Source organism: Toxorhynchites rutilus, chromosome 3 (assembly GCF_029784135.1).
Source record: "Toxorhynchites rutilus septentrionalis strain SRP chromosome 3, ASM2978413v1, whole genome shotgun sequence".
Taxonomy (NCBI): domain Eukaryota; kingdom Metazoa; phylum Arthropoda; class Insecta; order Diptera; family Culicidae; genus Toxorhynchites; species Toxorhynchites rutilus.
The window spans coordinates 105,080,789-105,152,877 of NC_073746.1; the positions used below are offsets into that span (position 1 = coordinate 105,080,789).

General features: G+C 39.1%; 2 protein-coding genes across 2 annotated transcripts; one reads left to right on the top strand and one right to left on the bottom strand.

Annotated features, from left to right (window-relative positions):
• Positions 1-13,633: 13,633 nt before the first annotated feature.
• On the bottom strand, positions 13,634-50,004 carry LOC129773376 (uncharacterized). The gene is made up of 3 exons (XM_055776974.1): positions 46,164-50,004; positions 39,247-39,412; positions 13,634-13,739 (listed from the first exon to the last, which is right to left on the bottom strand). Exons 1-3 carry the CDS (start codon positions 50,002-50,004, stop codon positions 13,634-13,636), a joined length of 4,113 nt encoding a protein of 1,370 aa, XP_055632949.1.
• Positions 50,005-53,244: 3,240 nt separating this feature from the next.
• Positions 53,245-56,836, top strand: LOC129773377 (uncharacterized). The gene is made up of 4 exons (XM_055776975.1): positions 53,245-53,739; positions 53,819-55,039; positions 55,099-55,692; positions 55,769-56,836. The coding sequence occupies exons 1-4, from the start codon at positions 53,245-53,247 to the stop codon at positions 56,834-56,836; spliced, it is 3,378 nt and encodes a 1,125-aa protein (XP_055632950.1).
• The last annotated feature ends 15,253 nt before the right edge of the window (positions 56,837-72,089 follow it).

Here is a 72,089-nt window from a genome sequence, read left to right on the forward strand (position 1 = left end):
AATTTTTGTTGTTAGGATAAATCTTTCCCTGAAGCAGTGCCCTTGTTCCGATGTATGAGTAACTTGTTGGTAATTTTATGGGCTACTCATATAAATTTTGGTCCAGGATTAAAAAAAAATATTTTTGAAAAAAAAAACAATTTTAATTTTCAAAATAATTTTGTTTCAATGGAATTATTTTTTTATATTTTTTTCAATATATTTTGATGAAAACTAATAATTTCCTACACTTCAATCTTCAACCAAAATTTTGTAGGCTTTATAGTTTTGGGGTAAGATGTTTTTTTTAAATTTTGAGTTTTTCTTCATTTTTTTTCGAAAAATATTAACTTAAAATGTTGGTTAAATAATGAAATGTAGGAAATTGTTCAAATATTCTTAAAAACAAATTAATTTTCAGATTTAGATTAACATAAAAAACAGAAAAAAGGAAAAAGGTGTTGTTAGAAAAAAAAAATCACTGTAAAAGTTCCCATCTTCAGATGGATGGATGACTTGTTGGACATTGTAATTGACCATTTTCAAAAAGTAGTCTGATTCTTTTTTGAAGATTTCAAGTATGTAAAGTTGCTTAAATGACCAATGTCTTTACAACGTTTAACTGCTATCTGACGAGATTCATGCCAACTCGTCTTAGGAGATGGCAGCACCATCTCAGATAGTAGTAAACGTTGTGAGTGTACAGACATGGGTCATTTAAGCAACTTTGCATACTTCAAATATTCGAAAAATATTTAGACTACTTTTTGGAAAAAGCCAAGTTTTTTTTCTTAATTTTTAAAAAGGTTTATAACTTAAAAACTATGATACATTCAAAATTCTTGTCAAAGTATAAAATGTAGGAAATTGTTTAAATTTTCACAAAAAATTACCAAAAAAATTTCGCTGGCAAAAAAAGTTATTTTAACAATTAAAATTAATTTTTCTCAAAAATGTATTCTTTCTTAAATTCCCAAAAATATATATCTGAACAATTCTGTAAGGGCTTGAAATGTAGGAAATTATTTATGGAAAACTTGTTCGAAATTCTAATTCTAGAGCTATTTATACCTAGTTTTTTTCAGAATTTTGAATGCATATGTTTTCGAGAAAATTAATTTTAGTTTTCAAAATATTTTTTTTTTCAAATGAAATTTTATTCTATAAAAATCTTTGATAATTTTTAATGAAAACCTAAGTGATTTCCTACATTTCATTCTCTGACTATCTATTTGTAGATGTTATAGTTTTTAAATTAAGATTTTTCGAAAAAAAATTGAAAAAACTCAAAATTAAAAAAAAAACTACAAAATAATATCAGGACTACAAAATTTTAGTCAAATAATAGAATGTAAGAAATTATTTTGGTTTTCATTAAAAATTACCAAAAATTTTTTGGAAAAAAATTTCATTGAAAAAAATATATTTTGAAAATTAAAATTCATTTTTCTCGAAAACATATGCTTTCAAAATTCTGAAAGAAATACATATAAATAGCCCTTAAAACTTCCAACAAGTCATCCATACATCGGAAGATGGGCACTTTTACAGGGAAAAAGTTTTTCGAACAAATATTTTGAATATTAAAATACATTTTTCTTGAAAACATATGCTTTTAAAATTCTGAAAAAAAAGATATAAAATGCCCTTAGAATTTCCAACAAGTTTTCCATACATCGGACAATGGGCAGATTTACGTGGAAAAAGTTTTTCGAACAACTTTTTCATTTTTTCATATTAACTATTACTATTAACGTTTAATTAGTAACATTTTTATGTATAAATTATCGCAATTTACATGCTCTGCTAACTTTTCTCTATTTGGAAACATGTCAAGAACATGTCAAACGGGGGAATTTACACACAAAAATGTTACGAGCAAAACATTATTTTTTCAGGTGTCATACAAAAATGACTCATATTCCAAAAACTATAACAGATAGAAAGTTGACGTCTTGGACAAAAGTTCTCATTTTAATAAGATATAAAACTTTGCCGAATACACTATGTCGCTATCTTGACTTTAAACAAAATTAGTAATTTTTTCAAAGAAAATATAAAAAAGTTGTTGTTAGAAAAAACTTTTCCCTGTAAAAGGGCCCACCTTCCGATATGGACGACTTGTTGGAAATTTTAATTTTTGGGAATTTTAAAAAAATAAGTTTTTGAGAAAAATGAATTTTAATTTTTAGCCAGCGAAATTTTTTTCCAAAAAATTTTCGGTACTTTTTCGCAAAATTTTTAAAAAATTCCTGCATTTCATCCTTTAACATGAATTTTTTAGGTATCATAGTTTTTAAGTTAATTTTTTTTGTAAAAATTTAAGGAAAAAAAAATTGGCTTTTTCCAAAAAGTTGTCTAATTATTTTTCGAGTATTTCAAGTATGCAAAGTTGCTTAAATGACACATGTCTTTACACCCACAATGTTTCACTGCTTTCTGAGATGGTGCTGCCAAAGGCCAGTCGAGTTGGCATGAAATTCGTCATCTGAGATGGTACTGATGGAACTTATAACGAGTTGGTGTGAAATTCGTCATGCATGAAGTATTCCGTATTCCGTAGTTCAGATACTAGAGTGAAAAAAAACATGAATAATTTATATTTCAATGTAACATTCAATTTTCACTCCAGTGCAATTAGCAATGGTCGTTCTAGTCACACATGTGACCCAATTTGTAATTCCAATATCTGAGCTCATGTAAATTAACTAAAACTGACCACTGATATATGATCTTCCTGCTGGTCCCACCGCAACCAAGTTGGCGGCAAATATGATGGGCACAGTGACACATGCGCTCCAAGTACACTTGGTGACATCGGCTAACCAGCAATGATTGATATTATATTATCCAATGTGGTTAAATTGTTTAATATCGGTGCCACAGCTGTGAACCCACCTGGGCACTGTAGAGTATGGAAATCGTTAGAACGTCAACTATTGGATCACACGATGTTAGAATTTCAATTTCAGCCACTGTTTAAAATTGCAAATTGTTGGCCCCGTTGTTCGGAAATCACTTTTTGTGGGCCTCGTTGTAGAATAAACTAATTCAGACAAACTTTTCGAGAACATGTGCTGCTATTTTTGGAAGATTTAAATCTTAATTTGATATTTCGCGTTCGGAGGCACACGATAAGATCCCAACAGTAATTTATTGCTCATTCAGCACACCGATGGAGACGCATGACACATTACCGCTACTATTAATTACGCGTTTCGTCAACTACGAGATGTTACAAAGCATTGTTACGCATCTTCACCAACCGACAGCTGCTAGAAATTACCCATCCAACTCCGTAACGATAAATATCATTCCTTCATAAAACCGAATCGTCGCAAACGCAAACAACATCAAAATAATGAATATCGAATTAATCGGATTACAGCCAGGATTATACGTAGGTACGAATATTTCCACCCTCTTCGCATTTCATCGACACCTGCCGGTATGCTGGTTGTTGGCAACAGTGTTTTATGTGTTGACACATGTTGGGACATAATTCACCTCTTGCTTTCTTGTCGCTGAAGAGCTTCAGTGCTCGTAAACGAGATAAGTTGAAGTTGAATTGATTGATGATTGGGGCGGAGAAGTGTGAGGTGTGCATCGTCTCCTCCAATAAATATGATTAATATTGTTGGGAGAATCTGACTGTTACGGAAATTGAATCCATTCTGAGGCTCTGAAGTATCGGGTATATCGAATTACAAACGAATAGTGTCCAGCAACTCGGAAATCACTGGAAATCTGTGCCGGAAACAGTTAGGACATGTTGATGATTGCTACTGAAATAGTATCATCAATTTTTAGTAATAAAAAGGAATATATCTTAAAAACTTCTGATATTTCTGTCTTATTTTCATAAGAATTCTTCATATCGGACCATTTGATTCGTGATTCGAGTAGTATGGATTCGTATTTTGACTGCTCTTAGATCTAATATTTTTAATACGTCAAATTAAGTTTGCCATTCTACAATATGGGCCGTTAAACAACTAAACAACGTGTAGGATTTGTTAAAAAAAAAATTCTACAAACGTGGTGAAACTCCTGGACACGTTTCGAGTTATTTGTTTAATTTAAGGATAGCTCACCAGATAAACTTCGTCCCACCCAAAATTTGTTTTCGTGTTATCAATACCATCAAACATTCACGTTTTCTTACTAAGCGCAAGTTCATGAGTCCAATCGCAGAACTGTTCATTGATTGATGTTCTAATCGATCCCGTTTAATTTAGCTTTTACCTCGATCTTCTGCTCTTCTTATTTGAACGCTTCTACCAAAACTCATCATTATAATATCAGATTATTTTCAGACACAATTCTCATTCAAGATTTTTCAACCACTTGCAAATAACATGTTTCTCCGTTACATGGATTAGATGTTTGATACATATGATAGAATAAAGACAGACCCCTCCCCTCTTCTTCGCTTAGAGAGGGGAAGGAGTGTCTATTCACCATAGAAACGTTTCGTGTCCCCTAAAATATTCACATGCCAAATTTGATTCCATTTGCTTGATTAGTTTTCAAGTTATGCAGAAATTAGTTTTTCATTTGTATGACAGCCCACCCTAAGAGAGGGGGAGGAGTGTCGAACCACCATAGAAACATTTATTGCATCCTAAAACTTCCACATGCCAAATTTGTTTTCGTTTGCTTGATTAATTTTCGAGTAATGCAGAAATTTATGTTTTATTTGTATGGCAGGAAAGATTTTTTGCACCCTAAAACCACCATATGCCAGATTTCGTTTCATTTGCTTGATTCATTCTCGAGTAATGCAGAGATTCGTGTTTAATTTGTATGGCAGCCCCCCTTAAAGACGGGGGAGGGGTTTCAAACTATCATGAAAACCTTCCCCGGCCCCAAAAACCCCTACATACCAATTTTCATGTTGATCGGTTCAGTAGTTTCCGAGTCCATAAGAATCAAACAGACAGACAAACAGAAATCCATTTTTATGTATATAGATTTGGCCAGCATTTTTACGACGCCGCCCGCTGTGCAGTCGTTTCCCCAGACTTCAATTGGAAGCATGCACGCAAAAAAATCTCATAGAAAGCGTCATTCTATTTAGAGAATGTGTTCTTTGCACGAAATCAAGGATTATTTAATCAGACATACAAAATGTTCATGAACTCGTAGCCTCTCTGCTCATGCAATTTTTGTAATGCGAACTAAATTTCAAGTTCGTTTCTGAGAAAAAGTATTCTACGAAGAAATATTTTATGATGAATAATTTCTTTCCGTGCATGAAAAGAAACGAAACGAAAGCAATGAATACTGCGACATCGGGTGATATGTTTGAACACGATGTTCTTGAATTATAAACATCGTGTTTGTTTACACATGTTTATGTTTGTGTGTCATTGTTCGTTTTTGGGGTAGTCATTTAACACTAGCGAAAATCATGTTCGAGTTCAAACAATAACATGGAATTTTCACATCGCGTGGACATGAGTAAGTGTTTTTCGGAAGACTGTTCAAATTTATGTGGAAGAAGAGATTACTTCCACTTTAAACAAAGCACAAGGTTCCTCTTCTATTCTGGCCGGATTTCGCATCGGCACATTATGCTAAATCCACTCTACAATTTTTTTTCGGAAAAAAACAACATCATGTTCGTCGAGAAAGACCTCAACCCACCTAACTGTCCCCAGCTGCGACCAAATGAGTGTTACTGGCCAATCGTCGAGGTCAAGTTGAAGATGGAAGGTACAGTGTCTAAAAATATGTCAGAGTTCAAGAAGAATTGGTCTGCAGCGTCCGGAAAGTGCACAAAGAACACTGTGCGGAATTTGATGAGTAGAGTTAAATCTAAGATTCGATCATTTTTCAGAAATCAACAATAAGTTTTATTTTGACGTAGGACTACGTCTTTCATTTCTATACCGGGGTGTAAAATCAAAGTTTCGAAAACGAAAGCGTTACGCCGGAGACCGAGATTTTGAGCGTTAATAGCTTTTAAACAACTGAACGAAATGGTATGATAAACATTTCATTCGAAAGATAAAATGTCTACGCGTTCTATACTTGTTACTTTTTGATCCAAAAACTTGTTTCAATAGTCTTAAAATTGCTTTCAAAACAAGCTATTGAAATCACCAATCGGTATATAAGCGAGTGCCGCTCGGAAATCCACTCAGTTCTAATTGAACAGCGATGGGAGCATGTTGTCGCTGTTGTGGTGAAGCTCTTCGTTTATCATGAAAGCGCGGATGAACGGTGTCACCTGTTTGTGCACCCTAGGCCAGAAGGGAATCCATCAGGAGGAGAGTGATGCCACAAACGGTTCCCCGGGAAGACATCGCTACACACACATACACGGAATTCTTTCAGTTTGGCTTTCCATTCAGCATCGAGAGAGTTCCGGAAAGATCTAACCATTTCTGGAAAATAATCTGCCAGTTCCTCTGGGAATTTAAAAATACATTCATGTGAAAGAGTTTATTTGAATGTTTTCTAACCATATAACACAGCGATCAAATACGTTTGATTTTGTAATTTTTCAACCAAGTGTAATTAGCAGGAAAGCTTCTGAAGATTATTCTTCTTCATCAGTAGGATATTTCCGTATCCAATATTGTATGCATAAGCAATCGATTATTGCTCAGTCGCCGAAAGTTTCGAGCTCAGAGAGTTCATTCCCCTCTAGTATGCCTTCCAAATTGCCATCGTAAACCACACCTTCTCTCGATTCAATCACACACAAAAAGCATACTTAAGCGATATTCTGGTGGTGAGACACATTTATTTTTCGTGATGATATCGACAAGACAACATCGTTGCCTACGTGCTGAAAGAGGTGGACGGCGAAGGATCGACACATACACGCGCAGAATTCTTTCCGTTTGGATGCCATTCAGCATCGAGAAAGTTCCGGAAAGATCTAATCATTGCTGGAAAATAATCTGCCAGTTCCTCTGGGAATTTAAAAATACATTCATGTGAAAGAGTTTATTTGAATGTTTTCCATCCAAATACATTTGGTTTTGTGATTTTTCAATCAATCGCAATTAACAGGATAGCTTCTGAAGATTATTCTTCCTCATCAGTAGGATATTTCCGTATTCAATATTGTATGCGCCCGCAATCGATTATTGCTCAGTCGCCGAAAGTTCCGAGCTCAGAGAGTTCATTCCCCTCTAGTTTGCCTTCCAAATTGTCATCGTAAACCACGCCTTCTCTCGATTCAATCACGCACAAAAAGCATACTTAAGCGATATTCGACAAGACAACATCGTTGCTGAGGATGCTGGACGGCGAAGGATCGAGATCTGTCCTGAAACGCGAGCAGTTTGTTTGAAACTGTGAGGGAGCACAGAGAAGCCGATCCTTCAGGAGAAGAGAAGGTGACCATCGAAGCAGCCGCTACACATACACATACACGCACGGAATTTTTTCCGTTTGGATGCCATTCAGCATCGAGAAAGATCCGGAAAATAATCTGCCAGTTCCTCTAGGAATTTAAAAATACATTCATGTGAAAGAGTTTATTTGAATGTTTTCTATCCATGTAACACTGTGACCAAATATGTTTCAATCAAGTGCTATTAACAGGTGGTTATCGAATTAGTATTAACCACTAGTGGGCTTCCAGTATCGAGGAAAATGTGGAAATATCTAATCATTACTGAAAATAATCTGCCAGTTCCTCTGGGAATTTAAAAATACATTCATGTGAAAGAGTTTATTTTAATGTTTTCTATCCATGTAACACTGTGACCAAATATGTTTCAATCAAGTGCTATTAACAGGTGGTTATCGAATTAGTATTAACCACTAGTGGGCTTCCAGTATCGAGGAAAATATGGAAATATCTAATCATTACTGAAAATAATCTGCCAGTTCCTCTGGGAATTTAAAAATACATTCATGTGAAAGAGTTTATTTGAATGTTTGCTATCCATGTAACACTGTGACCAAATATGTTTCAATCAAGTGCTATTAACAGATGGTTATCGAATTAGCATTAACCACTGGCGAGCTTCCAGTATCGAGGAAAATGTGGAAATATCTAATCATTACTGAAAATCATCTGCCAGTTCCTCTGGGAATTTAAAATTACATTCATGTGAAAGAGTTTATTTTAATGTTTTCTATCCATGTAACACTGTGACCAAATATGTTTCAATCAAGTGCTATTAACAGGTGGTTATCGAATTAGTATTAACCACTAGTGGGCTTCCAGTATCGAGGAAAATATGGAAATATCTAATCATTACTGAAAATAATCTGCCAGTTCCTCTGGGAATTTAAAAATACATTCATGTGAAAGAGTTTATTTGAATGTTTGCTATCCATGTAACACTGTGACCAAATATGTTTCAATCAAGTGCTATTAACAGGTGGTTATCGAGTTAGCATAAACCACTGGTGGGCTTCCAGTATCGAGGAAAATGTGGAAATATCTAATCATTACTGAAAATAATCTGCCAGTTCCTCTAGGAATTTAAAAATACATTCATGTGAAAGAGTTTATTTGAATGTTTTCTATCCATGTAACACTGTGACCAAATATGTTTCAATCAAGTGCTATTAACAGGTGGTTATCGAATTAGTATTAACCACTAGTGGGCTTCCAGTATCGAGGAAAATATGGAAATATCTAACCATCACTGAAAATAATCTGCCAGTTCCTCTGGGAATTTAAAAATACATTCATGTGAAAGAGTTTATTTGAATGTTTTCTATCCATGTAACACTGTGACCAAATATGTTTCAATCAAGTGCTATTAACAGGTGGTTATCGAGTTAGCATAAACCACTGGTGGGCTTCCAGTATCGAGGAAAATGTGGAAATATCTAATCATTACTGAAAATAATCTGCCAGTTCCTCTAGGAATTTAAAAATACATTCATGTGAAAGAGTTTATTTGAATGTTTTCTATCCATGTAACACTGTGACCAAATATGTTTCAATCAAGTGCTATTAACAGGTGGTTATCGAATTAGTATTAACCACTAGTGGGCTTCCAGTATCGAGGAAAATATGGAAATATCTAACCATCACTGAAAATAATCTGCCAGTTCCTCTGGGAATTTAAAAATACATTCATGTGAAAGAGTTTATTTGAATGTTTGCTATCCATGTAACACTGTGACCAAATATGTTTCAATCAAGTGCTATTAACAGATGGTTATCGAATTAGCATTAACCACTGGCGAGCTTCCAGTATCGAGGAAAATGTGGAAATATCTAATCGTTACTGAAAATAATCTGCCAGTTCCCCTTGGAATTGAAAATTACATTCAAGCGAAATAGTTTATTTTAATGTTTTCTATCCATAAAATATCCATATAATACATTTGGGTTTGTGATTTGTCAATCAAGTACAGTTAGCAGGAAAGCTTCTGAAGATTATTCTTCAGAACAAAGTTTTTCGTATCCTATATTGAATGCATAAAACCTTGTGCCTCCAACGTAACGCTCTTGTTTACGAAGTCCCCCAAATATTCATTTATTCATTCATTCAGAAAGGATTTAGATTCAACTTCAAACAAATGATCTCTAAATCAACGATAGTCCTACGTCACCCTTGCGGTTATACCATAGATATAACCCACTTCCTGTTTTTTCATTTCATTGCTATGTAAACTTAATATTCTTTAATAAATTTTGTTTTGTAAATACTTTCTGAACGTTTTCAGTTTTATTTTGATGTTTGAAAGTTTAAAACTACTTTTCGAAACACTCCTTATATTTGTGGTCAAACAACTCGATGATTTTACATCATGATGAACAACCTCGTTACAATCCATCTTCATATTCAAGAATGCAAATCTCAAAGCAACACGGAACAGAACAGAAAGTCGATTGACTAGAAACCATGCCGAGAATGGCGGACTCTGATTCCACAGAACGCCGCGAATTCCTTTTAGCCACGAAGTACTCATCACGTTCCATCCTTTCGGTAGCTAGGTAGGTGATCAGGCCCACTTAATATGCGCCTGAGCGCTATCAAGCGTAATGTTTCACACATATTAGCTTCGTGCTGCCATTACAAACTGCTAAAGTCGAAGGGGTGAATTGTCCCCGGTCGGGAGCGCTAAAACAAACTTGTAATTGCTTTTTAAAGTTCAATGCCGTTGTGGTTTGCCGTTAGTGTTTGGCTCGTTTACTTCCGGACTAAATTGTAGATGTGGTTTCAGTTGCAATCTGGTGGGAGTCTCCCGAGGAAAAGGTAACGTACACGTACACACTTATAACCACCCACCCACACCTACCCAAATGAGCGTGGGCGAACGGGTTAAATGATTCGCGCTGAGAGCGGTTCCGTTGTTAACAATTTTACACATTTCAAGCTGATGCATCACGAGCATGTGGGGCATGTGGGGTGGTTATAAGTGAAATTAAAGATAAAGACGTGACTTATTCGAAGTAACGGGATGAGCGTGACGTACGCAATCACGGGTTTCAACATTCGCATGAACACATGTAATAATTCATGTTTATGATTTTGCACGGAGCTCGCACCACACAATGAGTGGGCGTAAATTGATTCCTTTGTATGTATAGGCAGAGCAACAGATCCTACCTTTGCGGCTCGTAAATATCCCACGGGGGTAGCGGGCGAACATAATAAACATCAATCCTTGGCTTCGACGCTGGCGGATCCAACATAGTTGCGTTCTATTTCGCTGCACGCTCCATCTGGTGTCTGGTGTTCGCAAATTGTAAACTGCAAAAGTAGGGTTCTCTGTGCGATTATATGTTAATGCCATGTTTCAGGAGGGAGTATTGCTGGTCCGCTGCCGCAGAGAGTAACAACCTTGTGTCGAACAAGCGTTTCCATCAAATATTTACGACGTGGCGGAAAAATTTTTCTCTGGCGGAAGTTATAAAATTCCGATAGGAGCGTTACTTTCCCTTCGTGCAGTACCGTGAATGCGAGTTTTATTTTGACGTAGGACTACGTCTTTCATTTCTATACCGGGGTGTAAAATCAAAGTTTCGAAAACGAAAGCGTTACGCCGGAGACCGAGATTTTGAGCGTTAATAGCTTTTAAACAACTGAACGAAATGGTATGATAAACATTTCATTCGAAAGATAAAATGTCTACGCGTTCTATACTTGTTACTTTTTGATCCAAAAACTTGTTTCAATAACCTTAAAATTGCTTTCAAAACAAGCTATTGAAATCACCAATCGGTATATAAGCGAGTGCCGCTCGGAAATCCACTCAGTTCTAATTGAACAGCGATGGGAGCATGTTGTCGCTGTTGTGGTGAAGCTCTTCGTTTATCATGAAAGCGCGGATGAACGGTGTCACCTGTTTGTGCACCCTAGGCCAGAAGGGAATCCATCAGGAGGAGAGTGATGCCACAAACGGTTCCCCGGGAAGACATCGCTACACACACATACACGGAATTCTTTCAGTTTGGCTTTCCATTCAGCATCGAGAGAGTTCCGGAAAGATCTAACCATTTCTGGAAAATAATCTGCCAGTTCCTCTGGGAATTTAAAAATACATTCATGTGAAAGAGTTTATTTGAATGTTTTCTAACCATATAACACAGCGATCAAATACGTTTGATTTTGTAATTTTTCAACCAAGTGTAATTAGCAGGAAAGCTTCTGAAGATTATTCTTCTTCATCAGTAGGATATTTCCGTATCCAATATTGTATGCATAAGCAATCGATTATTGCTCAGTCGCCGAAAGTTTCGAGCTCAGAGAGTTCATTCCCCTCTAGTATGCCTTCCAAATTGCCATCGTAAACCACACCTTCTCTCGATTCAATCACACACAAAAAGCATACTTAAGCGATATTCTGGTGGTGAGACACATTTATTTTTCGTGATGACATCGACAAGACAACATCGTTGCCTACGTGCTGAAAGAGGTGAACGGCGAAGGATCGACACATACACGCGCAGAATTCTTTCCGTTTGGATGCCATTCAGCATCGAGAAAGTTCCGGAAAGATCTAATCATTGCTGGAAAATAATCTGCCAGTTCCTCTGGGAATTTAAAAATACATTCATGTGAAAGAGTTTATTTGAATGTTTTCTATCCATGTAACATTGTGACCAAATATGTTTCAAGCAAGTGCTATTAACAGATGGTTATCAAATTAGCATTAACCACTGGTGAACTTCCAGTATTCGAGGAAAATGTGGAAATATCTAATCATTACTGAAAATAATCTGCCAGTTCCTCTGGGAATTTAAAAATACATTCATGTGAAAGAGTTTATTTGAATGTTTTCCATCCAAATACATTTGGTTTTGTGATTTTTCAATCAATCGCAATTAACAGGATAGCTTCTGAAGATTATTCTTCCTCATCAGTAGGATATTTCCGTATTCAATATTGTATGCGCCCGCAATCGATTATTGCTCAGTCGCCGAAAGTTCCGAGCTCAGAGAGTTCATTCCCCTCTAGTTTGCCTTCCAAATTGTCATCGTAAACCACGCCTTCTCTCGATTCAATCACGCACAAAAAGCATACTTAAGCGATATTCGACAAGACAACATCGTTGCTGAGGATGCTGGACGGCGAAGGATCGAGATCTGCCCTGAAACGCGAGCAGTTTGTTTGAAACTGTGAGGTAGCACAGAGAAGCCGATCCTTCAGGAGAAGAGAAGGTGACCATCGAAGCAGCCGCTACACATACACATACACGCACGGAATTTTTTTCCGTTTGGATGCCATTCAGCATCGAGAAAGATCCGGAAAATAATCTGCCAGTTCCTCTAGGAATTTAAAAATACATTCATGTGAAAGAGTTTATTTGAATGTTTTCTATCCATGTAACACTGTGACCAAATATGTTTCAATCAAGTGCTATTAACAGGTGGTTATCGAGTTAGCATAAACCACTGGTGGGCTTCCAGTATCGAGGAAAATGTGGAAATATCTAATCATTACTGAAAATAATCTGCCAGTTCCTCTGGGAATTTAAAAATACATTCATGTGAAAGAGTTTATTTTAATGTTTTCTATCCATGTAACACTGTGACCAAATATGTTTCAATCAAGTGCTATTAACAGGTGGTTATCGAATTAGTATTAACCACAAGTGGGCTTCCAGTATCGAGGAAAATATGGAAATATCTAATCATTACTGAAAATAATCTGCCAGTTCCTCTGGGAATTTAAAAATACATTCATGTGAAAGAGTTTATTTTAATGTTTTCTATCCATGTAACACTGTGACCAAATATGTTTCAATCAAGTGCTATTAACAGATGGTTATCGAATTAGCATTAACCACTGGCGAGCTTCCAGTATCGAGGAAAATGTGGAAATATCTAATCGTTACTGAAAATAATCTGCCAGTTCCCCTTGGAATTGAAAATTACATTCAAGCGAAATAGTTTATTTTAATGTTTTCTATCCATAAAATATCCATATAATACATTTGGGTTTGTGATTTGTCAATCAAGTACAGTTAGCAGGAAAGCTTCTGAAGATTATTCTTCAGAACAAAGTTTTTCGTATCCTATATTGAATGCATAAAACCTTGTGCCTCCAACGTAACGCTCTTGTTTACGAAGTCCCCCAAATATTCATTTATTCATTCATTCAGAATGGATTTAGATTCAACTTCAAACAAATGATCTCTAAATCAACGATAGTCCTACGTCACCCTTGCGGTTATACCATAGATATAACCCACTTCCTGTTTTTTACTTTACACATGTCTACCGCTTAAGTGGGAAGTTGAGTGTATCCCATTCAGGAGCACCGTAATCAATATCCAGTTTGTTGTTTTCGAAAAAATCTTTGCCTTTATCATCCAGAACCACGCTGCAGTTGGAGTTCAACAAAAATGAAAAATCATTCAATGATTTTAGGAGAAAGTGTTTCGGATGCATGTGATAGAATCATATCGTTTTAGATATGACAGCAGTGCTTTGCATTAGAGAAAAAATCTGCAATTCCCACTATTACACTGCCATACCTCACCTCAAGTGGCACCCAACCGAACAAAATGGACGCCATGCTGGAAATTAATGGGCGTCGGTTTTAACACAGCTTTTAATTAATTTAAACTCATTTGCATACCCATTTGAACAAGCATCATTTGGTGTCATTCTTCTGGCGTTTCACGTTTCAATAGACCATCGCCTCATCGTCTCCAGCACCATCTCCAGGGATGTAAATAATGGCAAAGTGGACAATGCTTGTTTCCAAGGCTCGACATCACTCCGCGTTCGTTCAACGTTCAGAAAGACTGTGGCGTGAGGGGCGGTAACTCGGGAGGGGGATTTTACATTCTAACAAGTTGTCCTGAACTCTTCTTTGAGTGGCCAAGAAGGCAAAAGCTTGGGTAGAGGTTTTGTGATGATATGGAAAATTAAATATCTCCTCGATTGTTTTGAGAGCTTATGCAGATCATTAAGTAAAGGAATTAATTCTTCTACGGAGCCCGATCGTGGGAAAATTTATCGACTTGGTGTCAGTTCGTTGGCGTATCTCAAATGTTTGAAAAAATTCGAATCTGAGCTCGAGAATGGAGAACGGTAGTTTGTCGAACAAATCGTATTCGTCCACCGTTTTGGCGATTTGATTCCACCAGTTCTTCATTTGAGTCATGTTCCTAACAAGTTTTCCCTTTGCCTTAAGCCTCCGCTTCGTGATTGCCCAGTATTTCTCTATCGGCCGGAACTGGGGGCAGTTTGGGGGGTTGAGGTCCTTCGGTATTACGCTGACCCCGTTCGTTGCGTACCATTCCATAACCGTTTTGCTGTAATGGCAGCTTGCGAGGTCCGGCCAAAACATTACTGTGAGCGGCCTGGAACTTATTGGCCAAATCGCGGTCTGAAAGATTGGGATTCCTCTTGACGGCCTTGATGACTTTCCCACGCAGTTTCCGGTCGACAGTTCCACTCCGACGCTTCGAATGCGGCTTCCGAGCCGTCGTCAATGTTTCCTTGTACTGCTTGATTACACGCCATACGGTATTTCTGGGCATTTTAAGCTGTTTAGCTAGCTTAGATGCCGACAACAATGGATTTTCAAGAAAACTGTGCACAATTTTATCTCTCCGTTCGGCTTCCATGGCGGTTGTTTACAAAATGCTATCGTTTGGTGTTATGACATAAATACATGGTGAAAGGTAATGAATTTCCCGACACGTGGGTGAAAAAAGTTTCCAATCCGTCCACTAGGAGCGCCACAATGAGCAAAAGAATTTGTTCCAATATTAAATGAAGCAGACATTAGTTGTCCCATGTTTTTTTTTAATTTTCCCTTTTCTTCATTACACGATGTTTTTGTGCCTAATCTACAGAAAAAACACACAAAAAAGTTATTGTTTGTTTTCAGCTTTCAAAAAACAACACCAAGCTCAATCGTCCCATGTTGATATTCTACACCCAAAGTTAATTTTTAGCACATTTTCTAGCATCCCGATTTATTACATTAAATGAGCTGAAAGATAACATTAAATGTTCTACTCCCCAATACATGAATATCATTTGTATAATATATGTGCTAGAGCCAATATGAAGGAGCGAAACAGGAGACACATTTAAATGAAAGCATTTCTTATGGTTTGTCAAATACACGGCCCAGAAAGAGAAGGATATATTCTCGTTCATGTTCTTCTTTATCGGCATAGAAAACTTCATTTTATGATGAGGTGTAATGTTATCACGCGTCATTATAATAGCGCTGGCAGCTGTATGGATAGCGTGGTCGTGTAAAGTAACTTCGCATTCCAGCCGGCCTTGGTTCGATCCCCATTGACGTCGCATGGACTTTTTTTTTGTACAATCCCAAATGAAAAGAGAAAAGAAAACAGAAAGAGATGTCTGCTCGCATACATACAAACCATTTTTAAGCTTCAAAATAGCTCATTATTTGCGCATTTGACTCTCATGACCAGGAAATGGCATCTCTTCTGCCAAAGATGGCATGTTTTCTGCCAACGCTAGTTTGGTAATACAATAAAACTTATTGTTTGTTCACAGTATTTCAAAAAACAACATCAAGTTCAATTGTCCCATGTTGATATTCTAGACAGAACTGTCCCACCATAAATTTTTAAACTTATAATATAGCTTCATTGATTCAACTGAAGGGAACTCTTCACATTTAATTAGACAAAAGTTTACTGCTCATAAAAAACCCGGTGTATTGCTTTTTTGTAGCGCAGAGTAGGTACTGTTTATTTACATTGTGAATCACATCGCTGCGTGCTTGATCCCATAAGTGACTAAAATCACATACGTGCACTTGCTTTTCAAATTTGTTTTTTTTTGTGTTTCGTCTTGTTCTTGTTTTATTTTAATAGTTTTATATTGATATGACCTTTATTCCGTAACATTATTATTATTTGACATCATTGACTTTATTTATTATTCAACAATTTATATGGCTAGTGTTGTCGCGACTTACCTTGAATATGGACAGCGAGATTATTTGTGTTGTCTGCGAACTGCAGTGACCCTCTCCCACGAATAGAACATCTCAGACAATTTCAATACGAATAAGTATTTACAATAAGGAAGATTCCTACTGATGATAGGGGAGAATCCAACCAAGGATTTTCCAACAGGAACGATGGAATTTTCCATACTGTGCAAGTGTAAAATAGCAGGTAGCCGGTAAGTTAGTTCTAACGTTTTTAGAGTTCTGTACATCCTCACAGAGGGATCGAGGATTAGAGAGAAAAAATAAAACAGTTGATAGTTGAACATCGAGAAGAACAGTTGTTTCTCTCGATAGAATAAAAAAGAAAAGTGCCCCAGACCGCTCGGGCGCTACATTTGGTGACAGCGTTGGGATGCTGTCCAAGTGGGGACAGCAGCCCACCCATTTAGTGATTATTTGGATGCTAGCGCGAGTGCGTTATCGACAACCAATTTCAGTGTACGCGGCGCATTTTATTCTTCGAATCAAGAAGGTTCTTTTGTTTTTGTGAGGGAACAATTTCAATCGAAAGTGTGAGAAGAAAATTCGAATCGAAAATCGAAACAAAAATATAATCAATGAAAATAAAAGTATCAGAAACATTGTGGAACAAAAGTTAAAAAATTAGTGATCGTAATTGACAGCAGATCAAGTGACATTGGATCTTCTGAAGTGTATGGAAGCAAAACCAGAAAACCAAAATCTGAATCGAAGTGGTTATCCCACCAAGTGAAAAAACGTTTGAATAGAAACTATCAAAACAGTTTGGATTAAACGAAACGGTACAAAAATATTACAACAGTGCCTAATCTCAACAGCCAGAATGAATAAGACGAAACATGTGACGGAAGGCAATGCTGTGGAAGAGACGGTTCCTCTCAACGCAAAACTGTTGATCAAGTGCAATAACTTAAAATGGAAGCCATCAAACTGGCAGTGATGTATTCAAAAAAGGTGCGCTATCATGATGCCAGTATTATGAGAAGGCGAACTTCTAGCAGGATTCTGGTTGGAGGAAAACGTTAATAAAGCTAAGTGGCACCTAATTAAGATAGTTAAACAATTTTATAAAAAAAAAATATATATAAAATTATAGGAGGTTGTGTCCAAGATACGACCGCATTGTTGACGCTTATGTTAATATTACTGGCCTCGAAAAAAGTTGCATTACTTTCTCATGCTCGAGGGAAGCGCAGCTGTCAACTTTAGGAGGAGGTTTTGCTACTGGCAAGCGAAATCTAATCACATACAAAATTCCAGAACGACATTTACTTACTTGGTGACTAAACAAGCGAAATAAGCTCTTTTTGTTAATAACAACCTCGTAAACAGTAGCAATGCTTCATTATTATCAATATTAGCGCAAATGCAATCCTAGTTGAAGGCAGTTTTGCGATTGGCACGCGAACCCAAATAACTTATAACATTCCAGTAAGACATTCAAGATGCTTGGTATTCCCCAAATATTTTGTTGGCGCTCAACGCCTGCTTCGACAAAACGTCAGTTTAATGCATTAGTGCATTCTCAAAGGCACCAAAGAAGCCCTTATGATGACGGAAAACAAACAATGTTAACAGCTTGGAAAAAGGCTGAATTATGCCACACAGCTTGTTCTCTGCTGTAACACCCATCGATGCGATTTCGCTGATGACTTTGTCAAGAGCGACCGCCTTCACCACCAGCGGGGGGAGCTTGATTTTGGTTGCTGCCTGGGCGTTTACATACTTAGCTGTTGTTCGGTGCGGTGTCACATTTGCGAAGGCTCGGTTCAGTGCGAGCGCTTTTCACTGCACCAACACCGCGTGCATCAATAGATGACGCCTACCTCGAAATTTTATTGCCCCTGGCAATGCGTTCGTTTTCTGCAGGGCACGAGCCTGCCTTCCTCTTCTTCTTGCTCATCGCACACTACGCGAAGCGTCCAATTTATGACGCGGAAAGAAGAACACATGATACGAATAACGCGAAAAACGAACCGAAAAATCAAACGAAGATTTCCAAGTTGGATTACCACTGATGGGGTCCAATCTTAGATCGAAGCGCAGCGAAAGCAAAGTGAACTGGATTACTCAACAGTCCGATGTCGAATGAAAGTTTGCCTCAGCGAGATCCACTGTTTATACTCTAGGCAAGTATTCCCCTTCATTCTTCTTCTTTTCCTTTGTTCACGGAGACTTTAAATCCTACGATTTCCCCTCCGTTGGTCGTCGATAAGTTGCTCGTTATTGATATCTCTGTTCGGGAAAGCACTCAAATGGACAGAACGAATGTATGGGAAAATAGAAACACTTAAAGTTTTCATGTATTTTAACCATTAATAAACCTGGAGATTATAATGTATAGCATATTAAACAAATCTTAGGTAATTTCCGATTCGCTTACTATGTAAATCACCAAAATCCGTTCGCGGAAAAAATAGTTATTAACGTTAACTTTATTTCATAAAAACGTGACCTGTTTTCTGATTTGACACCCTTAATGAAAGACGTAGTTCTACGTCAAAAATGATAAAAGTATACTATTAAAAAAATACGAGAAATCGCTGATGCATTTGAAACGATACATTCAGCAGATGCGAGGAAAAAAACTAGGGATATTCAATTCTGTAAGAACTGTTTATTCTGTTTTAAAAACACAATCATATCTCCCATACTTCAATTGTATGAACAGGGAAAGATGGGGGAATGTACTTATCGATAATTTAAACAGGTTTGATTTCAAATTTCACAAACACACTTTAAAGTGGGATTTTTAGAAAAAGTGATAGATTCAGCCATATATGCCTACAGCCAATTTAACAAGAATGTGTCCATCAATCGCAATCATAGCTTTTGAATGGATCGAAGGGCTGGAAAACCGGGAATTCTTTCCTGTAAGGGCATGCATGTATTGAACTTACTTGAAAGTTCAGGAATAACTGAAAATGTGGGATAAAATTACATGATCAAATATATAAATGAGATAAAAATATAAAAATGCAAAGAAAATTAATAAATGCGAGTAAAATTAATGGAAGAGCAATACACACTCTTCTAATATATAAAAGAATAAATGAAAGAATAAACAAGGGGATATTAATAATTGTGCGGGTATGCGAGGAATTATTTTCGATGTAGCTTGAAGGCTCTACAATGTTGATCGATAAGACGGTTTGGGAAAATTTATAGAGATATGATAATTTTATTTTTCATTTGGAATTTCAGAATTGAGGGAGTTGAGATAAATAAATACAGATATCATAGCAAATGAAGAACACACAAAAATTGAAATAAAGGGTGTGTCACATCAAATTGCATCACGGAAAAAACGCTGTAGAAATTCGCCCAGTAGACCGATCCTTTTGAAAATTTTAGACAGTAAAATAAAAACTATTAAACAACTTTTGGCATTTTCTTTTTATTCATACTTCGAGCCCAAGCCCGTATGCTTGCACCTTCCTCTTTACCCCGTCCATAAGGTTCTGTAAAACGTCAGGTTGTAGTTTTTTTTTTAACAGAAATCCATTTTCTCTTGAAGTCCGCCTCCGATTTGAAAACTTTTGGGTTCTTCTGGAGGGCTTGCTTCATAATCGCCCAGTATTTCTCTATTGGGCGAAGCTCCGGCGCGTTGGGCGGGTTCATTTCCTTTGGCACGAAGGTGACCCCGTTGGCTTCGTACCACTCCAACACGTCCTTAAGTATAGTGGCACGAAGCGAGATCCGGCCAGAAGATGGTCGGGCCCTCGTGCTGCTTCAATAGTGGTAGTAAGCGCTTCTGTAGGCACTCCTTAAGGTAAACCTGCCCGTTTACCGTGCCGGTCTTCACGAAGGGGGCGCTCCGCTTTCCACAAGAGCAGATCGCTTGCCACACCATGTACTTTTTGGCAAACTTGGATAGTTTCTGCTTGCGAATCTCCTCCGGAACGCTGAATTTGTCCTCTGCGGAGAAGAACAACAGGCCCGGCAGCTGACGAAAGTCCGCTTTGCCGTAGGTTTCGTCGTCCATTACCAGACAATGCGGCTTCGTCAGCATTTCGGTGTACAGCTTCCGGGCTCGCGTCTTCCCCACCATGTTTTGCCTTTCTTCGCGGTTAGGAGCCTTCTGAACCTTGTATGTACGCAGGCCCTCCCGCTGCTTGGTCCGCTGGACGAATGAACTTGACAAATTCAGCTTATTGGCGACATCCCGGACCGAACTTCTCGGATCACGTCTAAACTGCTTAACTACGCGCTTGTAATCTTTTTCACTGACGGAGCATCCATTTTTGCCGTTCTTCACCTTCCGGTCGATGGTTAGGTTCTCGAAGTATCGTTTTAGTACTTTGCTGACCGTGGATTGGACGATTTCCAGCATCTTACCGATGTCCCGATGTGACAACTCCGGATTCTCGAAATGAGTGCACAGGATTAATTCACGACGCTCTTTTTCGTGCGACGACATTTTTCCAAATTTACTCCAAATTGACAGTGAAGCATGGCCAACGTGATCTATACACTCTTATCTGATTATAAGCGAAAGCTGAAGATATAATTCCTAAAAATTAAATTTCTACAGCGTTTTTTCTATGATGCAATTTGATGTGACACACCCTTTAATATACAATCAGTTATATATAAAAATAACCTCACAGACCAATTTTAGAGGAAACTCTTCTAGTTTCCCCTAAAACTCATTGAGTAGGGGGAGATGCAGTGACCCTCTCCCACGAGTAGAACATCTCAGACAATTTCAATATGAATAAGTATTTACAATAAGAACGATTCCTACTGAAGATAGGGGAGTATCCAACCAAGGATTTTCCAACAGGAACGATGAAATTTTCCATACTGTGCAAGTGGAAAATTCCCTACACATAGCAGGTAGCCAGTAAGTTAGTTCTAACGTTTTTAGAGTTCTGTACATCCTCACAGAGGGATCGAGGATTAGAGAGAAAAAATAAAACAGTTGATAGTTGAACATCGAGAACAGTTGTTTCTCTCGATAGAACAAAAAAGAAAAGTGCCCCAGACCGCTCGGGCGTTACAGAACGTAAAGAAAATGACCCTATGAAGATACTCACCTGCTTGTACTGTTTCTCTAGTTTCCATTTAAAATGTAGAAATATTATTGGCAATGCTTGTCATCGTATTCGTGACTAGCCGTTTTCCGGCACTCCTGACTGTGAGAAAATTTATCAACGTATAGTAGAGATGTCCGCTAACAAGTAAACGCTGATTGAAACTCTCACGAATGAACTGAAATCTACAGTCAATAACATAATTGACTGAATTGCTTAACTTCAGATCTGAGGTGAAGCAAATAACTACAGCTATAGCAAGTTGTCAAGAGGAAAAGGTATGATCATAACACCAAAGCCCTCTAAAATTCACCACAAAATATAACATCATTAATTTTACTTGACGTCCTATATTTCAATGACTAATATTAAAGCTATGAATTACTATCATGACGATATTAATGACTTTAACGTTGGATTGAGTACTCTTAACGGTAAACACCTGAGAATTCTCCAATGGAATCTACGAGGAATAAATGACTTATCAAAATTTGACAATATCAAGCTGTTTCTTAACCAGTGTAATGTGTCCATAGATGTAATTGTAATTGGTGAGACATGGCTGAAAGCTGAATACTGTTCGATTTATAACATTGTTGGGTATAACGCAGTTTTTTCGTGTCGTGAGGTTTCCGCTGGAGGTTTGGCTGTTTTTTTTATAAAAAGTTCAATAAGAAATAGAATCATTCACAATCAGACTATGAATGGATTCATTCTATACACATCGAGCTGACTATAAATGGTCAATCCCAACCTTAAGTGTCTACCGTCCTCCTTCTTTTGACTTCAACCCATTCCATGACATTCTAGAAAATAAACTAACTGCTTCAAAATGTAGACCCCTTTTCGTTGTTGGTGATATAAATGTTACTGTGAATCTGTCAAATAACATTGTGTGTCGGTACATGAGTCTCCTACAATCACTGGGATTCGTGTGTTCGAATACTTATGTAACACGTACAGTAAGCAACAATATTTCAAACCATGTTGTGTGTAGACTTGACGATGTACCATATCTTCGTAACGACACGGTTTTTTCAGACTTGAGTGATCATTCGTTGATAATACCCTTATAAAAAATCTATACTAAAACTATCGTAGATCATAGGAGTCTTAACGCCTGTTTCAACAATTTCTTGAACACGGTTATTTACGGAGAGAGCGTCGATTATACCAACGTACAGCTCAATGCTATATCAATGCTCTAAGACTATTTCTGTTGAGATCAAAATCAAAGCAAAATACTGTCCTTGGATGTCTTTTGACCTTTGAAAATTGATGAAAATGAAGAGTAAAATTCTGAAAAAGGTAAAGACTCGACCTAATGACTCGCACCTGAAAGAGATGTTAACACACATAACAAGCAGGGTTGTCTCTGAAAAACAAAGATGTAAGACAGTATATCTCCAACAAGTGTTGAACTACTCAAGTCAATCCAAAATGTGAAAGACAATTAATCAATTGCTAGGACGCTCTACACAGAAATCAGAAATTACCCTGACTCACAATGGCGCGAAATTTTCTAACGATGGGAAGCGTGCGAAATTTTTAATAAATATTTTTCGAGAATTGGACAGGAATTATCAAACAAAATACCCAGAAATAACAACCACACGCCGCAGATCTATTCTCGATATGTCCAAAACTCGATATTTCTGTACACATCAACACCAAATGAAGTTTTAATTATAATTAATAAACTGAATAGTAAAAAATACTTGCGGTCCTGACAACGTTCCGGTAAATTTGATAAAAGAGAACTCGTCGGCTTTCGCTAAGATCTGCTCAGACATATTCAATAGAATACTGACCACAAGTAGTTATCCGATTTGTCCCAAGGTGACCAAAGTTGTACCAGTCTTCAAACCCGGTGAATCTTGGAATCCATGCAACTATCGACCGATTTCTACGCTTTCTGTATTCAACAAGATTTTTGAAAGAATGCTTGTGAACAGATTGTGCGAATTCCTCGATATAAATAAAGTATTCTATAAATTTCAGTACGGTTTCAGGTGAGGCTGTAGTACAACAACAGCAGTTACTGAGCTTGTAGACGGAATCATTAGTGGTAGTGATGATATTGAAGATGATGGTTGGCGCACTCTTTTTTGACTTAAAAAAGCCTTTGACACAATCGATCATAATATACTATTGAATAAGCTGAACACTTACGGAATCCGAGGTGTAGGTAATGATTTAGCGCGCAGCTACTTAGCTGTTAGGCTGCAATATGTTGCAGTAAACAATGCCAAAAGCACATTGTGTTCCATAAATATAGGGGTACCTCAGGACAGCAATACTGGACCCAAGTGCAAACCATTCGTCGTGCCTTTTTCCAACATTTTCGGGAAATTGGAAGCGCTGCTCAGCAAGTGCGTGTGCCATCGATGCAAATATGTAGGTAATCGGAGGTAGCCAAGCCTGGTGAGTAGACCGCATGTGAAAAAAATCCCGAACCGAATGACTCAATCGTTTCCTTGACCGGTTTCACAATGTATGATAGAATTTCATCGCGCAACAAAATGCAACAATTTTTCTTTCTTTTTTTTTTTTTTGACGTGGGACTACGTCTAACCGGAATATATGGAGGGTAAAATGAAAACCTAAACACAGAACATGCAAGAAAAAATGAAAGATTTCGAATGCTTATAGCTCGAACATTTCGTACTGGATAGGAGAGATGTTTGCATCACTTGATAGGGAATATTTCTACGCATCTATCGCAACTAACAAAATGTTTTTTTTTCATTAGATAAACAATTGAATAACTGTAAAATATTAGGCGTTATCTAAACGCCCTAACTGCATCGTTTTGATTGGCCCGATTTACGGTTTCCCTAACACAGCCATCAAAACCAAGCAGCCTAGGGGAAATCGGCATTGCAAATTCATACAAATCGGGGGTATTTTTGTTCCGATTGAAATGTGTTTCCCTAACACAGACTTCAAAACCGAGGTTTCTGGGGAAATCGGCTCTGCAAATAAATGCAAACTGCGAGTACTTTTGTCCTCGCTTGCCTTTGTGCAGAGTGGAATATGTCTGTCCTAACATGATCTTCTAAACTTAGGAACCTGGGAAAATCGTGCAGACACTAGAAGCGAATGAACTTCCCAGTTTCAAGCAAATTCGAGATTCGAGAAGTATGTACACTTTTGGGATGTAAACTTCAGAGGGAAATGTAAAATAAAATAATCGTTTGATAATTTTTTTTTTGTCTTTATTGGAAAGATTTTCAGCTTTAGGCTGGTTCATCAAACGTTTGATAATTCTTCCGTACATATATTTTGTTCTAGTCATCATACCAAACGTAAAAGGTCCGTCATTAAATTTACTTGTAACGAAGAACAATCAATCACAATAAATGAATTGACTTTACACGGCATTTGTTCATTTTTTTCACTCACAGAGCAAATATATTGAACTCAATTGAATTTGGAAACTGTTTCATTCAATCAAGAATTTAATCAATACAAACGAATGATTGCTAAGCTAGGGTAGTTCCACGTGAACCTGGCGGTTATATCATAGATATAACCCACTATTTTTTGCTCGATACTAATTGATAATTTGTTGTCGGAATCGATGTTGATGGTTCCCCTGGACTTACCCAACATTTTTGACACTCAGGATTCTCGAAATAAATCCACTTTTCATCACCAGTCTAAATCCGATGAAGAAATAACATTCTTTTGTATCTGGAGAACAGCATTTCACATGTAATTTTTGGGTTTTCCGGTTCTGTCAAAAAGTACAGATGGTACAGATTTTTTCAATTTGTGAAATTTCTTGCATTTGAACAAAGGAACATTGAGGTACATGTCGACTTTTACGCCGCAGTATCGCCAGGTGCGGCTGATCATAAAAGCATTTGCAATGCAATCATTGATCAGTTTCATAAGGACGAAATTCCTTCCATGGATCGTCTGAAAGAGTTCGCGTCGGACGATGCGACGTATGTTTTGTCCTAGACCAATAGATTGAATCACTTGTTCCAGGCTGCAAAACCTGAATTCACGATGCTACATGACGAGCTGAAAGATTTTTATTTGATCATTCTCACTAATATATGCGAGGAATCTTACGCTGTTTCAATGCCCAATGCTATTAAATATGAAGCTTATTTGAAAAGCGACAAGAATTTTAGGTTGGAATAGCAGCAGAAGAAATGATCTGAACAATGGACAACAAAACTTTTCATTGCTTCGACAACTCGCAAGCAGATCGATCGAACCTATATTTAATCCGATACAGGTGTTTTTTTACATCCGTTTCTAGTGTGTATTTTTTCATCTGGTGCGCTGCGAGCGAGTGAAGCTCATAAAAAGTGGTGCGCTATCGAGACAATCTGGCAGCAAGTCACATCATCACACACGCTACACAGCAGCGGGGCAAGTAGAAGTTTATGTTCCTCTTACCTCTTCCATCATTCTGTATAGCTTCTATGCTCGATTTATACCACTGTTCAACTTTGTGTTTATCATATCGGCAAGCGTTGGCATTAGGGGTGTTCATTTCTTACATCACCGTTGAACTTTTATTGGAACTTTTTTCATTTTCAAATTACACATAATAACAAAAATTGAAATAAATAAAATTTTCAACAATAACTAATATAGAAATATAATTTCTTTTACCAATTTATATTTTCGAAATTATTATATTCTGTTCATATCGAACAGTTGTCTACTTCTTCGTTTTTATTAATATGGCAGAGGGCGGGGAGGATCCCCCATCCACGCCAAAGAATATATCAGATAATGAACCTCCTCATGAAGAGCAGGAGGATGAAACAGAAGATGAGGAGGAAAATTCTGTTTACGAGATAGAAAACTCTGAAGATGAGGAAAAAGACGAGAAGCAGGATTTTCGTCTAAAAGAATACCCTGATGGCGCCAAAGGCCCATTTATCGTATACTTTAGACGAAAATTCAAACCTCTTAACGTCATTCGCATCTCAAAAGAGTTGACACAGAAATTTTCCGAAGTTACCGAGATTACTCGGATGGGGCCAGACAAATTACGAGTTGTCGTCTCCAGCAGAACCCAAGCGAATGAAATAACGCGCTGTGACCTCTTTGCGATCGAGTATCACATATACGTACCCTGTTGCAACGTTGAAATAGACGGTGTAATAAACGAAAAGGGTTTGACTCGAAAAGAGATACTCGATGGTGTCGGTCGCTTCAAGAACTCTTCACTTAAAAGTGTGAAGATTCTTGCATGCGATCGACTGAAACCTGTGTCACTTAAAAATGACAAAAGAGTTCTCAATCGGACAAACTCTTTTCGTGTGACATTTGAGGGTTCCGCCCTTCCAAATTACGTTGCAATAGGGGCACTTCGTTTACCTGTTCGGTTGTTTGTACCCCGGGTAATGAAATGCAACAAATGTATGCAACTCGGTCACACGGCCGCCTATTGTTGCAACAAAAAACGTTGCGCAGATTGTGGAGAGAGCCATGATGAGAATCCTTGCGCGAAAGAGCACAAGTGTCTTCATTGCGGCGGGACTCCTCATGATATTATTCAATGCCCGGTGTACAAATAACGAGGGGAAAAAATCAAGCGTTCCTTAAAAGAACGTTCCAAGCGGACTTATGCAGAAATGCTTAAGAGTCCCGTTCCAACGACTCAGGACAATCCCTACTCCATTCTGCAGAACGACGAGCCTGTTGCTGACGCTCCCAATGCAGTAAGTTCCGGTACATCACAGGGTGCCATTAGGAAAAGAAAAATTACTTCTTTTCCATCACTCCCCATAAAGAAAACCGAAACTTCCCAAGTTGGAATGAAAACTCGAATCGAACGTGCTGAGAATAGACCGAAGCAAGTACCTCCTGGTTTAAGTGGTTCTTCTACGCACCAGGGGTCCTCAGCACTTCCCGGAGCAGCACCCAACACGTCTGCTCCTTTTTCGCAGTCGAGGCAACAGCCACAATCTGGCTTGCTTGCGCTTTCTGACCTGGTGGACAACATTTTAAATGCTTTAAATATAAACGACCCTCTTAAAAGCATAGTATTATGTTTGCTTCCGATTGTGGGAACATTTTTGAAAGAAAAATGTGGTTTTTTGGCAGCGTTCATTTCCCTCGATGCCTGATTCAGTGCAAGAGGTCAAGGATTTCACCACTGTAATACAGTGGAATTGCAGAAGCATCATTCCTAAACTAGATCAGTTTAAATTTTTAGTTCACAGCTCTAACTGTGATGTATTTTCTCTCTGTGAAACATGGCTTTCTTCAGCCGATGAGCTGAATTTCCACGATTTCAACATTATTCGCCTCGATCGAAATGACTCGTTTGGTGGCGTACTATTGGGGATTAAAAAATGTCACTCCTTCTATAGAGTCACTCTCCCATCGATGACAGGCATTGAAGTTGTTGCTTGCCAGACACAAATCAATGGTAAAGTCCTCTGCATTGCTTCGATATATATCCCTCCCAGAACTACGGTAGGCCGCCATCAGTTCTTTGATACTATCGAGGCAATGCCGGAGCCGCGGGTAATCTTAGGTGATTTCAACTCCCATGGAACAGCATGGGGATCACTCTACGATGACAACCGTGCCACTTGATTCAACAACAACCGTTTATGATCTGTGCGACAACTTCAAATTGACAATTTTGAATACTGGGGAAGCAACCAGAATAGCCAACCCTCCTGCACGGGCAAGCATGCTAGACATATCTCTTTGCTCTTCTTCGTTATCCCTGGATTGCATGTGGAAGGTAATCCAAGATCCCCACGGTAGTGATCACCTACCAATAATTTTATCGATCGCTAATGAATCAAGCTCTCGTGAGTCAGTCAATATTTCGTATGACCTCACGGAGAATATTGACTGGAGAACATTTGCGGAAATAATATCTGAAGCAATTGTTTCAATGCATGAACTTCCTCCACTGGAAGAGTATAACTTTATATCGAGTTTGATTTACGAAAGCGCACTTCAAGCTCAAAAGAAACGTGTACCGGCTACCACTTTCCGACGTCGTCCTCCATCACTTTGGTAGGACAAGGAATGTTCAAAGGTCTACCTTGAAAAATCATCCGCTTTCAAAAAATTCAGGAAAACTGGATTAGTGAAATGGTTTCTTAAGTACCAAGCTCTAGAAGCCAAACTAAAAGGTTTGATTAAAGCGAAAAAGCGTGGATATTGGCGGAAGTTCGTCAATGGTTTGTCAAGGGAGACCGCTATGAGCACTCTTTGGAATACGGCTAGGGAAATGCGTGGCTGGAACCATACAAACGAAGGTTAGGAATACTCTGACCGTTGGATTTTTAGCTTTGCAAGGAAGGTTTTCCCCGACACCGTTCCTGCACAAAACGTCGTACGCGACATTCCACTTCAAAGCGATTATGAGAATTTTTCGATGGTGGAATTCTCAATTGCCCTCCTCTCATGTAACAATTCAGCTCCGGGGTCGGACAAGATTAAATTCAACTTGTTGAAGAATCTTCTCGACTTGGCAAAACAGCGTTTGCTGAACTTGTTCAACAAGTTTCTGGAGCTGAATATTGTCCCGCATGACTGGAGACAAGTGAGAGTGATAGCCATACGGAAACCCAACAAGCCGGCTTGCAATCACAACTCGTAAAGGCCGATTGAAATGTTATCCTGTATTCGTAAATTGTTAGAGAAAATGATTCTACTTCGTTTGGACAAGTGGGTCGAAACGAACAATTTGCTGTCAAATACGCAGTTTGGCTTCCGCCGAGGTAAAGGGACAAATGATTGTCTCGCGCTGCTATCTTCTGAAATCCAAATCGCATTTGCTCGCAAACAACAAATGGCTTCCGTTTTTCTCGATATCAAGGGGGCATTTGATTCAGTTTCCATGGAAATTCTCTCAGAGAAGATTCATAATCGTGGACTTTCACCAATTCTCAACAATTTCCTGTACAATTTACTGTCAGAAAAGCACAAGATTTTCTCTCATGGCAGCTCGAAATCTTCTCGTTACAGTTTTATGGGCCTACCACAAGGCTCCTGCCTAAGCCCCCTCTTGTACAGTTTTTACGTCAATGATATGGATGATTGTCTAACTAGAGACTGCACGCTGAGACAACTTGCAGACGATGGAGTTATTTCCATCACAGGTACTAATCCCGTCGTTCTGCAAAAGTCGTTGTAAGATACCCTGAACAATCTGTTCACGTGGGCCCTCAAGCTGGGTATCGAATTCTCTACGGAGAAAACTGAAATGGTCGTTTTTTCTAGGAAGCACGAACCCGCCCAATTCCAGCTTCACCTATCCGACAAAACGATCCAACGCTCTATGTTTTTCAAATACCTGGGTGTATATTTTGATTCTAAGTGTACCTGGGGGAGACACATTGCGTATTTGAAACAGAAATGCCAGCAATGAATCAATTTTCTCCAATCAATTACCGGAACATGGTGGGGTGCCCATCCAGGAGACCTCATTCAGTTGTACAAAACAACGATATTATCAGTGTTAGAATATGGCAGTTTTTGCTTCCGATCAGCTGCCAGGATTCATATTCTCAAGCTGGAGAGAATACAATATCGTTGCTTGCGTATAGCCATGGGGTGTTTGCATTCGACACATACGATGAGTCTCGAAGTTTTGGCAGGAGTACCCCCGCTTACTCTTCGGTTCACAGAATTATCCTACAGATTTCTCATCCGTTGCAAGATCATGAATCAATTGGTGATTGATAACTTCGAAAATCTACTCCAACTGACTCCTCAGTCAAGTTTTATGTCTTTATACCATGAGTACCTTACCCACGACGTGCGCCCTTCACCAGGCATCTCCAACTAAGTTTGTTCCCATACTTCTGCAATTCCTCTATCATTTTTTATCTGTTCATGCGACAAAAAATCCATGGAATGCCAGATCACCTACGCTCCGATTCTATTCCGCCGATATTTTCGGCAGAATATGGGAAAGTTAGATCTGATAAAATGTTCTTTACTGACGGTTCATTCATAAACGGGTCCACTGGCTTCGGCATCTTCAATGAAAATTCCAGTGCCTCTTTCAAACTCAAAGATCCTTGTTCCGTGTATGTCGCTGAACTAGGTGCGATATACTACGCATAGGGATCATTGAAACATTGCCCATCGACCATTATTTTATTTTTTCAGACAGTCTCAGCTCAATAGAGGCAATCCGCTCAATGAAAGTTGATAAACGCTCATCTTATTTCCTATCAAGAATAAGACAACTATTGAGTGTTTTGGTCGAAAAATTATTCAAGATTACCTTAGCATGGGTTCCCTCTCATTGCTCGATTCCGGGGAATGAGAAAGCGGACTCGCTAGCTAAGGTGGGCGCTTCAGAAGGCACACTTTTTGAAAGGCAAATTGCTTATAACGAATTTTTTCACATTCCTCGTCAGGACACACTTGTAAGTTGGCAGCGCATGTGGAGTGAAGATGAGTTTGGTCGTTGGTTACACACGATTATCCCTAAGGTCTCGACAAGTGCTTGGTTTAAGGGATTGAATGTAGGTCGTGATTTCATTCGCGTGATATCTCGGCTTATGTCCATTCACTACAACCTAAACGCGCATCTCTATCGCATTGGGCTCGCAGCAAACAATCTTTGTGATTGTGGCGATGGCTACCACGACATCGAGCATGTTGTCTGGTCGTGTATCCGGTTCCATGCTGCTCGCTCTCAGCTCTCTAGAGCACTGAGAGCACAAGGCAGACAATCGGATATCCCCGTCCGGGATATCTTAGGTAGCCGGGATACTGATCTTCTGCTTCACCTATACCTGTTCCTCAGAAACGCCGATGTCAACGTTTAATGATGTTTCCTTCGTTGTGTCCCCGTTTCATATCCCTCCTATCCGATCGATAAACTTTTACTTAGTCGCGGCAATACATACACACACTCTTTACAGATGCACGGGCCAAAGGTTGTGCAGTCCACTGATGATTCAACAAAGGCCAAAGGTTGTACCGCTCATGACAACTCTACACGAGCTGATGTTTGCGCCGGCTAGTGATCATTCTATCCTGGATTCCTCGAGTCGAGAAAGACACACCACGCTAGATATGGGGTACAGACTAGGGGGGCGTTGCTGATTAATGGTCAGCTCCATCCAATAGGAAGTATCCCGTGTCGTGCACACGTACAGAGCATTGGAGACAGTTACATCCCAATTACGAGAACACTTGTAATACTAACCTCGAGCCAACCGCGAGTAATCGGTTACATATTACTAACATAGTTGTAAGCAAACATTGTCGAAATATTTAACTCTCGGCCCCGTTAGGCTGACGCCATATGAGCCTTAATAAAATATATATTTTGGATAAAAAAAAAGGACAACAAAAGGATGTTTTTCGCAGTTTTTCCGTGGAGCTAATCAAACAAATGAGAAACAGATTCGATTTTGATCATTTGACGCTCAAGTCTACGCAATGTTAAATCCCAGGAACTTTTCGAGTTTGACTAACATTAACGTTGTGTTAGAAGCGTTTCAAGGATTCTACAATGGGAATGTACAAGATGTGGAGAATTAATTCTGTAGCCTAAAGATAAAATTACTATGTAAGGAAATTACAATTTCAGAAAACGGGCATGTACAGGGTTGGTGCACAAAGATTGAATGTCTAAAAATAATTGACGGTTCGCTCGCCTTTTCGGCGACTTGTTTGTAACGTTCTCACTATACCTCACTCCTCGGCATCTGTCAAGCGCTTTTTTTTTCTAAATATAATCAGAACAAAAATGAATTACGCGAACAGCAAAGCTTCTTGATAGATTTTTTTTCAAATCCGTACCTGCGTACTTGAAACCTAGGAAATCGGTACCTTCTGCGTAGAAACTAGTTAAACAATGGAATTACATAGTAAGCTCAACAGAAATTTCTTAAGGGAGGACCCCTGTCTGGAAGGTCGAAAAAAAAAGGATTTTTGTGATTTTCGACATTCTTATATTCATCGAAGTGCCATTGAAGCAAAAAAAAAAACAAATGTGGAGAATACGATGGGTGTAATAACATTTCCCGGTTAAGGGTTTTATTGCTGATTTGTGCCAGTGTGTTGTCTGCTTCAATGTCACTTTTTCGTATCTTTGGGCTCGTTCCGGTCTATTTTTTACATCAATGCAAAGTTTAAATTGTTCATTTATTGTCAGTAGCGATCTGTTTTCACTGTTTCACTCGGTTCTACTAACTCCTGGTACACCATACCCTCTTGGTGCTACCATATTTTCGTGTCTGGATTTTTTCGTTTTCAACCTTCAAGACTAAGGTCTAGATCACCATCATGAAATTCTAGAAATGGCTCTTGGTAAAAGTTCCAGAATTTAGGGAGAACGAAGTGGACCGTCAGTGAACGGGATTCTAATAAAGCCAGATAATAACCTTAAAATTGGACAAACTAAATTGGACAAATTTTGTGAGCGTATGCCAAAAATGCGGATGAGTTTGGGTATATTTAAAAACATAATAATAAGGTAACCGATTAGGTCACAAAAGTTGTCTTGAAGGAAAAATAGAACACATAAAAAGTGGTATTTATGAAATTTACATTAGGGTAGAATTACCTATCATCGCAATAGTACCTACTGAGTTTTTTATTAGTTTAGAAAACGTATTTTATTTTTGAAGGCACTAATATAATTTTTAAACATCAGAAATCTTTTCTTTGATGATTTTGGTACTTAATTCAATGCGAAACATTGTTTCTTTGTTGAAAAATTTGATTTGAAAATAATCGGAATATGCGGTCAAAATAATGAGATTTTTATGCTGTGAAATGGCTGTTTTGATGCAAACACGGTATAGACGCATACATTACAATCTTCTTGCTGCTGTGATTCGGCCAATTTATACGATTTTATCGAAATAAACATGTATTTTTGTATTACCATAATTGATACAATTTTACATCTACGTGCCACTTATCGCAATATCAGAAGCCGCCCTATTCCTAATATGGTTGTGCGAAATCTCTGCAAAGCTGAAAAGCAGAAACTCCAGGAACACTATTATCATAATGAGTATACGGAAGCGGCATTTTAAAACATGTTTTTTACTAAATTTAATCAATTAATCATCGAAATATCAGGGAGAATCTTCAAAACAGAGTTCAAACTACTAGAAAAAGGATACTTTTGTATACTTTCGAACTAAAATAGAGTATTTATTCGCTAATTTCTGCGAGTTGGTGACATATGTCCTCCATAATTTATACACTTACCCTAACTTATTCATTCCATGCCAAACCGATATAGTGGTTCTCAGATTTTCGTGAAAAGTGGTAATTTTGATTTTTATCGCAATACATTACACTCGTATTTTTTTTATTAGGGTGACCATTTCCATTTACTTTTTCGCTTTTTTCCAAATATATTTCACTTTTTTCCAAAAATGACTTTTTTCAAAAAATCATAACTTTTCAACTGCTATACCGCTTTTGATGATCGACATATTAAATTAAAGGCAATGAACCCATATTCTTTGAACTGACACTTATCTGAAAAAATGGATTTTGTTTTCATAATTATTGATTGTATTTCTTTTTTATAGTTCACCGAGGAACCGAGGATGCTATTTTTTTATATATTTTTTACATAACATATCCAAAAATCGAATAGATGTTTTTTTTCGTTTTCGAGTTATTATTTTTCAATGTTTAGAAATATATTTTTTGCAAGTGTTATGTTAAAAAAAGAATATTGGGTAATTTTCTTCAATTTGATATATCGATCATCTAAATCGTTCTAGTTGTTCAAAAGTTATGAATTTTTGAAAAAATTTAATTTTCTGAAAAAGGGGAAAAAGTTGATTTTTTTGGAAATTGGAAATTTTGTAAATGGGCATCCTCATGAAAAAATTAAAAAACGGGTTCAATATTTTGGGCTAGGGAACAAAACTATCAAATTTCACGAAAATTCTAGGAACACTATATCGGTTTGACATGAAATTACTGATTATTAGAAGCTAAATAAAAAAATATATATGTATATATATATATATATATAGAGAGAGAGAGGGTCAGTGTAAAAATATTACACGTACCCTGTACTACTACAAATCAATAAATTTTTATTTACCAAAAAGATCTTCCGATTTAACTGATTCGATTTGTCACCTCTAACGTCGATAATCACTCAATGAAGAGAGTCCTCATGTCCATGTGCAGTTTACAAATCATGTGCGAAAGCAAACAAGTTCGAGTCACTCTATGTTCTCGGTTGCAGTCAACCGTTTTTCATTTCGAAAGGCAAAACTTCGTCCAGATGCAAGCTTTTCCTCGTTTCCCTGTTTGTTTATACATAACTTTGGCTTTAATCAGAGTTGGTCTGTGTTGGAAGAAGTAATTATGAGTGGCAATTAGTGACGTGTCACTAATTCCAACATCAACATCTAGTTTGTTTGCATAACACCATCGTGAATTAATTAAACTACATACCACCTGCATATAATTAGGACATTCCAGTCATGTCGAGCTTATGATCAACAATGCATTGAGGTAATCGAAGTTTATTCGTAATGATTGCGCGTGATGCATCTTTATTTTAATTGATATTGATGTCAGTTCATTTGAACTGAACATTTATAGCAGGATGTGTACAGAGCATCTTTGCTTAATTACATCCGTAGGCAAATCAAAGATAGGAGAAATATCGCCACTTAATCCATGCATTTTGCTATAAAAATCATGTCACTGAAATGAATCGATTTTACTCTCAAAACAATATGTCTGGTGGAAACTAATCTTATTTACATAGTCTGACCAAATTGGTTGCGTCAACACGCTCCGCACAATAGCTATAAGCAATGTTGACATAGGCTGTCATCATTGAGGTACAGCTTGAATCAACGAGTTTAATTAATTCTGTGGTTCGCACGCGTGTCTCTATTCGAAGAAGCCTTCAATCTGTCAATCGATAATCTTGAACTGCTTTAATCTTCCAAACATTCAATCGATAAGATAGTTTCCAACACGTTGAAAGCCAAATGTTTTGCTCTCTGGTATCGACGAGTTTCCTAAAGAGTAGCAACCTGCTTCGACATCACACACAAACATCAGCTTTCAGACGAATGAAAAAAAAATAGTTAAACTATGAAAAGGCACGAGCCTAGACGGATTTTGCATTACATCCTGTCTGTCTGTGTTCACCTGTGCACCATTTGGATTACACCTGTCGGGCCTCGAGTCGAATGATACAATTTTTGCATAACTCAGGAGGGATAAGATAGTCATACCATGGAGTGAACTTTTCAACGAATAAACGGAAGGCCAGCACCATGAATAGGGACACCATGTTGAATAGGACGTGTAAGCACGGAATAAATAAATAAGTAAAGATTTCTTTCGCTTGATATTGTACGATGGTGCCATGAATACATATGAAAGTGATTTACACCTGCATGTTTGCTAATGCTCTTGCGAGTCTTGGTATCCCTCCATCAGGAGTCATTTGTAAACTTGTCAGTTTTTGTTCGGTATCCTGTGCAATCAAAGTGTATGTACCCGGCTTGCAAGCATATCTTTGAGGGTGGGAGCTACATGAATCAGTCGCAGTAAAGCTGAATGCACATGTTTAAATTTTCATTACTATCGCGTGAGATGTCACTGTTCGGACGTTTCTAATCATTAAGATATAAGTGAAAATCTCTATTCAAAACTCAAGAGCGTAACATAACTTAACATAACTTCATGACTATTCATATATACGAGCTTATTGACAATAATAATATTTCCTATTTCCTATTTCCTATTTCCTATTTCCTATTTCCTATTTCCTATTTCCTATTTCCTATTTCCTATTTCCTATTTCCTATTTCCTATTTCCTATTTCCTATTTCCTATTTCCTATTTCCTATTTCCTATTTCCTATTTCCTATTTCCTATTTCCTATTTCCTATTTCCTATTTCCTATTTCCTATTTCCTATTTCCTATTTCCTATTTCCTATTTCCTATTTCCTATTTCCTATTTCCTATTTCCTATTTCCTATTTCCTATTTCCTATTTCCTATTTCCTATTTCCTATTTCCTATTTCCTATTTCCTATTTCCTATTTCCTATTTCCTATTTCCTATTTCCTATTTCCTATTTCCTATTTCCTATTTCCTATTTCCTATTTCCTATTTCCTATTTCCTATTTCCTATTTCCTATTTCCTATTTCCTATTTCCTATTTCCTATTTCCTATTTCCTATTTCCTATTTCCTATTTCCTATTTCCTATTTCCTATTTCCTATTTCCTATTTCCTATTTCCTATTTCCTATTTCCTATTTCCTATTTCCTATTTCCTATTTCCTATTTCCTATTTCCTATTTCCTATTTCCTATTTCCTATTTCCTATTTCCTATTTCCTATTTCCTATTTCCTATTTCCTATTTCCTATTTCCTATTTCCTATTTCCTATTTCCTATTTCCTATTTCCTATTTCCTATTTCCTATTTCCTATTTCCTATTTCCTATTTCCTATTTCCTATTTCCTATTTCCTATTTCCTATTTCCTATTTCCTATTTCCTATTTCCTATTTCCTATTTCCTATTTCCTATTTCCTATTTCCTATTTCCTATTTCCTATTTCCTATTTCCTATTTCCTATTTCCTATTTCCTATTTCCTATTTCCTATTTCCTATTTCCTATTTCCTATTTCCTATTTCCTATTTCCTATTTCCTATTTCCTATTTCCTATTTCCTATTTCCTATTTCCTATTTCCTATTTCCTATTTCCTATTTCCTATTTCCTATTTCCTATTTCCTATTTCCTATTTCCTATTTCCTATTTCCTATTTCCTATTTCCTATTTCCTATTTCCTATTTCCTATTTCCTATTTCCTATTTCCTATTTCCTATTTCCTATTTCCTATTTCCTATTTCCTATTTCCTATTTCCTATTTCCTATTTCCTATTTCCTATTTCCTATTTCCTATTTCCTATTTCCTATTTCCTATTTCCTATTTCCTATTTCCTATTTCCTATTTCCTATTTCCTATTTCCTATTTCCTATTTCCTATTTCCTATTTCCTATTTCCTATAACGTTCCCTGTGGAACTTTCGCCGTCTCAACATATGCATTAACTAGCGTCATTTATTAATACTTAGTTGAGATTTCTTAAGCCAAATAACACGCCTTGAATGTACTCTGAGGGCAAGCTCTAGAATACGCGTGACCACAGTGCAAGTCGAAGGAAATTTCTTTGACGAAAAACCCTCCGGCCAGAAAGGGGATCGAACCCGAACACACGGCTAATAATGTGAGACGCGAACCAGTCGGCCACGGGTGCACCCTCGAGCGGGAACACACCATGGTTTTTATTTATGAAAATTGAAATAAATCGTTTCATATATCATGTCATTTTTACTACAACTGCTACCATATACAGTTTTACACTTTCACTTGTGCTAAATTTTTCACAATACACTATCGGTCATTGATATGGAATTTTACGAAGCAACCTACATTAAAGTTCCAAATTTGAATTTTATTTGTTAGAATTAATCGTATCACTCACCTTACTTGCAATATAAATGTGAATTTGCAATGTCAATTTCCCCCAGGCAGCTTGGTTTTGATGTCTCTGTTAGGGACCCGCCGCATGTGTCATCAATTTCGACCAATCAGAAGTGGGTATTTCCGTTAGGATAGGGGTTGAGATTTTTCATTTGTTCGATAGTTAGTTTCATGACATATATTATTTTCTTCAATATTTAAAATTGTTATGGAGTGCCGAAATCGATTGATGCAAAAATTTCATCAATCCATCATGAAATGACTGAGCAATAAGCGTTTGAAATTGGACAATTTTCACGATGTGCTCGATTTCCGATTTTCAATTTGTACCCCAATATGTTCCCGAAAGACGTAATCCTACGTCAAAATTTCGTATCACTAAAGGCTGATTTAGACGATGCCAGTCAGCGCTCTAGTTGAAGTATCCAGTGAATAGAGAACAGACACTCTGTTCAAGTTATTTGTACCAGTATCGAACAAGTAATTGGCCTCTAACTGGAACAGAGTGTCTGTTCTCTATTCACTGGATACTTCAACTAGAGCGCTGACTGGCATCGTCTAAATCAGCCTTAAATCATCCCCGTTTGCACCAAATTTTTTTAAACAGCCAAGAGAAGTATTCGAGTTACGATGACTTCAGATGAATTTATGACGACAGAGGCTATTTTGCACAACGTTATAAACGAATACTGTTCGAAAGATAAGCTATCACGTCAATCATTAAACTATCATAGCTCTATAGTTCCCTTCCGACCGGCAATATAACCTCTGTGGGGAACCAAGAAGCCTCATTGCGCGATGGCTCGTTTCGAAACTAGCTTCAAACACGTTTCGAGTCTCCCTTCGCAGCAGGCATTCCTATCGCGAATGGATCAATTACCATCTGTACAGAGTCACCGCCGCATTTGTGCTTCGAACGGAAATTGAGTGCTTTACATAATGTTTTCTGTTCGATCCGTTGCAATGTTAGTGGGTGACATAAATTTGCATCTCTCAGCACTGATAAATAGCTATGGTCGTTGCGGATCGAATGGTGAAATAGCTGGTTGTACGTTGGTTTGGCACATTTCGGGCATTGGAAGCCTGATCTATGGTATCCGACCAGAAATTAACCTCATTTGGAATTGAATAGCATGGCCGGTAGTTTATATACTGACATTAATCGGTGATAAGCTGTTCTTAATTTACAGTTTCTAATTATTTTCGTGAGTGTCTATAAAATTACTCTTCGATGTTTGCACCTCATCGGAAATATTTTCGCATCACTCAATTCAATTCCTCTGATGCGTGTATTGCGGATATTGCACACTATTTTGTGCCCCGGAGGCGAGGAACTTTCGCTCTTGGGCAATGTTTTACTTTCGAATATGAATCCGGAAATGTCGTGCACCCACCCGGGCATTCCGTCACCGGAAATGCCCGCGGCACTGAACGAGCGCAAAACTTTCCATCGACTAAGGTTGGCTTGTTGGCTGAAGTTAGTCTGGAGTGTGCCGTTGAACACAACACCAGCCCAAACTCGACTTAATCTACTCAGCATGATGTTGTACTTTTTGCTTGCTGGGAAAAGTCATTGTGTTGAGATGGAAATAATCATAAAAAGTTTTCCATTATTGCTTGCCTTTCATCGCTCGCTCAGTTGCTCTCGGTAAGTTGGTTCGTGGGGCGAAAGTTTGCCTTTTGGGCATCATGACAGCCGAGTAACTAGCGTTTGGTGAGGTTATTATGGAAATAGTTTGTAGTCAGAAACAAACTCGAGTATATTAAATTTCTTCCGCATTTTTCTGGCGTACAATAAAAGCTGCGTTCAAAGTAAACAAAACATTTCAGAAATAGTGCCCTGTGATGCCGCATAGAGCTTGAGCTCGGTAAGATATCATATCACGCAGTAGTTCTCCATCTGGCGTAGTGGTAACATCTGTACCTCTCACGCTAAAATTCACGAGTTCAATTCTCACTCCCGACATTATTCCGAAATGGAAATAAAGTGACGAACCAGCCAATAGTCTTGAAAGTCACTTATAATACAGAAAAAAAGCAAATCACAGCCACTTCTGTGCATATCCGCCAGAGCGCAGAGGTAGAAGCTCAGCTGAAAAAAGTGAACGAGGTGAAACATGCGTGTGGATTATGGGCCCTATTCCAGAAGACGAGACGAGCAGACGAGCGCTCGTCTCGTTTGTTTTCCATTTTAATTTAATTTATTTCGTATCGTCTTCGACTTTAAAAGTAGTAGAGACTTAGCTATCTTATTTGTCTTATTCTATTTCTAAATGTATTTTTTGCAATATTGGAGTCAAAAACGTCTGTCACTTCGTTGAATAGCCTACTGCTGGTGATCAGAGGCTCGAAATAGGCGTACTGAGTACGATAAGCAGGTACCCACAAGAGGACTCGATTCCGGAGATTTCGCACAGGTGCATGGAAGTTCAAATTCTCTAGCAAGTAGCAACAATCCAGACGGCCGGTGATCAGATCGAATATAAACAGCCTGCGCGAATTTATCCGCCGCTTGACTAACGTCTCTAAATCGATCAATTTACATCGATCCTCATATGCCGGTAATATTACGGGATTGGTCCAGGGTAAGCGGCGCAATGCATATTTTATGAAAGTTTTCTGGACGTTTTCGATTCGAGTTATTTGCTCTCTGTGGTATGGTGCCCAAACCTGTACTGCATATTCTAATGTGCTTCTAACTAGAGAACAAAATAGGGTCTTCAAAGCGTATACATCGTTAAAGGCTGCCGTGTTTCGTCGGATGAAGCCCAGCAAAGGATACGCTTTTGCAGTAATCGCGGAGATGTGCTCGTTGAATTTCGCTTTGGAGTCTATCAGTATGCCTAGGTCTCGAATTTTCTCAACGCGTTCCAGGTTGCTTGTGCCCATTGTGTAAGCGAAATCGATTAGAGAGCGTTGACGAGTGAAAGGCATGACTTTACACTTCGAAGTGTTCACTTGCATGCCATTTGAAGAGCACCAATCTAATAGTGAGTTTAGATCCTCCTGAAGCACACAGCAGTCCAGCGACGAGGACACGGCACGATAGATCTTAAAGTCGTCTGCATACATCAGACAATCGCAGCGAAGAAGACTGCAGATGTCGTTGACAAAAATGTTGAAAATGAGTGGTCCTAAGTGGCTGCCCTGTGGCACTCCAGAGGGGATGTTGAATGTGCCAGACATGGCACCATTGAATTTAACGAACCCCTCGCGACTTGTTAAGTAAGAGTGCGTCCATTTAGTGATCCAATCCGGCAGGCCTATGCCTCTCATTTTATCAACAGCTGTCGCGTGCGGAACTTTGTCGAAGGCTTTGGCAAAATCTATATAGACTGTGTCGAGCTGTTTCCGTTTCTCGAGCTTCCCAATCACTCCATGCACAAACGTCATCAGGTTTGTAGTAGTTGAGCGACTTTTCATAAACCGGTGCTGTCTATCTGATATAACATGTCGAACGGAGCGGTAAATGACGTCATCTCCGGCACGTCGCATTAAATGTAATTTACTGAACAACATGTCACAAGCTGGATGGGAAGAAATTTTCCAACTGTGAAAGTTGTGGCGAGTGGCAAACGCAATAGCTAAACAGGAAGGTTTAACCGAACAAGATGGGAATATCGAGTGATAACAAAAACACAACACCAAAGGTTCTTTTCAGAACCTTATCTTTAATCTAAAGAGTTTATTGTTTTGTTATCTCTCGAAATCCCCATCTTGCTCGGTTAAACCTTTCTGTTTAGCGATTGCATTTGCCACTCGCCACAGCTTTCACAGTTGGAAAATTTCTTTCCATCCAGCTTGTGACATATTGTACAGTAAATTACATTTAACGCGACGTGCCGAAGCACCGCTCAGTGTCGCATTGGAGGCGATTTTAACCTGTAATTGAACATTTGCGATGACAGTGGTACAGTGTCGACTTTCAATGTGGGGTCATAATTTGGACCCCGAACTCTATGTTTACAAAAATGTTCAACTAAATATGTCGCATTACAGGTCCGTCAAATTAGCAAAATGTCGAGCTAAATGTAAATTACTGTACTTTCAATCTAGAAACAATTTAAGAATTGGTGAAAATTGAATAATCAGGAAAGTCCCCAACCATCAATAAGCTCAGCACAACTGCCAAATTCTCATACTCATCATATCCTGGCAAACAAATTATGAAAAAATCAATGGGGTGTGTTTTATTATTATTTTGGATATTGTTTTAGAAAGCATTGAACTGTATTTCGTAAACTCTTTTTTGAAAGGTTTAATGGCCCTGATAAGCGCCGTGTTTTATGGAATGGTTCCAATTTAGAAAACTTAGTACTCGTGGTTTTGAAAAAAAAAACCATTTCGAACGCCCTCAACGCCATCTTGTTCTGGATTTGCCACCAAAGCAGTTTGTATAAAGAACAAACGTTTTTCTTCTGCTACCTGCTGCCGTTTTGCGATTGCGTTTGCCACTCGCTGCAACTGCCTGTTGTCTTGATGTCCGCCGAACCGAATGTGTTCTGTTCCGAATGCGAGTTTTCTTATCGTCGCGAGCAGCTTTGCCAGCTAACTCGATCACTTCGGCGACCGAAACTATATAACGCCGGCTAGGTGGACTGGCACACTGGTACTAACGCGCTCGGCCTAGCTACCCTTGCGGAGCAATTGGCGGATACACATACGGGGAACTGGAGACCAACACGGTTCGAGCGGGATTCTGCCTTTCCTTTCACTTTTCCTCCTTTGCCATGTCCAACCATGGCTGCTTGTGTTGGTTTGTTGATCTGATGTGATGCGAAACCATGTGGTGTACGGTTTCGATGAGAATGATCGTTACGGAAGGAAGGAAGGTCTTGTATTATAGAGACTTTAAACTTTTGCAGTTCATTCGTCTCTAGCCTTGAGAAAGGCCCTTTTAAAACTCTACTCTACTCTACTACTCTACTCCAGCGCTACCACCTCCGCTCTCTTGCCTTGAGAAAGGCACTCGATCCCTCGCCGTCCAGCTCGTCCAGCAACGATGTTGTCTAGTCGGTGTCCACACAAAGAATGATCGTTACGGCAGCGGAGCGGGGATTTTTAAGCTGACTGGCTGGCTCGAGAATTACGCATGTGTGAGACTGCGTCCAATGTTTCGTTCATATTTTTTCTTTTGACGTAGGATTACGTCTTTCGGGAACATATTGGGGTACAAATTGAAAAACGAATATCGATCGCATCGTGAAAAATGTCCAATTTCAAACGCTTATTGCTCAGTCATTTCATGACGGATTGATGAGATTTTTGCATCAAAACATTGCGGCACTCTATAACAATTTTTCACCTTGAATAAAATAATTGATATCATGTAATTAACTATCGAACAATTGAAAAATCTCAACCCCTATCCAAACGGTACTGATTGGTCGAAATTGACGTCATTTCTTTTTCGCCTGCTTCGCTTCTTTCGTTCCCCGATAAGTCAAATGATTGCATGGCGAGCGAGTGGGGGGCGCCTATTTCTCACATACCAACTGATATAAAAGGACGGTAGCATTTTTGGATTTCTCATTCTCGTTCAACGCTCAGATCGGCAAACATCTGGGCTTCTAGTGTGCAGTGCTCTACAAATCAACCAACACCATACGGTGCGGCAAAGGAGAGGAAGCCATCGGCAACCAACGATGGATGCGATGCAGCAAAGGGAGCAAAGAAGAGGAAGCAGCGGAGAGCATCAAATTAAATCTAGTGCGGATTGCTGGTGCGCTCCTCTTCACATCAACAATTGGATGCGGCAAAGGAGGCAGAGGAGCGAAGTGCATGGTATCACACTCGCTATCCGTCGTTTAGCTCGTCGTGGTGATGCCAATCAAACCCTTGCAAATCGACGCACAGAAGCCGATGGCGCCAAAGTCAAGGAAAACATCAGCGAATCCGTAAAAGCTACCGCTCCCAAAACTGAACTGCTACATCCGACTGAAACGCAGCAGATTCCGTACAACCCATTAAACCATTCCAGTCCTTCTCAGGACTATCAATTTGTTTTGAAACAAAAGAGTTTATTTTACTGTTTTCCACTTACCACAAAAACTATATAAAACCGATCAAAAATACTGTTTATTTTTATTTTGATTTTTGATTGTTCAAAACAATTATATAAATTTGTATATACATTGTGTTGTTTCACCAAGCAGTGGACTGTATTTTGCTGCGATCATGTTTGTGCGTGTTCGAACCAAACTTTTCCACAGCCGCCCATGCGGCTGACACGCAAGGTCAACGAATATGGCAATCTCAACCAAAGTAGCAGTTATGCTACTTAGGAGAGAATGCGTTTCCACGGAAATGATTCCGAGCGGCCCAGTGCCGCGTGCGATGCGAAGCAAATGGAAAATTCCATTCGCTTCTTTGGTCCTGTTAAGGACCAATCCAAAACCAAACCACACGACAGACCGATTGAGGGATTAATCGGTTGATAGCAAATAAATAACTTATTCCTTTGTACACATTTTATTTACACCAAATTTACAATATTTAACAAGTTCAAACATTCTTTTTAGTTTCTTGCTTCAAATAACTTTAGCACGCGAAATAAACTTCTTTGCTTAGCGGCGGTTGAAACTCAAGTCTTCTCTCTGCACTCAGAGCAGGTTGCTTGCGCTCGCAATGCACTCTTCTTTCGCTGTGTGCCGCTCCCACGCGCCCACGGGTGGGGCTCATGTTGGTGGTTGAATTTTATTTCCTTTGGTTGTATTCTTGCGCTCGTTGTCCTCTCGTTGCTTTACTTCCTCCGCCATCCTGTCGATCGTACATTCAGTTCGCTCCGCTGAGCGGTGGACTGAACATACTCCCACGGCAGAAGGAAAGTTACTTTGTTGATCCTTGTCCTCAATCAATGCGTTGTCCAAAATGGGTAGCGGCGCTAGCTTATGGATCGGTCTTTTGTATGTAGTATCACCAACACGTACATCCACAACTCGAACTAGGCCATCAGAACCAGGGTAGGTTCGAACAACTCGGCCTATCTTCCATTGTTGAGTTGGAACCTTGTCTTCTTTCAAGAGAACGACTGTATCTATTGCCACGTTGATCTTCTTTCTTGTCCATTTCGCTCTTGATTGAAGCTCTGCCAAATATTCATGAGACCAGCGATTCCAGAAATGCTGTCTCAGCTGTTGGATGCGTTGCCATCGGTGCAATCGATTTATAGGAATATCAATAAAAGAGTGTTCGGGTATGGCTGTTAGAGGTCTGCCAATAATCATGTGTCCGGGGGTTAAAACTTCTGGGACCTTTGGGTCGGAAGAATGGGAAAATAAGGGTCTAGAATTCAAAATTGCCTCGATTTGACACAAAAGAGTCGCAAATTCCATAATCGTTAAATTAGCTGATTGATAAACGCGATTCAAAATGGTTTTAACACTCTTTACTCCCGCCTCCCATAAACCTCCAAAGTGAGGTGCACTTGGGGGAATGGTTGTCCACTTTATTTCTTTGCTTTGACAGAAACTATTAATCTTATCTTTCGTAATATCTGTCTGAAACAGTTTGTAGAGCTCGTTCAATGCTGATTTAGCGCCGATAAAATTTGTACCATTGTCGCTATACACTTCTTCTGGTACTCCTCTTCGCGAAACAAATCGTCGAAGTGCCGCAAGAAATCCATCAGTCGAGAGATCCTCAACTGCTTCCAAATGAAGAGCTTTAGACACCATACATACGAATAGACAAATATATCCCTTCACGGGAGTCGCTTTTCTTGTCGTTTGTTTTACATAGATAGGCCCTGCATAATCGATTCCAACTTTCAAAAAAGCAGGTGCCACATTGATTCGACATGATGGTAAATCGCCCATGAATTGACCAGCTAGTCTTGGGTTTGATTTGAAGCAAGTAACGCAGCTTCATGTCACTTTACGCACAGAAGATTTTGCGTTCAATAACCAATATTTTTGCCTAAGCATGGCGATAACACAACTTGGCCCAGCATGAAGATTTTCTCTATGAATGTCCACTATCAGTGCTCGTGTGAGTGGATGCTTATCAGGCAGAATCCATTGATGTTTTGCTTGGTCTGGAAGAGAAGAATGTCGAATTCTGCCTCCAACACGCAAGATGTCATCACTATTAATTGTCGGATTGAGATTTTCAATTCGGTTGCATGGCTTGCCAGCACGAATGCGCTCGATTTCATCATGTAACTCATGTTTTTGTATTACTCGTATCATGCATTTTGTTGCTTCTCGTATTTCAGTAAGTGAAAGTCGTTTGGAGAAATTCCTTTTCTCAGGTTTGGACCGAAGATTAGCAATAAAGCGTATAATGTAGCCTATTATTCTTTGCGTTTTACGAAACGAGTCGAATTTCTCAAAGATCGAAAGTGTTTCATCCACAATAGCAACGTTAGCAATTGTCTCTGGTTTAAGCTCTGGGATTTCGCTTTCGTCCATTACTTCCAGCAATTCCTCTTTATACTCAATTGTCCGAAGGAAGGATGGTCCGTTCCACCACAAACGGTTGTTAGCTAAAGCTTCTGAAGACATTCCACGGGACACTATGTCCGCTGGGTTGTCGGCTGATCGTACATATTTCCAGGTAACGGTGTCATTAGATTTGATCTCTGAGATTCGATTTCTAACGAAAATTTGCAATCTTTCAAGTGGTTTATTGAACCAAGCGAGAACGACTTGACTATCGCTCCATAGAACTACTGGAACATGCTCTAGTTCCATTGCAGTAACAACTTTGATTGCCAATCGATGTAATAGCAGTGCAGCTAAAAGTTCCTTTCTAGGAATAGTAAGCGGTGTGATTGGACATACCTTTGATTTACTTGTTATCAATCTCATATTTGCGGTGCCATTATCATATAAAGAGCGTATGTAGATACAAGCGCCATACGCGTCTATTGACGCATCGGCAAATCCATGTATTTCTGTCTTAACTGCATCATTCATAAAAACTTGTCGTGGGATGCGAAATTGCCCGTCCGTTGGCAATGCGGCTAGAAATTCTTTCCACTGTTGGGTAAGTTCTTCATTTATCTTGTCATCCCAACCTATTTTTTCTCTCCAGAGTTGCTGCATCAACATTTTCGCAATAACTATAACTGGTGACAGCAGTCCAAGGGGATCAAAAAGCCTTGCTATCATCGATAGAACCTGACGCTTCGTAGGGTTTGGTGTAGCACAATCTGGTTGCGATAAAAAGATAAGCTCATCATTGTTAGGATCCCACATTAAACCTAACGTTTTGATTATTTCATTTGCGCTTGTGCCTTCAATATTTACCAATTTGTCCAAATCTTTTTCTGCGATGTGTTCTAGAAGCTGATCGTTGTTAGCTGCCCATTTGTGCAAATGAAATCCTCCCAGTTTGAGAAGTGAAATCAGTTCCTGCTGAACGTTCACAACTTCTTCAAGATTAGTACCCCCGAAAAGAACATTATCTACGTAAAAAGTCTTTTTCACTACTTCAGCTGCTCGTGGATATGAAACTTCTTCATCTTTTGATAGCTGATTCAGAGCTCTTATTGCCAGAAAAGGAGCAGCTGCCATTCCATATGTGACAGTCTGCAATTCCAAAACTTTTACCTGATCCATTGGATTCTTTCGCCAAAGTATACGTTGTAGTGGAGTGTGGCAACTATCAACCAGGACTTGCCGATACATTTTTGCAATGTCGGCACTTAAAACATATCGGTGCTTGCGGAATCTCAAAATAATTGTCAGTAGATCTGGCTGAATAGTAGGACCAATCATCATCTCATCGTTCAAAGATCTCCCGCCAACCTTCGCTGACGCATCGAAGACCACTCGACATTTTGTTGAAGAACTTGATGGTCTGAGCACAGCATGGTGGGGCAAATACCACTTTTGAATACCATCTTTATCCTGTTTCTCATTAATTTCCTTGCAATGTCCCAAGTGTACATATTCCTCAATGAATTCATCATATTGTTGTTTGATTTCTGGCTGTTTGCATAGCTTAGACTCCATCATGTAAAACCTTCTTATAGCCATCTGTCTTGAATCTCCTAGTTGCTTACATGTTTCTTTTAACGGCAGTTGAACCACATAACGACCTTCTGAATTGCGACGGAATGTTGACTGAAAATGAGCTTCACATTCTTCAGCCTCGGTTGGCACACATTGCTCAGAGGCCACGTTTTCCAATTCCCAGAAACGCTGAATTTGTTTATTTAATTGCTCATCTGATGATATTGCGGTATGTGAATGGAAGATAGAGCCTGATACAGAGTCGCCATCAACTCTTCCACCAATAAGCCATCCGAATTGCGAGTCAATTAACGTTGGTGAGTTTTCGAAGAGTTTCACTCGACCAGATTTGATTAAATCATCGAACCACTCCATTCCGATCAGCAAATCTATCTGACCAGGTTGGTAGAATGAAGGGTCGGCCAATTGCATTTCTGACGGAATGTTCCACGAAGCGACATCAATCTCGTAAGTTGGCAGAATTCCAGTGACTTTACGCGATACCAAACAATCCAATTCTATTCTGAAGTTGTTAAACCTTGATAGTACTTGAATGCAAGTCTTATGCTGAACTTTGGATTTGATGTTGCTAACTCCGGTGACTAATATATTCGTCTCTTCCACATGTACTCCAAGTTTATTGAGCAGCGATTCAGAAACGAAATTGATTTGTGAGCCACTATCCAAAAGTGCTCGACATATATGCGGATTTCCATGTTTATCCAAAATGAATACTTGTGCTGTTAGCAGCAACACTTGCTGAGCTGCGTTTCCACGCGTGTTGGAATAAGCGGCAGTAATATCCTGCTTCGATGAGCCTTCATATGGATTTGTCAGTGTGCTTGGAGTAAAATGCTGTTTTTGATTCTCTGGTAGTGTATCTCTTTTCTCAATATTAAACGATGGACGAACTCCTTCTCTATGAAGCAAGCTATGATGTCTACGCTTACATTTCGAGCAAGATTTATATGATGGACAATCCAACCCACGGTGGCCTCTTCTCAAACAATTAAAGCAAACCCGCTTGTCACGTACCATCTTCAGCCGCTCATCAATTTTTAATGCATTAAAACTTGGGCATTTGAACGCGAAATGATCTCCTTCACAAAACTCGCAGTTAGTTGAAAACATAGCAGCATTTATTCGCGAATTAGGTTGCTTGTTAGATATTTCATTTCTTTTAGGTGATATACGATTAAACTGATTCTCATTGCTAATTGTGGAAACCTGACATCTTTCGAGAAAGGAAATGCGATTCTTGAGAAACGAGATTGTGTTATTATAATGCGGAAGCGACCCATGTTCCATTGAAGATTCCCATGCGCGTTTGCTCTCTTTGTCTAGAGCGCTAGTAAGGATGTGTACGACAATAAGTTCGGACACTCCTGAAAATTCCTGACCCAGAAATTTTAAATTTTCGACATGACCCACACATGTATCAATAAGTTTTCGCAGTTCGCAATGATCCTCTTTGACTATCTTTGTTATGCTTAACAGACCAACAATGTGCCTATCAATCATACGCCTCTTATCCTCGAACCTCTCTCTTAATATTTCCCAAGCGCGATCATAATTGCCATCAGCAATTGTTTTCGCATCAATCAAACCGGCAGCATCCCCAATCAATGCTTTCTCCAAATGATAGAGCTTGAGTCGTGATGGTTCATTTGACTTGTCCACCACGTCTTGGAACATGATCTTAAATTTTTCCCACTGCTCGTATTTGCCATCGAAAGTAGGAATGGCACGAGGAAGCGATTGTTGTACAATCAACGGCTGATGAGTTGCTGATTGACCAGCAGCAGGACAAGAGTCAGGCGCGGCAAAATTCTCGAGCCATGTCTCGAGAAAAATCGACACATTATCGTATAGCGTCTCGAATTCAACATACTTACAATCTTGTTCTTCTTTCCGATCATGCGCCACCACCGCCACGATCCGTTCATGGTAGTTGTGAAATTCCTTATAGGCAGCATCTAGTTTCTTTATATACACCTTTACCTGTGGCGATGTTAGCTGCGTTTGTTCCTCTTCCACTCTCTCCAACATGTCGTATAAGCGGATGATTTTCCCTTTCACTAGTCCTCGAAGATTGGACAGCGTGTTGTACTCTGCCATGTCGGCGCCATCGCCGCTACCGGATTGCGCACCGGTCCCACCAGCAGCTCCACCTTTAGCTTGTGTCTTATTCATTTTATAGCACTTGAAATCACTTTTACTTCGAATAGTTTTTGTTGCACATTAAATGTCTTTTTAATTTTACCAATGTCCAATGTCTTTTTCCAATAATCCAATATCCACTTTTTGCAATTTGCAAGCACTTTTTCCAGTCTTTTTGCGATTCACTATTCCAATTTTGTTTGCTACCAACCAGCCAATCCACTCACTCAAATCCAGGGCACAGTTTGTTGCCAAATCGTTGACCAAAATCCAAACGCCATCCATATGTCATCCGGCTTCGATCCGGTTCGAAGGACCAAATGTTGTTTCACCAAGCAGTGGACTGTATTTTGCTGCGATCATGTTTGTGCGTGTTCGAACCAAACTTTTCCACAGCCGCCCATGCGGCTGACACGCAAGGTCAACGAATATGGCAATCTCAACCAAAGTAGCAGTTATGCTACTTAGGAGAGAATGCGTTTCCACGGAAATGATTCCGAGCGGCCCAGTGCCGCGTGCGATGCGAAGCAAATGGAAAATTCCATTCGCTTCTTTGGTCCTGTTAAGGACCAATCCAAAACCAAACCACACCACAGACCGATTGAGGGATTAATCGGTTGATAGCAAATAAATAACTTGTTCCTTTGTACACATTTTATTTACACCAAATTTACAATATTTAACAAGTTCAAACATTCTTTTTAGTTTCTTGCTTCAAATAACTTTAGCACGCGAAATAAACTTCTTTGCTTAGCGGCGGTTGAAACTCAAGTCTTCTCTCTGCACTCAGAGCAGGTTGCTTGCGCTCGCAATGCACTCTTCTTTCGCTGTGTGCCGCTCCCACGCGCCCACGGGTGGGGCTCATGTTGGTGGTTGAATTTTATTTCCTTTGGTTGTATTCTTGCGCTCGTTGTCCTCTCGTTGCTTTACTTCCTCCGCCATCCTGTCGATCGTACATTCAGTTCGCTCCGCTGAGCGGTGGACTGAACACATTGCCTGATGTTTCTACCAAAACACATCATTCAAACACATTTTTTTTCATGCGCAATTTTCATATAAGATTTTTTTTATACTCAATTTCCATATATTCATAAAATTTTTTCCCCACATGCAAAAATGATTTTTCATGTACATAAAAGCGTAGCGTAGCATAAAACAGTCACCGCTATGGATGTCGTATACGCCTTGAAACGCCAAGAACGCCCTCTGTAGCGTCTCTTAGTGTTTCGGCAACGTCGACTACTCCCCGGTTAGAAAATAAATTATCGAGTCGCAGCGCAGCGTTGCGTTAAATACTGAAGAAATTGCTGAAGAATCACACAGGGGTGTGGCTTGTGACAGAAAACTTCGCTTCTCTTTCTTATTTCCTTTGGATGGATCATATGCTATATTCGTTCAGACAACTAGGTGATTCCCTAACACAGACGTATTATTCAAAGGGTACATCAATCACGGACAAATTATTTCTCTTTAAAACCCAACAGAAGTAAATTGCTATTTTCGTTGTTCGATAAAGTTTTACGCGTGTGAATATGTCGCAATATATGTCCACCCAATATAAGCGCCGATCCCGTAGGCGTGCAGCGGACCTGAAACTACTTTCTATCACTGATGCCGAAAGAGTTAAATGCTACCGAGATGGGATGGGACTGGCTGTTCCTAACACCGTTGATTCTCCTGCATGGAATGCTGGAGAAGGGTCATCAAGACAAGGTAGGAAGTTTTATATGAATCAAATGATTCTTTGTATTGCAACTTAGGTGAGTGATACGATTGATTTTAGAGAATAAAATATAAATTGGAAACTTTACCTGTTGGTTGTTTCACGAAATCTTATAACAATGAGCGATGCATTGTAAAAAGTTTAGCAAAAGTGTTAGTTTATCGTTGTATATGGTAGCAATTGTATTAAAAATTACGTAAAATATGAAACAATTTATTTCTACATTCCTATATCAAAACCAATGATTGTTCGTGCTCGAAAACGGATCGTTTGAATTGATCTGTTTATTTTTTGTGTTGGGATTCGCCCAAGAAAGGTTGATGCGGCGAAAAAATAGAAAAGTGAAACAATATTCGAAAAATGATTTTTATAATGCGATTAAGGTGAGTGATACGATTAACTCTAGTAGATAAAATATAAATTTGAAACTTTGTGAAATTTCATTACAATGATCGAATGTTTGGCAAAAGTGTAAGTGTAAAATTGAATATGGTAGCGGTTGTGTTGAAAACGATTTCAAATGTGAAACAATTTATTTCCACATTCATATATAAAAACCAATGTATATTTTTGTTGTGTTAGTCTCCTCCCAATTCATGCGACGAAATTGAAACAATATTCGAAAAGTGATTACCCATATGTTATACCTATCGTATTAAGTGTTACTCACATTGAGGCATTTTACTTCGTGTTCTGTTGGTTTTGAAACTAAAATGGTAATGGGTCGGATAAGCACACTTTAGAAATAAAAAACATGAATAAAAATTAGCATTTCCAATCAAAATATGTGACCTTTATAACCATTTTTTTGCAAATTTTGAGAAAAAATAATTTTTTCGATAGTGATAATTATTATAACAATGAGTTTTTAGTGAAAATATTATGAAATTCAAAGGAAAGTGTTTAAGTATGGGACAGTACCAGGTGTTCCAAGAATTAAAATTACATCATGTAATCATTTTGATTCAAATTTTAACAATTTGAAATTATCTTTGGACCTGCTGGTTTCATAGTGTGAAAGAGTGTTGTTGATATATTACGCCACTTTCTACTTCTTTCTTTCACGATTGGTTACCGTACATTTTTTGCCAACTTCAGGAATGATTGCTCTGGATATTATAGCTTTCATTTATTTACCAAGAAAGATGCGCTTACACAAATTCGGTCAACATAATGCGAGTTTTGCGATTGTCAATTGAAAAACTCTGTATATCGATGGTGTTAGAGTGACACTTGATATATATCAGGTCTTTCAGCAAACTTTAATTAAATAAAAATTGAAAATCATCTTTTGTCAACTTTTATAACGATTGTTCTAAATATTAGCTTCGATTCCTTTAACAAAACATTTGTTTATACACATTCGGTTAAAGTAGTGCGAATGTTGCGATTAACGACTATTTTTTTTGTGTTGTTAGTGCTAAATTGTGCCTTAAATTAATTCTCTTATCGCGTTTCTTCGAAAAGAATTCAACATCGCTCGTGCTATACCGGGGCAAAACTCTTTGCCCTCTGCGCATGAAGAATCAAATGTCGATGATGCTATTGTAATGCTTGATGTATCTCGTGATAATGGAGTTCCCGCACCGTATCCCACGCAAGAAGCTAATGATGTTCATATTACTTTGGAAGAAGACGCATTCTATGAGCGTGACAACGATGAGATTCCATTGCCACGTTCCATTCAAGAAGATCCCAACTTCGATCGTGCTGACCGGGAATTCGAGAAACGCTTCATGGAAAATGAGTTCGGTTATGTTTGTGACGTTTGTGCCAGAATTTGGTTCAGGAATGATCTTAAACCAAACACCAATCCCGAGGCCGCCGTTTTATTGGCGACGAACTATTTTGTCACAGTCGAAGATTTCTCAGCATGTGTTACATGTCGCAGCAGCCTGAAACGTGGCTCGATTCCGGTTTTGTCACAATCGAACGGTTTCACATATCCTTGCTTTCCACCAAATCTACCACCACTAGATCCATTGACTGCAAGACTAGTTTCACCGAGAATAAATTTTATGCAACTTCGTCGCTTACGCCATGCAGTAGGTTTGTAGAATGCATTTTGAATTTTTTTAAATTTTTTAATTCCATATACTCAACTTATTTGTATGATGCAGGTAGTTTGGCGATCGTTGGGCAAATTATAAAGTTCCTGTGGATGTGGCCCAGATGGTGAACGAGCTTCCCCGCCAATTGGATGATGATTATGCGTTCAATGTGTCTATCAAGAAGCACATGATCCATAAATCCAGTTATTTGTCCGGATACGTCAAGAAACGAACGGTTAAGGCTTGGCTTAACTATCTTGTCACCACACCGTTGTATCGACAGAACAACATTGTCATCAACGAAGAGAATCGGGTGAATATCGGACAAGTGCAGCAACCCGGATCACATCAGATTGATTTAGAGGTCATTGACCCTTCGAACGACACAGAGCTTCTGATCGGCCAACAACACACGCTCTTGTGGGATGAAGACAAGTGCCTCGAGATCGCACCGGGGCAAAATCAAACTCCGCTCTCTATTATCTATGACGAGTATGCTGAAGAGTTGGCTTTCCCAGATATTTATCTGGGTCATCCGAGAACGTTCAGTTCTGAGGTTCGCGTAACTCCATTCATGATGGCTACCAGCGAAATTAGACGCCGTGATCGACGAGGGGCGAAGCCGGAACATATTCTTTACATGGCGGTGAAGATCATGCGTTTAAGAGTATCTGAAGGGTTGAGGAACACCTTCAAATGCATGGGTACAGCCAATATTACGCGTGCTCAGTTGCAAGACAAAGCGTTTTTAGAGCAATGCATCGAGCATAACCTATCGTTTCTGAAATCTATTCCCAATTCCGTTCAATACTGGCAGCAAAGAAAACGAGACGTCTTCGCTATGATTCGTCAATTGGGAAAGCCAACTATGTTTTTGACAATGAGCGCAAGCGAAGTTCGATGGTCGCACCTGCTTACCATATTGCACAGATTGTCCAACGGGAGCAATGAGGCAGGTTTTTCAGATGTGATGCAACAACTTACTGCATTGCAACGAGCCACGCTTGTCAGCGAAGATCCGGTAACATGTTGTGCATACTTCAACAAGCTGGTCAATGTGGTTATGATGTTACTCTCATCCACAAGATACAGTCCTTTCGGTGAATACTTTGTTGTTGATTACTTCAAACGCATAGAATTTCAACACCGTGGAAGTCCACATGCGCACATTCTTCTTTGGTTGGCCAACGATCCCCGTGAACAGATGTCGGAGAATATGCCTGGAACTGTTAAGTTAATAGATTTCCTCTGCTCCGTTAGTTCTGAGAATTTACCTGAAACCTACAGCAATCAGGTACATCTAAATGGTATGAAGTTTGAGGCATGATTACTAACTTATTTGGACATTATCAGGTTCATAAACATACCTTCACTTGCTTTAAACGCAATGATAAGCGGTGCCGGTTCAACATACCATACTGGCCGATGGATCAAACTAGAGTTCTGATCCCAATCACGGCAGGTGATGGCAGACGAGATCAATTGAGTCGACGTGCTGCCAAAATGCGGGATACCCTAGAAACGAAGGTTTTCGACACTCTAGAAGCGTTCCTTGCTGACTCTAACTGCACTTTCGACTATTATCTCGATGTTATACGTTCGTCCATCCGCCGACCGACCGTCATTATGAAACGTTCAATGACACAGCTTTGGAGCAATCCTTTCAACCCGTGGATCGCTAAGATACTGCGTTCCAACATGGATCTGCAGTTTGTCTTGGAGGAATTCTCTTGTGCTGCCTATGTCGTTGAGTACGTGAACAAAACGAATAAGGGTATAAGCAGTTTGCATCGCGAACTGATAAAACTCCAGGAAGAGCATCCTGAACAGGACTACAACGGTTTGCTTAAAAAGGTCAGCATTAAAATGCTCAACACGGTGGAAATGTCTGCCCAGGAAGCTGCATGGTATATGCTTCGCCAACCAATGTCGGAAGCTAGCCGTAAGGTAATGTGTTATCTTCATGTAAATTTCTCATAGTTACTAATTTTAACAATCAATATTTGTCATAATTTCACAATAGGTGGAATTTATTCCGACAATGTGGCCGCATCAGCGCATCAAATCCAGGAAACGGATAAAACAAATGGACGAAGAAGGGCTAGAGAATGATTCCACTGATGTATGGACTCTCAATATTATTCAACGATATGAATCGCGTGAAGGGATGGACGAGGTATGCTTGGTGGACTTTGCTGCCCATTATACAGAGGAAAGGGGCAGAAAGAACTCATATAAGATGCGAAGAATACCCCGTGTGCTGCGATGGTGCTCATACAGTATGGCGGAACTAGTTGAATATAAACGAGAAATGGTGTTACTTTTTCTGCCATTCAGGAATGAAGTCTGTGCTATTCTGGATCGCAACAAATTCCTTGCTCTGTATGAAGACAACGAGACGACTATTCTCGCCAAGCGTAAACATTATGACTGCGAGATCAACCTGGATCAGGTCGTGGAGGAATACCTTCGCCTGTCTACTGCAAATGAAGAGCAGCAGGAGGTTGCTAGCAGTAAGCGTGATGAGTTCGCCCGTACGATCGTAATGGAGCCAAACAACGACGACATTCACAACTTGCCCACTGGACCCTTAGCGGCAGTTGTAAAGCAGCGCTCCCACCTCATGTCAAAGCAGGACTATTGTGCCATGGTGCGTGCTACTAATCCAGAGCAAAGGGATTTGATTTTACAACTAATCCACTCTCTATACAATTTTGATGGAGATGAGAAGCCCATGCAGATCTTCTTCACTGGACCTGCTGGATGTGGAAAAACATTCACACTCCGCATCCTGATGGAGACTGTCAATCGCTTCAGCCAAACACAAAACAGCCAGAACAACGCATATGTTGCATGTGCGTCAACTGGTAAAGCGGCCGTCGCCATTGGTGGAACTACGGTCCATTCAGCTTTCCGTATCACGATGTCCAGGAGAAACTGCACGAAGCTGTGTCCCGAAACATTGCAGCTGTACCGTAGCGCTTTTTCCAAAATTCACGTTGTCATCATCGACGAAGTAAGCATGATTGGTGCTGATGTGCTGAACACTATCCACGTTCGCCTCCAGGAAATAACGGGAAATTTGCGGTGATCTTAGGCAGTTACCTCCAGTTAACGCGCGACCAGTGTATAAACCTCGTGCCAATTCGATGCACGGTGCAGTGTTGTGGCAATCACTTTCCTTCCCGTTGATCAGAATGATGCGACAAGCAAATGCACAGTTCTCCTCTATACTAACAAAGATTGGGAATGGGGAACCACTCACTCTAGAGGAAACTGAGCTTATCGAAAGCAGGTTCCGAACAGCTGAATGGTGTAAGCAAAACGTTCCTGGTGCAGTGCGTCTCTTCCATCGAAACGCTGATGTTGAACGGTACAACTCAGAAGCGTTGGTAGACCGAGACACAGTAGACTGTGTGGCTGACGATATTTATTCCGGATACAGGAACGCTACTCAACTAGCTAGTGCACGCTCCAAGGTAAACAAGATGAGTGTCGTGGAGACTGGCGGTCTGCCATATCTACTACGTCTTGCAGTTGGAGCACCGTTTATGATCACCACCAATGTCGACGTTGAAGATGGCATCGTGAACGGCGCAATCGGTGAGCTGAAGTATTTGGAGCACAATGAAGATGACCCACAACAGTCCATTGTCAAGCTTTGGATGGAATTCGAGAATGACTCCATTGGGAAGACCCTTCGAATAAAATCGAGACCAGCTGTTTACGCTAAACCTGGCATACTTCAACCTGAATGGACTCCGATCAGCAAGCGGACAGCAAATGTCACTCTAAGCTCTAACGTCAAATGCAAACGAATCCAATTTCCTGTGGTGAGTGCAAGTGCCCTTACCGTACACAAGTCTCAAGGTGGCACATTTTCGGAGATTGTGTACGAGTACGAAAAGGGACAAGAACAACAATTAGTGTATGTTGGGTTATCCAGGGTAACCGCACTTGAGGGACTCTACCTAACCAATGCCAAAGGATTGTTCAAATTTCACCACGCGAAGGGAACCACGTCACCAAGGATCCAGGAACTACGGACGGAGCTTCAACGTTTGTCCAATCACCGGTTGCGTACCATCGGACAAGAGATCATCGAAATGATAGAGACCCGCAGCTCTGCGTGCAAGATGATGAGTATAAATGTGCAAAGTCTCCATGCGCACTCATCAGACGTCTCCTCCGATCATGTCATAACCCGGGTGGACTTGCTGGCGTTGAGTGAAACGTGGCTGAACGATGATGCATCAGTTGAAATATCAGGGTTCACGTGCATCAATAAATCGAAACGAGCTAGTGCAAGAGCTGGTGGCGTTGCGATTTACAAAAATAATGTTGGGTTTGTTAACGCTATTCCGCATACCATCGATAAGCTTAACGAAAGTTATGATGCCCTACTTCAAGTAGCCGATGAACATGGCGACGTTTGTGCTGCTGAAATCACCATTAATAACACCAGTGCGCTGCTTTTTTGTGTGTACATTTCACCAGGTATAATATTCGAGACATCATAACCTAAAAATAAAAATAACTATATTGCCACCGTTAAACAGAAAAAATACATCATGACGCGTCACCTGATGATGTATTCAAAATCAACCATGCCCCTCGTTGTCACCGGGGATTTCAACATTGATGTTTCGAAGCAGGAGAATGTCGAATTTATCGATTTCATGTTGAAATACCTGCATTTGACTTTAGCGTCTGATCCCTCCCTCGCAACTACCAACGGAGGTTCTTGCATCGATCTGACGTTCACCAGGAATGTGCGAGCGGAATGTAAGAGATATTGCTCATACTTCTCATACCACAGACCTATTCTAACAGTACTGGAAACATAAAATTGTGGTATGTTTTACAACTTACACAAAGAAATTACTATTTATTCATTCATTCTCCGTATATATTTTCATCATCTCATACATACAGAACGCAGGAGCTCGTTCAGGTCAACAGAGGGCGGATTCCAACATATTACATTCCACTTCTATCGTGATACGCATCATCCAAGGACTAATCACTGGTGGAGTGAACAAACAATACCTAACAATCAAACAAAACGGCTCTTTTCAGAGCCACCAAATCATTATCAAAGAGTTTAACAATATAGTTTCTCAAACGTATCCAAAATCAGCATGTGGCAGATAGCCTAACGTAATCCTACGTCAACTATGCGGTCGTGTCTCAGACACAACCCTCCTGTGACTTTTTCCTTTCCAATCGTGCTTCATTGTATTTCGCTGCTGCTCTGGTTGCCCGTTTTCGTCGGTACGATTTGAGGAGCACAAAATGGACCAATCAGAAATGGGCACATAGTGCATTTGGACAAAGCTTGTTATTTCACAATTATTCAATTATTTATCTCAAGAAAAATGAAATGTTATTCGTTATGATAGATGCGTAGATATATTTCCTATCAATTGATGCAAAAACCTTTGCGATCTATTGAGAAATGCTCGAGTTATAAGCGTTCCAAATCTTGCATTTTTTCCTACTTGTTCTGTGCCTAGATTTCCATTTCACCCCCTATATCTTCCGGTTAGACGTAGTCCTACGTCAAAAAGAAAGTGTTATGTTTAAACTTGTAAAAACTTGTAGAAATACTGTAAAATAGAATGTGTGCTATGGAATAAGTGTCTAATTAGTTATCAGCCAGTTAATTCCCCATTCGGTCCGGTCCGGAATTTTCCATTTACTTCACATCGCACGCGGCACTGGGCCGCTCGGAACATTCCGTGGAAACGCATTCTCTCCTAAAGCCTGGTTTAGAGTTCCCGTGAACGTGAACTTGAACAGGTGGTGGAATAGTACGATCATTTCACGGTGAACTACATTGCGAACAAACAACTAAAAAAATCGTGGTGAATAGAATGATTTTGTTCACGTTCACGTTCACGTTCATATTAAAAGTTCGGCAGTAAACGTGAAGTAAATAAACATCGATCTTCAATAAAGTAATTCGGATAAAATATACAGTTGTTCACGAATCAACCCGAAGCAACGAAGTTTTTCAACCCGCGCAATGATCCGATTGATTGAAATTGCATCCATATCAAAATTTTCATTGAAAACATGAGAATTGCTAAACATATCCTTTTAAGTTCACGGTGAAATAATTTTCAGAATGCCTTGGGACATTTGAACGTGAACATGAACGGGGAAATATTTTGACGTCTATATTCACCACTGTTTTCATGTTCACGTTCACCGAAGTCGGTGAACTATGGTGAGTTCACCAACATCTCGATTCCACGGTGGAAATTCAGAATCGTTGTGAAATATTGAATTAATCCACTTTTATCAATATGAATTGTGTTTAAACATGTTTTTCAACTAGAAAATGTTTTTTTTTATCTACTTACGTTTAGTGTCTTTAGGGTAATTCGTGAACTTTTTTTATAATTTCTGCGGTTACACGTGAGTGCTGTAACTATAGTTTGTAAGTAGTTTAAGTTAAATATTAAGTTCACATTTTAACTATTGTTTTAATCTGTTTACCTGCATAACTTTTTACTAATAGAAATATAACGATTTTTACAACTAATTTTAATATTGAAATAAATAATTCCGTTCAATCAGGAGACTTTCGTTTTTCTGCAACCTTTTATCTGCACGTATCAATTCTATCTTTTATACCTATTGTTTTTCAAAAATGGGTATATTGCGATGTTTAAGTAGTAGTGAGAAGTACAAGGCCTGCAACTTCTAGGTAGGACGGGGCAAACCTACACTGAAATTTGTTTTTCATCCTGATGATGGTTAGTTGCAGCTATGGTCGCAACAGATATGTTATGTGAAAAACCTCAGCTTTCAAGAATTAAAAATATAAAAAATATAGCATTCTCTATCTTTAACCATGTAAACTATACAAAAAATATAATCAATAATTACGAAAATTAAATCTATTTTTATCACATTTGTAATTTTTGTTCAAAAGCAGACTCATTTACTTCAAATGTCGATCATCTAAATCGGTCCAGTAGTTCAAAAGACGTGAATGTTTCAAAAAAACCCTTTTTGGAAAAAGGGGATTTTTGGGCCAATCTGAAATGGGAACAGGAAATGGAAAAAATAAAAAAAGGGTCTATAATAACGAAAAGGAACAATGCTACAAATTATCGCGAAAATCTAAGAACCACTATATCGGTTCGGCATGGAATGGCTGTAGTGGCGAAGATAGCATTGAACCATTCAGTTACGGAACGAAAATACGGAACTCTTATAGGAGGGAGGATTCTCTATTCGGAAATGGACATCGAACAAACGAAAGGTCTTACAAAGGATTGATGCCGATCGCATTGGCACTCAATCGAGTATTGGATTTGATTCTGAGGATACTGTTGAAACTGGCGTTTGTTGGGAACAAGAGTCGAATCGAAGTGCGATCACTTAATTATTCGGTGATTCTTTTCATTTACACGGCAATGGAACAGGAGTTTATTTCTCAGCCATATCTCAATTATTTGATCTCTTATGGGATCAAATGTAACAATTGTAATAATAGGCAAAATATTGATGCAAGAGCTGTGGCGGGAAATTTGTTCTTGAAATGAAGAAGTTCCTTATAATATGATGCAAAGGGTAAAATCTCTACCGTCAACTTTCCCAGGTATCAAGTATTCGTATCCAACGATGCGCCTTTTTTCCTAATACTGATGTTCACTTCCACTCATTCGCAGGTGCATCAGAATTAGCCTACGGAGCACCCGCCTTCGGTCGTTCAGTGAATCCAGAAGGCAATGTGTGTGTCTCTTTAATGGCTGCAAAAATCAGAGTTGTATCTCTCAAAAGACTATCTTTACCCAATCTCGCAATTGAAAGGTCAGAACATAGTAAACGAATCTAAAACGCAATGTAAATTAATTGTTATGATGAGATGATGATAAATTTCGATTTATCTCATCCACCACGATAATGACCAAACTCTGCTCAACCTTAACCACTGAGAATGGAAACAAAAACACATCGACTCATTGCTCATTCTACGCCTTACTCGTGTCGAATAGGTTACGTGCTCAAGGTACAAAGTAGAAAAAGACATTTGTGTTTGCGTCAAACTGGTTGACATCGTTTGTCTTTCTCCCGTCGCCAGTAGACACCACTAGCGGGGGAGGAGCGGGTGTTAAGGAGAAAAGCCAAGGATTTGCGGTCCCACTCTATGTGCTGCAAGCAATCCAACAGTTTCCATCTCCTCCCAGCATGATTTTCGCCAGTGCTCTATAGAATGGAATGATTTCATGTCCTTTGAAGATCAACGCTTGAATGGAGAAATACTTGACCTTGTGGTTTGAGTTAATGACAAAACATAAACTCACCTTGATGAGAAAGAAAATAATTGAAACATTTATGTTAGCATCCCTGAACCACTTCTAGCCCATTAATCGAATGGAAATAACTTTAAGTCGAGCACTATCGATGGCATTCTCTGGAAAGACATCAAATTTAAACTCAAACCATAACGGTAAAATGAAACAGTATACGACTAAATTTAGCTGCTTCCTCATGAAAACCAATGTTCTCTCAAAGCACCAACGAAAAGTGGGGAGATCAATGATATAATTTCATGTTTTTCCCATCTTGGGTCTCATTTTTCATGTTTCATTAAATTACTCAGATTATTGTCCCAGGAGGCTCTAATTACTTCAGGCCGCCGGAGAGATAGTGTCGACCACTTTTACGATAGGAGCGGCATTAACCGACGAAGGAACGAAAGTTATAAGAGGTTGATGCGGAAAGGTGATATCATCAGTAAAATTTCAAGCCTCTCTGACCTTCTTTTGTTGCCAGCAGTATACTGAAGCCATGATAACGGATGAACCCATTCGTTATAGGAATTTCCCAAGAGTATTAAAATGTTGCGGATTAAAGATTGGATGAGTTTTTCATCTATTCGCCATATATGTAACGTGAAACGACGCTTCAGTCACAGGCAGAGACATAATTCATCGTTGTAGAGTTTATTGATTTAATTAAAGTTCTCGGTATGACAATGAAATAGAAAGGATAGGAATGGTTGACATTCAATTTCCATACTAATTGGACATAAAAAGATTAACGAGTAAAGTGCAACATCTGAATGTTAGAGATATTTTTCAAAAACTGTAAAATCATCAAAGCGTTGTATCAATTCTTTCTAATTTTTTTGAGTTTTTCATATATGTGTCGACATCGTGCCTTTCCTCATACTAAACGGTGTTCGGATCAAAAAGTGTTCAAACTAAATTGCGTGTAAATCGATTATTTGTTTATTAAAAAATCAAAGTATCTTTCTTTTTGAAGTACAATATGTATAAAAGAAGGAAAAATACTCAGTTAAGATTCCGGTCAACCTAGTCAAAATTGGCGAGTCTTTCGTTTGACGACTGCCATCCACCTTATCCACTTTCTTCGCCGCAGAACGCCAGTTTGCTTTGAACTGCTTCTCGCTGCTAACAGTTTTTTGGGTCTTCTTAAGGTTCTGCTTAACTATCGCTCAATATTTTTCGATTGGGCGAAGTTCTGGTGTGTTGGGAGGGATCTTATCCTTGGGCACAACCTGCATCTTGTTAGCGGCATACCACTCCATGGCCTTTTTTCCATAATGGCAGGATGATAAATCCGGCCAAAACAGCACAGACAAGTCATGTTTCTTCAGGAAAGGCAGCAAACGCTTTTGAAGACACTCTTTCACGTAAATTTCCTGGTTGACGGTCCCGGTTGCAACGAAAATTTCGCTTTTCAAGCCACAGGTACAGATAGCCTACCAAATGAGACATTTCCTGGCAAACTTTGATAGTTTAATGCTTGAAAATGTCTGCCACCTTTCCCCTTCCGGTTGCTGTATAATACTCTTGACCAGGAAGCTGTCTGAAGTCTGCCTTGACGTAGGTTTCGTCTTCCATTACCACGCAATCAAACTTTGTCAACAATGTCGTATACAGCTTCCGAGATCTTGTTTTTGCCGTGAGGTTTTGCTTATCGTTGCGATTTGGAGTCACTACCTTCTTATAAGTCGATAGTCCGGATCGTTTTTTAGCTTCATGCACGGTTGGAGACGATATTCCCAACTTATTTGCGACATCTCGAACAGAGAGGTTGGGGTTGCGCTTGAAAGCGCTAGCCACTCTTCTGTTCGTCACTGCGGCTCCCGGCTTTCGATTTCGCCCAGATCCAGCCTTTCTAGTTGTCGACAAACGTTCCCCGAACACTTTTATTACTTTGGTGACGGTTGATTTGGCCACATTCAACGATTTTGCTATTTCTGCGTGCGTGTAGTTTGGATTTTCACGACGCATGTACAAAAATTTGATTCGTCGCTCCTCTTGCTTTGACGCCATTTTGATAACTAAAGATCTAATGTCAAAATCCAAATAGAGGCATCATTCTACACACACACACACACCTACAAAATGAGGGGTGATCAGGTTTTTTATATGAATGATTAGAAAAAATACGGCGAATTTAAGTTGACCACTTTTTGATCCGAACACCCTTTACCAATTTTTAAAGATCATATGAATATGGCGTTAGAAAATGTAATAATTCCATAAAATCTTCTCTGATAGAATTTAACCTACGATAAAATCGGTGGGTAAATAGAATCCAAATGCACTGTTGAAAACAATATCTCCAAAATTAAAAGCTGAAACTATGAACACGCTAATGACCCATTCCATGAGGTTATGCACCAGAGAACCAAATTTCAAATCTAGCTTTGGGAGAAAATTGAAAATTTATTTGAATAAGCACTAGTTGTATCATAAATTCTTCGAAACGAATTTGATTGTTATGCACCAACCATCGAGAGAAACGAGTTTAAAAAACTACATAATTATATTTGAAATATTTTAGGTTTTCAGTATTTTTATGTTTCTTGAGCTATCTCTGCACTTACTTAACCAAACTTCAATGTCTATGTACCATTGGATGGGTAATTAAATTCTTGTTTGAAGAGCCGTGGTGAAACAAGGATTTAAAAACAGGTGTATTGAAGCATTGTCACGTCACAAAAAATGAGCATTTTTATTAGTTTATCAGATGAACCTACGATCGGTAGGTTCAGAAAAAACTGTCTCCAGAAGTTGTTGTCACGTCACGCAAAGTATGCGATCCATTCTAGCGCGATGTGACAACATTTTGTTTCACTACAAAACTTTTTTTAAGTTTTCATGTAAACATCACAATAAATTAAACAATGTTATAGTTAAATTGCGAAACAAACTACAAGAATCACCAGTTGGAGAATATTTTATTGTTAGATTGGCTTGTTGTCAGTTAAATATTTTTAGGATGTCGCAACACCCGACTTTTTGCTGTTCCCGAACATTAAACATTAATGTTGTATTTTCAGTTCCGTTTCAAAACATGCAAATGAATTTTTTTCTATTTTTTGTCAAGAATAGATGAACGTAGATTCAAGAATATAGAATATAATTTTGTTTCGACTTCCGGTTTGCTGATAATTATTGAATGACAAAAAAATATGGAAAACCCACACGATTCGGGTATTGATTGCAGGTGTCTTACCAGCGGAAGTCGAATATCGTATTCCGATGTCGTTTTGAAATTGGGGATGGTTCGTTCAAAGCGGATCTAAAAAACCAGAAATGGTATGAAATCCCACAATACAATTGTGAATGGTAGCGTTGGCATATATCCATGGGTACGCGAAGAAGAATGAAAAAACCAGAATAAAGTTTGATAATGAACAGATAGGATTTAAGCGGATTAAGGATTTATTTGAGTGGTAGCCTTAGCCTTAGAAAGACCCGTGTGGAGCTAGATAAAGAAAGTGCACATACAAATGCACACGAAAACGTTAACGGTCCACGAACAAAGACAACGTCAAAGTCAAAGTCATCTTCAACACGCAAACATAAACGCCCTCGCGTACATGCACACGGATGCGTACCAAGAGTTTATCGAAAGTATTTGATAGCAAAATCAGATGCGTTCCCCCGGTACTGAGCGCCACTCGATGACCCAGGCGTGTGCGAGCCATTGATGGCAAGTGCCAGAGAGAACGTGTAAACAATGCCGTGTACAACAGGTAACAGGTAGATTCAATTTATATAACTTACTAGCTGACCCGGCAAACTTCGTCCCGCCCAAAATTTGTTTTTTGTTATCAATACCTTCAAACATTCACGTTTCCTTTCTATGAGCAAGTTCATGGGTCCAATCGCAGAAATGTTCATTGATTGATCTTCCATTCGACCCCGTTGAATTTACCTTTTACTATAAAATTCCTAGTATTCCTAACAAAACTCATCATTATAATATCAGATTATTTTCAGACATAATTTTCGTTCAAGATTTTTCAACCACTTGCAAATAACATGTTTTCCGTTACATGGAATAAATGTTTTATACAAAAAATATTATAGAATAAAGACAGTCCTCAATCGGACAATTCCTTCCTCGAATTCTGCTCTTATCAACACATCCGGCGATCCTTTTTTTGGTATAGATAGAAGAAGATATAGAAGTGCGTTTCATCACATTAAATTCCATTTCCAATTTTTCTTTTTTCCTTCCGAATTTTTCCTTTTTCCTTCAAAGTTTTTCGAAAATTGTCAATTGTCATGTCTGGTTGGAATATTTTTGGTTGAAATATCTGTAATATTTTTATGGGACCCCCTCTCCATTCCTCTCTGCGATGGAGAGTCTAACCACCATAGAAACATTTATTGCACCCTAAAACCTCCATATGCCTAATTTGGTTTCATTTGCTTGAATAATTCTCGAGTAATGCAGAAATTCGTGTTTAATTTGTATGGCAGCCCCTCCTTAGAAAGGGGAAGAGAGTCTAACCACCATAGAAACATTTATAGCAGCCTAAAACTCCAATATGCCTAATTTGGTTTCATTTGCTTGAATAATTCCCGAGTAATGAAGAAATTTGTGTTACATTTGTATGGCAGTCCCCCCCCCCTTAGAGAGAATGGTGGAGAGTCTAACCACCATAAGAATATTTATTGCACCCTAAAACCTCCATATGCCTAATTTGGTCTCATTTGCTTAATTAATTTTCGAGTAATGCAGAAATTTGTGTTTCATTTGTCTGGCAGGCCTCCCTTAAAGAGGTTGGGAGGGGGGGGGGCGATGGAGAGTCTAACCACCATAGAAACATTTATTGCACCCTAAAACCTCCATATGCCTAATTTGGTTTAATTTGCTTGAATAATTCTCGAGTAATGCAGAAATTCGTGTTTAATTTGTATGGCAGCCCCTCCTTAGAAAGGGGAAGAGAGTCTAACCACCATAGAAACATTTATAGCAGCCTAAAACTCCAATATGCCTAATTTGGTTTCATTTGCTTGAATAATTCCCGAGTAATGAAGAAATTTGTGTTTCATTTGTATGGCAGCCCCCCCTTAGAGAGGGGGGAGGGGTCTCAAACTATCACAAAAACCTTCCCAAAACCTCTGCATACCAATTTTCATGTTGATCGGTTCAGTAGTTTCCTAGTCCATAAGAACCAGACAGACTGACAGACTGAAATCCATTTTTATATATATAGATTTTGATGAACATACCATAACCAATAAAAACTGCCTTATCTTGTAATCTTTCGCAATCTTAAAGAACAATAAACTCTTTTTCTATACAAGTCAAAAATATTTCTTCACTGTTTTTGAATCAATGAAAAGGCAAAATGGCGCTAAAACGCTAGAATGAAGAGAGCCAGAATAAGGTCACCATATTATCAAATTGTCAGCGTTGTGACACCTTTCATTTGACACTACTAAAAATTCGTTAGGAAGCATCGTTCCTGAGATACAAAGGGGGTAAATTCAGGACCATCGGTCACATTTGGACCACCTTTCCCTCAGATGATGGACTTTTGGAAGGGGAAGAGGGGATCTCAGAAGAAAGTTAAAAGTATTCAGAGTAATAGAAAAACACAAAAAAAGGATATAGCTTGCCACAATACGATGAAATTCTTATTCAATACAACTTATTGATTTTGTGACGTGACAACGCTTTGTGGAGACTGTTTTTTCACAGAGAGCGCGCGTTGTCACGTCACAAAATGCATGCCGATTTTCGCAAAGTTCTTGGGAGTTTTTTGAAAAACTGAGTATACAGGATTCTACGCTCATTTTTAATTGACAAATTATAAATAAATCAATACATCGAATTGCATCACGGAAAAAACGCTGTCGAAATTCGCCCAGTAGACCGATCCTTTTGAAAATTTTAGACAGTAAAATATAAACTATTAAACAACTTTTGACATTTTCTTTTTATTCATACATCGAGCCCAAGCCCGTATGCTCGCACCTTCCTCTTTACCCCGTCCACAAGGTTCTGTAAAACGTCAGGTTGTAGTTTTTTTTTTAACAGAAATCCATTTTCTCTTGAAGTCCGCCTCCGATTTGATAACTTTTGGGTTCTTCTGGAGGGCTTGCTTCATAATCGCCCAGTATTTCTCTATTGGGCGAAGCTCCGGCGCGTTGGGCGGGTTCATTTTCTTTGGCACGAAGGTGACCCCGTTGGCTTCGTACCACTCCAACACGTCCTTTGAATAGTGGCACGAAGCGAGATCCGGCCAGAAGATGGTCGGGCCCTCGTGCTGCTTCAATAGTGGTAGTAAGCGCTTCTGTAGGCACTCCTTAAGGTAAACCTGCCCTTTTACCGTGCCGGTCATCACGAAGGGGGCGCTCCGCTTTCCGCAAGAGCAGATCGCTTGCCACACCATGCACTTTTTGGCAAACTTGGATAGTTTCTGCTTGCGAATCTCCTCCGGAACGCTGAATTTGTCCTCTGCGGAGAAGAACAACAGGCCCGGCAGCTGACGAAAGTCCGCTTTGACGTAGGTTTCGTCGTCCATTACCAGGCAATGCGGCTTCGTCAGCATTTCGGTGTACAGCTTCCGGGCTCGCGTCTTTCCCACCATGTTTTGCCTTTCGTCGCGGTTAGGAGCCTTCTTTACCTTGTATGTACGCAGGCCCTCCCGCTGCTTGGTCCGCTGGACGAATGAACTTGACAAATTCAGCTTATTGGCAACATCCCGGACCGAACTTCTCGGATCACGTCTAAACTGCTTAACTACGCGCTTGTGATCTTTTTCACTGACGGAGCATCCATTTTTGCCGTTCTTCACCTTCCGGTCGATGGTTAGGTTCTCGAAGTATAGTTTTAGTACTCTGCTGACCGTGGATTGGACGATTCCCAGCATTTTACCGATGTCCCGATGTGGCAACTCCGGATTCTCGAAATGAGTGCACAGGATTAATTCACGACGCTATTTTTCATTCGACGACATTTTTCCAAATTTACGAAAAATTTACAGTGAAGCATGGCCAACGTGATCTATACACTCTTATCTGATTATAAGCGAAAGCTAAAGATATAATTCCTAAAAATTAAATTTCTACAGCGTTTTTTTCCGTGATGCAATTTGATGTGACACACCCTTTAGAACAAAGTTTATTTGTATGTATTGAAACCGAACTGAAAATACAACATTAATGTTCAGAAGTCGGAAACCGCAAAAAGACAGGTGTTGTCACGTCACAAAAGTATTGGGCGTTAAACAAGTGAATTCAACTGTAAAATATTCTCCAACTGAAGATTCTTGTATAAAATTTTCTGAAATTGTACTTTGACATCGGTTACTATTTGAAAATCGTGTGATTTATACATAAAAACGAGAAATAACCTTTTTAGTGAGTCAAAACATTGTCACGTCACGCTGGAATGGGTCTAATATTTATCTTCAACAGAAAAATACTGATTTATAAATCAAATCAAAATTTTATCAGTAGTTGGTCAGTAGGTTTTAACAAAAAAAAAAGCCGGTTTTTGAATTTTGCCCAAATTTACACGTATTCCGTCTCGATGAAATAATAACGGCCTGATTTACTTGTGAAACGATTTTGTATTCTTTGGATCTAATTCTAGCTATTATTATATATTCATTAACATAGAGAGGTTCATTTTGAAAGAACAAAATCGTTTCATTCCCATCGTTTGTATAAATGATCTGGCTATCAATCGAATCCTGAAATATTTGAAGAACAACGAGTGTACAAACGAACAGATTCCGCGCAGCGTTATATCCAGATAAGTTCAGGGTGGGTCACTGAGTAATTGGATCAACGCTTCCTCCTCGACGGAACATATTGATTTTTCCAATTTGTTCAAATGCTGTGGATTCAAAGTTTTGGTGCAAATTTACACGCAATCGACCAGCTCATGTGGTATCGAACGAATGAAAATGTCCCGCTGACCTGCTAATTAAATTTCTGCGGAACGCACTGATGCGAATTAAATTCCAAATAGTAGGTACACGCAACGGCGCCAGTGGTTGTATGGTTAGCGTAACAGCCTCACAATCCGATCGGCCTGGGTTCAATCCCAGCTGGCGTCGTTGGGATTTTCTGAGGCGAAAAATCTCTGGTTACGTCTTCCTTCGGAGCGGAAGTAAAAGAAGTTGGCCCGGCTCATGAGTTGTTGAGTCTGATAGGTAGGAACAGGTGGAGTCGCCTCCCTGATGTCGGTGATTGGCACTAAAAGTGGCGGAAATAGGCCGACGAAAAATAAGCGAAGATAAAAAAAAATAGGTACACGCATGTTGATTCCCCGAACGTCGGTGTGTCCGCTGATGTGGGACTCTGCATATGAAAGAAAAATAAAATCGCCCAAACAATTTGCAAATTGGTCAGTTTTGAAATTAACATTTTAATTCGACCAGATTTGCGGTGTCCCAAGTGGTGGCTTAATTGATTTCGTGAGAGCACGGGTGACATCCAAATCCGTTGGGAAAATAAAGTCCCAGTAATGAGCAGCTCAAATAATTTCGCACTAAAATTCGCACATCAAATCACATCTGCGTAGACAGTGCGGTTGGAGGGTTTGGTCAGCAAGAATTTGCCACTTTAGAGCCAACCAAGTTGTGGCGCGGTTGTGTTGATAAAAGGGAATTCACAGTTTTGCTCTCATCATAAATTAATTGCCACAAATCGACGGTGCTGAACATCAATTATTAGTACCTGTCTCTAGAGTGCAGCGCTGGCAGATGCAGGATTAACGAAACTGATGGATAAATCTTTTTCAGGAAAATGGAAACTGGACAGGACGATTTATGCACCTCCTGCGGATTCATACTGTAAGAAGTATATCGAAAATAAATGACGACCATATTAGGGATCCTGCTGAGTGACGCATACGCAGTCAATCGTAAATAGTTCAGATGTAGTTCGATTATAAAAGTTTTGCTATTTCGGGTATATCACGAGTCGAACAGAATATTTATGTTCGAGACACTGAGGTCTGGCTCTGTGAGAAAGGATAAACAAAGTGATGAAGCTCGTTGGTATTCATTACGGGATTTTTCAATCCGTCATCAACAAGTTCGGGTGCAGAATACGCTTAATGATCTGCCTGGAAGAAAAATAAGAGAACCAAGACCTGCTGACCAACATGATCGAAGGATGAAGGAAACTTACTGTCTCAATTGTGTTAAAGATCATGATGAGTAGCAACCCAAAAGAAGCTAAACCATCAAAATAAAGTTCTAAGAAAAAAACCAAAGTGAAAATCAGAGCTAGGAGTTTTGCAACAAACGATCGCGCGAAGCGTATTTACTGATTGCTACGCGTTTTTCTTCTGTGCAATCGTTGAATAAAAAGTCGTGAAATATGACTCCAGCTATGTTCCAGCTAAATAAAAATGAAACCGCATTTTTTTCATTAACACGTTCGTCGCCCAGCGCGATTCGGCTGAGATTCTTGCGCGGCCCAAATTCGACTGTCGGTTGCAAGAAAATAACTAGACAGTTAATTGAGAAACAATGAACAAAGCATTCATAGGGGAAGTGGGGGAATAGTGGTCACCCTAAGGAATATGTCCATTTCCAGCGTCCACACACCGATTCAATTCTCGTTTCTCGAAGAATATTATAGTTCAACTCATTGTTCTTAAAGATAGCAAACGGCTCTTACTATAAAAATTCAAAATAGTACTCTTTTCATCATTAGAAAAAAAGGTGAAAAATCGAACTTATTTTTTGCTTGGAGGCAGTGGTCATCTAGTGGGGGCAAAGTGGTCACTCGCACATGTCAAGCTAAATGGGATAGTTTTTGCGTTTTTTCGTCCAAATTTGTTCCAATCGTATTTTATATAGTAGGTACATGTATGAAATAAGCTTGGTCTATTCACCTATAGTCTAAATTTAAATTTTCTCATACATACAAAATCGTAGTAAGAAACACATAACGTTCCGCATAATGAGGCTTGATTTAGTTGGAGTGGCATATTTATCCAGGGTCAAAGCCACAAAAGGATCTTCTTCAAGAGCAAAATGTGATGCGGTATATAAGCTTTAAATAGTAAACAGAACATTGTAAGTT

Excerpts from the sequence above, each read along its gene's own strand:
- LOC129773377 (XM_055776975.1), top strand. The coding sequence starts at position 53,245 with ATGCTTGATGTATCTCGTGATAATGGAGTTCCCGCACCGTATCCCACG. Across the intron at positions 55,040-55,098 it reads CTGAAACCTACAGCAATCAG|GTTCATAAACATACCTTCAC; the intron begins GTACATCTAAAT and ends GGACATTATCAG. Across the intron at positions 55,693-55,768 it reads TGTCGGAAGCTAGCCGTAAG|GTGGAATTTATTCCGACAAT; the intron begins GTAATGTGTTAT and ends ATTTCACAATAG.
- LOC129773376 (XM_055776974.1), bottom strand. The coding sequence starts at position 50,004 with ATGAATAAGACACAAGCTAAAGGTGGAGCTGCTGGTGGGACCGGTGCG. Across the intron at positions 39,413-46,163 it reads TGAGAAATTCGACTCGTTTC|CAAGCAAAAAGTACAACATC; the intron begins GTAAAACGCAAA and ends GACTTTTCCCAG. Across the intron at positions 13,740-39,246 it reads TCCGGTGACGGAATGCCCGG|CGTGGTTCTGGATGATAAAG; the intron begins GTGGGTGCACGA and ends CTCCAACTGCAG.